This window comes from Macrotis lagotis, chromosome 2, assembly GCF_037893015.1.
Source record: "Macrotis lagotis isolate mMagLag1 chromosome 2, bilby.v1.9.chrom.fasta, whole genome shotgun sequence".
NCBI lineage: Eukaryota > Metazoa > Chordata > Mammalia > Peramelemorphia > Peramelidae > Macrotis > Macrotis lagotis.
Window position 1 is genome coordinate 254,656,054 of NC_133659.1, and position 72,089 is coordinate 254,728,142.

A 72,089-nucleotide genomic window follows, 5' to 3' on the forward strand; every position below is an offset into this window, starting at 1 on the left:
GAAGCAATTCAAAGGAAAGTGACATACATGTTTAGAGTACCCACTCTAAGTGTTCACATGGACATGGGTCATATAGACCCAACCTGTGGTAGAACATTCTGAACTTGTATAAGGGTCTGATCAGCAATGGTTGGACAAACTGTAATTTGTCTCAAATATAGTGATGTAGTTTTGGTCTTATTTGATAACAAAGGAGGACAAGAACCAACCAACCAAGTAAACCCCTTTATTTTATAGACAGTGAAATTGAAGCACAGAGAAGTTAAATTACAATGACCACACAGTTAGCAATTGTCTGAGGCAGGATTGAGCCTTGGGGCTTCTTGACTCTAGTCCTAGCACTCCATGTGTTCCAAAAGGCTAAGTGATTTGCCTAGGATGGTAGTGAGTGGCAGAGATGGGATGTGAACCCAAGTCTTCCAGGTACCAAGATCTGTTTTCTTTCCACTACCCCATAATGTCTTTCTTTTTGAGGTTTAATTAAAGCCCTAAAATTTTGATCTTAAATTAGGAAACAAATTATGACAGTCTCCACGTTACCATGTTAGTACCAGGTTACCATGTTAACTAAGACCCCATTTTACCTGATCTCTGTAGTTAGATTAAATCATCTGGTTTGGAAAAAAACCCAAAACAATTTTTAGATTCTGAATTGACATAGATCTGTTAAGCTGGTCTGGGTCAATATTATCCATTAGGTCAATATTATGTAATTATATGTCCAGGGTAATCAGATGTCCATGTCTGTTTGCTAATTCAGAAAAACAAAGTTCTGTGGTACAGGGTTTAGTACCCAAAGAGGTCTTTGAGATCCCCTCCTCTGCCTCATTTTGTTGATTAAGGCAAGTGACTTTCCACTGAAAAACAAGTTTACTCATCATATACTTATCACAATAGTACTATTATGTTTACTATTTTGTTGTAAATATGAAAATGATACTGAATTTTTCAATAAAATATCTGAGTATCTTATATTTTTATTATATGTTTAAGATTTGTTTGTATACTATTTTTTTAGTGGAGCACCTTAATGCATTTGTTTTGAAACATCAAATCTAGCAATAACAATAATAACAACAACAGCAAGAAGAAAAAGGTTAAGGTAATTAATTAACTTTTTTTAACCTTTTAAAAAATTAATTAAACATTTTTCATCCATATGCTTGTATATTTTTTCAAGTATGATTTTGGTTTATTTATTTTATATTATTACAATAATTTTGTTGTAAGAGTAAATGTAAACCCCCTCCCCCCCAAGAAGATGAGAAATCTCAAGAATAGTGAGAGAGAGAGAAAAAAAATGTGCTTCAGTCTATGTTCAGATTCCAATGGCTCTGTCTCTGGGGTGAGTTGCCTTCTTTATCATAAGTCCACCAGAGAAGTTGCTTCAATATTTTTCCCATAGTTGGTATTACTAGCTGTATTTACTTCTAGTCTATTCCTCCCCACTCTCATTTATACTAGCCTCTCTCTCCTTTCACCCTGTCCCTGTTCAGAAGTGTGTTGTATCTGAATACCCTCTCCCACAATCTTACCTCTCTTCTATCACTTATTCCCCTTTTCCCTCCCCCATTCCCCCTTATCCCATCCCTCTCTTCTCATTTTTCTCTAGGGTAAGATAGATTTCTATACCCTATTAAGTGTGTATGTTATTTACTTTCTGAGCCTTTTCTGATGAGAATGAAGGTTCAATCATTCCCCCTTGCCTTCCCCCATTACACTCCATTGAAAAAAGCCTTTACTTGACTCTTATGTGGAATTTCTTAACTCCTTCTTCCTCTCCTTTCTCTTCCTCTCAGTACTTCCCTTTATCAATATCTTCTTCCCATGCAGGAATATAAACAGTTCAATATCATTAAGTTCCTCATAGTTAGTCCTTCTCATCTACTCCCTCTATGGTTCACCAGAGTACTTGAAGATCAAACTTTCTGTTCAGCTCTGATTGTTTCAGTAGGAAAGCTTGAAAGTCCCCTGTTTCATAGAAAGTCCATCTTTTCCCCTGAAATAGGATGTTCAGTTTTGCTGGGTAGTTGATTCTTGGCTTGTAAACCAAGATCTTTTGCCTTCTGGAATATCATATTCCAATCCCTATGAGCCCTTAATGTAGATGCTGCCAGATCCTGTGTAATCCTGACTATGGAGCCACAGTAGTTTAATTGTTTCTGGCAGCTTTTAGAATTTTCTCTTTGACTTGGGAGTTTTGGAATTTGGCTATAATATGCCTGGGAGTTTTTCTTTGGGATCTCTTTCAGGGGGTGATTGGTGAATTCCCTCTATTTCTATTTTAACTTCTGTTTCTAGGATCTCAGGGCAACTTTTCTGTATTATTTCCTTGAAAATGAAGTCTAGGCTCTTTTTCCTGGTCTTGACTCTCAGGTAGTCTAATAATTTTTAAATTGTTTCTTCTGGATCTGTTTTTGAGGTTGGTTGTTTTTCCAATAAGATACTTCACATTTTCTTCTAATTTTTGGCTTTTTTTGGAAGTTTTATTTCTTCCTGATTTTATTGCAATGTCATCGGCTTCCTATAGTTCCATTCTGCATTTGAAGGAGTTATTTTCTTCAGAGAGCTTTTTTATCTTCTTTTCCAGCAGGCCATTTCTGCTTTTTAAGGCATTCTTCTCCTCATTTGTCTTTTGTTTTGCTTTTTTTCCATTAGGCCTAAACTGATTTTTAACATATTATTTTCTTCAGTATTTTTTTTTTTTTGTATTTCTTTCACCAAGCTGCTGATTTGGTTTTCATGATTTGTCTGCATCGCTCTCATTTCTCCTCCCAATTTTTCCTCCACCTCCCTTAATTACTTTTCAAAGTCTTTTTTTGAGCTCATCCATAGTCTGAGCCCATTTTCTGTTTCTCTTGGAGGTTTTGGATACAGAAGCTTTGATTTTGTCATCATCTGAGTATATATTTTGATCTTCCATGGGATAAAGTAATTTTCTATCATCAGATTCTTCTTTTTCCTGTTGTTTACTCACTTCCTCAGCCCAAGATTAATTTATAGCATTTCCAAGGCTTTGGGGTTTTTTATTTTGGGACACCCCACTGGAACCTTTATTCCTCCAGGGTCTTATGCTCTCTTGCCTGTGCTTTGAGATGTAGATGACCACAGGCACTCCCCTCTGCCCTGAAGCTGTGAGGAGGGTCCCTGCTATTTTAGTATAGAAGTCCAAACTGCAAGCTGGATCTGAGTGTGGGTAAACAGCAGAGTCCTGCCTCAGGGAGAACAGAGAGATTTCTGTAGTCTCCCCTGACCCCCTTACCATCTGTGGGTTGTGCTCTGGAGGAGTTGCAGGCTGGTTTCTCCCATTTCTCACTGCAGGTTCTATGGCTGGTGCTTCTCACTCCATACTCACTCATTCTGGTGTAGCAGAGTTCTCTTGTATGCTATTATAAAATTATAATAAACTCTTAAATTTATATGAATGCCATTTTGTAGATTTTTCCCCCTTTTAATAGTATTTTACTCTTTCCCAATTACATGTCAAGATGATTTTTAGCACTCATTTTTGTAAGATAAAATGTTTTCGCTCTCTCCCTTCTTCCTAAAATGGTAGGTAATTTGATGGGTTTATGAATGTGCTATCTGTCAAACATATTTCCATATTTGTTATAGTTACAAAAGAAGAAACAAAGGAAAAAAATGAAAAAGAATAAAGTGAAAAAAATATGCTTCCATCTGAATTCAGAGACCATTATTTCCTTATCTGGATAAGGATAGCATTTTCCTTTATGAATCCTTTGTACTTGTCTTGGATCAGAGTGGCTGAGAAGAGCTGAGTCATTCATAGTTGATCTGTTGCTGTGCACAGTATTTTCCTGGTTCTGCTCATTTTGACTGTTCATTAGTGTGTACAGGTTTTTCTTTTTGCGTGTGATTTTTCTCTTTTTTCTCCAATTACATGTAAAGATAGTTTTCAACATTTATTTTTTGTAAGATTTTGAGTTTCTCATTTTTCTCCCTCCCTCCCTTCCTTTGACATTGAGTAATCTAATATAGATTATATATTGTAAACATATTTTCATATTCATCATGTTGTATCAGAAGAATCAGAACAAAAGGGAAAATATGAAAGGGGAAAAACATAAAACAAATTTAAAAAATTGAAAACATCAACATCATGCTTTGGTCTGCATTTGGACTCCATAGTTACTTCTTTGGATGTAGATAGTATTTTACATCATAAGTCTTTTAGAATTATCTTTTCATTGCACTGTTGAGAAGAGCTGTCTAACATAGTTGAGCATCATATAATTTTACTGTTAATGTGTACAGTGTTCTCCTGGTTCTGCTCAGTTCACCAAGCATCAGTTCATGTAAGTCTTTCCAGGCTTTGCTGAAGTCCACTCACTCATGATTTTTTTTTTTTACAGACTAGCAGCACTCCACCATACTCATATAGCACAAATTGTTCAGTCATTTCCTAATTGATGGGCTCCAACAGTGCATTATTTCCTAGTTTTCCCACATCTCCTCTGACATTGATCATTTTCCTTTTTTTTTTTTCATATAGGCCAATACGATAGGTGTGAGATAGTTTCTCAGAGTTGTTTTAATTTGAATTGCTCTAATCAATAATGATTTAGAACATTTTTTCCATATGACTATAGATAGCTTTAATTTCTTCAACTGAAAACTGCCTGTTCATATCTTTTGTCCATTTGTCAATCAGGGAATGACTTGTATTCTTATTTTTTTGATTTAGTTTTCTATATATTTTAGAAATGAGGCCTTTATCAGAAACAATAACTATAAAAGTTGTTTTCTAGCTTTCTGCATTCCTTCCAATCTTGGTTACATTGGTTTTATTTGTGCAAAACATTTTTAGTTTAATGCTATCAAAATTGCATACCCATTGATCCAACAGTACCACTACTAGGTACCTATCCCAAAGAGATCATATAAAATGGGAAAAGACCTACATATGCAAAAATATCTATAACAGCCCCTTGCATGATGGAAAAATGCTGGAAATTGAGAAGATACTCATCAACTTGGTAATGCTGTACAATCTATGGGATATGAATGTAATAGAATATCATTGTGCAATAAGAAAAGATTATATATATATATATATATATATATATTTATAGATGATAATGTTCTCTATCTCTTATTTGGTCATGAACTCCTCCACTTTCCGTAGATCTGATAGTTAAACTATTGCTTGTTCCTCTAATTGGTTTATATTATCACCTTTAAGTCTAAATCAAATACCATTTTGACCTTATCTTGGGTGTACAAGTTTTTCCAGGTTTTTCCTGAACTCTGCCTGTTCATCATGACCTCTAGTCCTTTAATGTCGCAGCTGCTAAATCCTGCATAATCCTGATTGTGGTTCCCCAATATTTGAATTGTTTCTTTTTCACCACTGGAATACTTTTCCCTTGATCTGATAGATATGAAATTTGGCTATAATGTTTCTTGGCATTTTTGTTTGGAATTCTTTCCCAAGATGATTGGTGCAATAATTTTAATGCCTATTTTGCCCTCTGGTCCCAAAATATCAGGTTTTCCTTGATAATTTCTTGAAAGATACTGTTCAGATCTTCCTTTTAATTAAGGCTTTTGAGTAATCCAATCATTATGACTCTCCTGCATCAATATTCCAAGTCAATTGTTTTCCAATGAGATATTTTGCATTTTCCTCTATTTTTTCATTCTTTTGATTTTGATTGATTGATTCTTGATGTCTCATTAACTTCATTTGCCCAATTCTAACTTTTAAGAAGTTATTTTCTTTAGTTAACTTTTGTACTTCCTTTTCTATTTGATCAATTGTACTTTTTAGAGAGCTGGTTTCTTCAGCGGATTTTTATATCTCTTTTTACATTTGGCCAGCTCTACTTTTTAATCAGTTTCTTTCTTTTACCAAGCTGTTGACTTACTTTTCATAATTCTCTTATATCTCTCTTATTCCCAGTCCTTTTATGCCTCCAAATTTTTCTTCTATTTTTCTTATATGAGTTTTAAGCTCCTTAATAAAATCTTCCATGAGTTCTTTCTAGACTTGAGACCACTTCTCATTTTTCTTTAGGGTTTTGCCCATATGTGTTTTGACATTTTTGTCCTCTTCAAAGTTTGTGTCTTGATCTTCCTTGTCACCATAGTAAATTTCTATTGTCAGATACTTTTTTTATTGTTGTTTGCTCATCTTTTTGACCTTTTTCTTTTCCTTTAAATTTAAACTCTGCTCCTAAGGTGGAAGAGGTGCTATCTCAGACTTTTTGTGCCAGGGGCTACAGACTCAGTTGTTTACCTAGTACTGCACTAATGTTGCTTTGAGGCCCATGGGGGATACCTGTGTTTGATGCTACACTGAGGCTAGTGGTTGGAGGCCATAGGGGGTCTGGGACTTGATGCTGACCTGGGATCTTAGTGCTAGTGGCATGTGCATCATCAATGGGATGATCTACATTTCTTTGAGGCTTCTATTGGAGGTTGCTTGTTAATTCAGGGCTACATTGAAGTATGTGGTGGTTCTCAGAGCTGTAGTCTGCAAATTCCTCTGGCTATGCTAAGGCATGTGGAGGGTCCTGTTTTTTGGTATTTGTCTGCTCCATTGCTCAGAATTTCCTGCTGGTTTGCTTAGGTGAGGCTTGCAACTGGCTTGCTGGGATATATCTTGGACTGTGTTCTCTTTTTATATGAATGAAACAGACATTTATTGCCAATCTTCCAAGTTTCCTGGGCTAAAAGATTGCTTCAATCCATTTTTTTGATGGTTCTACAATTCTAGAATTTGTTTTGGGGTGCTATCTTATGGTTCTTTGGAGGTGAATTTGGAAGACATAAGGCAATTTACTGCTTACTTTGCCATTTTTGACTTCCAGAATTCCCATGGTAGATTGTTACATAGAAAGTATGAGGGTTTTTTCCTTAAAAGGAAAACCTTACACCAAGTCTGAAGTCATTGCTTCATGTTATAGTCCTAATTCCATTTCTATCAGACTATAAGCTTTTTTGAGATTCTATTTACATATAAAGTCAAAAATATATCCTAATGTCAAATAGATATAATTTTTAAATAATGCATATTTTTCTGCTATGTCACTGCTCCTTTGTGTTTATGTAGAGAGTATAGAGTTGACTATATGCACATATACTTTGAAATTCTGATTTCTATAGAATTAGAAATCTCATGTTATCTAGACCACCATGCACTTGAATGGGTATTTCCCTTATAACATGGCACCTACTCTTCTCTTGGTGATTTTTAGTGATGAGAGGTAGGCCCATCCAGTTTTGGATGACTCTAATTATTTGACTTTGTATTGTTGTTGCTTAGTCATTTTTATCATGTCCAATACTTTGTGACCTCATTTGGTGTTTTCTTGGCAAAGATATTGGAGTGGTTTGCCATTGCATTTCCTCCTCTAGCTCATTGTATCAAACTCCTTCAGCTCATTTTGTTGAGGGAACCTGAGGCAAACAGAGTTAAAGTGATTTGCCCATGGTCATATAGCTAGTAAGTATCTGAGACTGGATTCTAAATTAGGTCCTTCTGACATCAGATCTGGTTCTCTATCCATTGTGCCATCTAGCTGCCTTATAGCTAGTCAAAATCTATGGTTCTACTGTGCCTATCTTTTGCTTTTAGTTCTGTTCTTTGAGGTTAAATAAAACAAATTGAATCCTTCTCCCATCTACCAACCCTTCAGATAATAACAATATCATCCTTTCCCCAGTTCTTTTATCTCCAGTAATATGATTATTTTCAAACAATCTTCAAAAAATTCCAAGTGCTTAACTATCACTTTTTTTTGGAAGATCATAAACTTCTTTGCTAAAATGCAAGGCCAGAATTTAATGTACTTCCCTAGATATAGACTGTCCAGGACAAGGGACATGTAACAGCAGTCTGGGATATTAGCAAAGTCAAGTGCATTGGGACATTGGAGACTAGTATTTGCTGACATATATAAGATCTGCAATGTACTTTGACTCAAGGACTGAAGGGATCAGTACTGATGTCTGAAGGGATGGTGTTTTTTATCTGTCTCTGTGGATCTTGGCTACTGCCACCACCAGTGGAATTGGAGAGAAAGAAGGGAGACCAGATGTAACAGATATAAAAGCAAACATAGGAAAACAGCCTCACTGGAGATTGAATGTCCTGATTAAGGGACTGAGACCAGCAAATGGAATAGAGAGCAGTTCTCATCAAAGAAGAAAGAGAACTGCATCAGTGAGGTCAAGAGGAGTAGTGAAGATTCTGATTTAATTTCTTCCATAAGCAGCTGTCTATAATAATCCTGATCTTTTGCATTCCTTTGTTGAATGAACATCTAAAACTTGTATTCAATGATGATAATTGAAACAATAAATGTTGTTAATGCTTTATCCTTATGTAAATTTGATACTGGGAGGATAGGAGTCAGAAAAAGTTAAAAAAGTTTAGCTGTATAAATCTGGGCAGCTTAATTACAATATGCCTCAGTTTACTCAACTGTAAAAATGGTGATGATAATGACAGCATCCATCTCTTACAGATAATATTTATAAAGTGTTCAGAGTAGTAAATATTGTTGTGGTCACTGCCATTGTCATAAATATGAACTTTTGTTTGTTGAGTGTTAATCTACTTAGGCTATTGTTCTATTATATTATCATGGTAGCATTCCAAATGTCTGGTTTACTTAATACCGGTTTACTAAATGGAGACAATGTGGATCATTTTATTGCCCAGAAGAAGTCAAAGTTACTTACACAGTAATGTTATACTTTTGAACTGGAAATTCACAAAGGTCTTTAATTTTGGGGATGGACTTAGAAAATAAAATTAAGAACATTATAAATTCAGAGAATGAGAATGAATAGGAGGGGCTAGGTAGCCAAAAAGGAGAAAGGAAACTAGGAATTTATGTGGAGAAATTGGAGCATTTGTCTAAAATCAATGCACAGAAGAGGATAGAAAGAAAACCAGAAAGAATCAATCAAGCAGGATAACTATCAAAGTCATATTTTTAAATATATTTTAGAATTAAAAGTTATGTATTTAAAAAGAAAAGCTAGAGATTAATAATAGATTTGCAGTGTCGTACAATTCTATTCTTCTTATATATGGAGAAGCTCATTTTATATGATGTTGAAGTTCAGAATAAAAAAACAGAAAAAAGGAAAGACAGGTCAGAATTCATAGTAAGGTCAAGGCTGGAGACCATTTGGCTATTACTATTTGTATCGTCTGATCTATTTGGATCATCCAAAAATCCAAGATGCAATGATAGTTGGGTTCTGATCTGCACATGTGCTCCTGAGAAGTAGAATCCTTCACAAGTAAGGAAGGGATGCTGTGCAGAGAATTCAGTGAGTGATAAATTCTCCAAAGAGACTAAAACCCCTTCCAATCCTGGTGGCACAATGCATAGAGTACTATGATTTTAGTCACAAATACTTGCTAGCTGTGACCCTAGGCAAGTCATTTAATCTCTGCCTCAATTTCTTCATCTTTAAAATAGATACTTGCCTAATTATATAGGAACAATCTAATAATACTTACCTCCCAGGGTTGTTGTATGGATTGAATGAGATAATAATTGTCAAGTGTTTATCATATTGGCTGGTACATGATAAGTGCTATATGAATTTTAGCTATCATTATTATTGCTATTGTTAAAGTTATCTGTGCAGTAAAGAAGGCAGATTTTTTTTTAGGTTTTTGCAAGGCAAACGGGGTTAAGTGGCTTGCCCAAGGCCACACAGCTAGGTAATTATTAAGTGTCTGAGACTGGATTTGAACCCAGGTACTCCTGACTCCAGGGCCGGTGCTTTATCTACTATGCTACCTAGCCACCCCCAAGAAGGCAGATTTTAACTGCAGTGGGAGGTATTAAAGTTAGGTTCAAGAAGGAATTTTCTCAGGTCAGGGTGGGGGTGTCAGACTGGACTGGATGAGCCCAACAATTTGATGAATCTTCTTCCATGGAGATCCTGGGGAATTAGAAAGTCCAGGTGAGGCTATTATCCCTGAGGCAGGAGCATAGTCCTTGCCTGTATCAGCACCCTTATGAGTCTATGATAAATTGTGATCTTATGATTCATTCTTTTTTCTATGTGAAAGGGACTTAGGACTTATCCAAATCCACCATTTAGATTGGAATTAAATGATATAGATATTTTTCAAGATAGACACAATCTAATTTTATTTTATTTTTTGTAGTTTTGGGAAAGTCCTAATTAGAAATGTTATCTAATCTTTAAAATAATAGTGCTTTACAGGCAATCTTTTTTTTTGACATTACTGTACATCTCTCCAAAAGCTCTTCCTTGTAACAAAGATGTACATTTAAGCAAAATAAAACAATACATGACCAGGGTAAAAAAGCAATCAATTTGGAGTCAGAGGACCTGGTTTGAATTCTGGTTGTCATATTAATCAAATCAATTAATCTCTTTGGGCTTGTGTTCTTATCTGTAAAAATAAGGGGCTTGGACTTGGTGATTTCTAAGATTCTCTTCCCACCCCAGCTCTAAATAGATGATCCACCTCTCTAATCTAATATCTCATTTCTCAGGAGTAGAAATATTAGTCTACCTCCTCCCTATGCCACACTGCCTGCATTCTGGCCATCCCCTTCTTCCTCTTCACACTGGAAACTTGCATTCTTCCCCTGTGATGGTAGGCTTTAATAAGTGAATTTTCCCCTGATCTCCAGAATCAGTTCTTCATGTCATACCACATAATCTTATTCCTACCTCATTTCAGCTTCTAGCTCCCTTTTATATTCTGCCCACCCATTAGAACATAATTTCCTTTGCTTGCTTCTGTTTGTGTTTCCAGCACTTAACACAGAACACATAGTAGATTCTTAATATTTTCTTTATTGATTATCTACCAACAGGACCTGCCATTCCACCAACCAGAGTTCTGAAGTCTTTTAAGGTTGCTTTCCTTTATGTTATTGTAGCTATCAGGCAAATTGTTCTCCTGGTTCTATTTACTCCAGTCTGTATCAGTTCATGTAAGTTTCCCAAGTTTCATTAATTTCTTCACATTTGTCATTATTGCCCAATGACATTCTATCATATGCAGTTACAGTTTGTTCAGTCATCCCCCATATGCCTCACCTTCAAGACCATCTACCTGCTGTCTTCTATTTTACTTCTAACTTCTTCCTTTATCTGTTTGACTCCTTTACATTTTAAAAATTAACTTTTTTTCAATTTACAAGTACTTATTTCCTTTCCCTTCTACTCCTTTTTCCTACCCACTGGAGGAAAAACAACATGTGCCAAATTTACATAATCAACAGAACAAATTCTCACATTGGTCATGTCCAAAAATGTCTACCTTATTCTGCATATTTAATTAATCACCTTTGTCAGGAGGTAGACTTTAGTATAGAAAGATATACTCCAACTAAAGTAATCTGCTTCTCATCCCTCATATTCCAACCACCCCTTCTTACCTTGGATCCCTTGAACAGGCCTTTTCTTCAACCTGCTCAAGAAATGATGCTGTATCAATGAAGAGCCTTGGTGATTTGGGAAAGACCTGACTCTTAAAAGGTCAAGGTCTCTCATTGATTACCCCTATCCTGATCTTACCATGTCAAGCTCACCTGGGTTAGTGAGAACAGCATCTTTGTATGATCTTTGTATGGTCTTCTTCAATAGCAAAAGACAGCTACATTTAAGGATTGCAATGAATGTTGAATGCAAAACTGGAAGCAAAGGTTCTTTTATGTTCTTGTATATGGAAAGAGTAGAAAGTTTTCAAATCCTTCATTTTCCAGATTAGGAAACTGATTCTCTTTTTTAGGTTTTTTTTGGCAAGGTAATGGGGTTAAGTGACTTGCCCAAGGCCACACAGCTAGGCAATTATTAAGTGTCTGAGACTGGATTTGAACTCAGGTGCTCCTGACTCCAGGGCTGGTGCTCTATCCACTGTACCACCTAGCTGCCCCTAGAAACTGATATTCTAACAGTTTAAGAGACTTTTTAAGAGTCACATAATTAGAAAGCAACTGGGCCAGGTTTTCAACCTAAGTCCTCTGAATCCAAATCCAAAATTCTCTCCATTCTGCCATGTTGTCTGGACTTGTGAGTCATTAACCTCTTGGGTCCTCAGTTGTCCTAACTATAAAATGAAAGGGTAAAGGCAGAGTTATAGAAGAGAAGAAATCCCAGTAGAATGTAGACTCCTCATTGCTTCTATCTTTTATCATAGATTTAGACTTTGGGAAGTCTGTTACAGGACAAAAATAGCAGTTGAATCTCTAGAGGAGTCACATCATGGCGTCAGAGGTTATTTTTCTAAAGTTATCAGTTTGAGTCCTCATTCTGGTGCATTCCCTCTAGTGTTAGTGAATATTATTGACATTATCCTCTTAACCTGTCAATATCTAGTTTCTCCTTTGCAATCAAAATATTTTTCAAAACAGCAGGAAGACACTCTGACCTCAATTACTTCAGATCCTGAAGAAAATGAGTTCAAACTTAAAGCAATTAACTCAGAGGATTTGTCCCCACCAAGTTCACCTCTAAATTGGCATAGCTGCTGGATGAGAACAGAAATAGTCACCAAATACCTGTGCATAACTGTGGGAAGCTGGGCCTTTCCATTCCACATCATCATAAACTTCTAGAAACAGATTGACCTCCCCAGCTTCCAGGAAGGAGACTATATCAGATGGAGAACATTTGGCATGCTCCCAAGGTCTGGGCTCTCCAAGGATGGTCCAATCCTCAACACCTACTTCTGTAAGGTCAACACCTAGTTTATATTGGGTTCTTGTTTACATTTGTTGAATTGAATTGAAATAGTACTGAATCTGGAGTCAGAACACCTGGATTTGAATATGGATTCTACTAGTAACTAGCAGTGTAATCTTCAGCAAATCATTTGACATTTCAGGGCCTCGGTTTCCTCTTGTGTCAAATAAAGAGTTAGGATTTGAGAAGGTTTTTTTTCCTCATTCTGATGATATGTGACTGCAATTTTATTTTCTTCAGCTCTGAAACTTATTGATTTTATTTGACACTCTAGCCTTTCTGCCAATCCATGTCACTGTCCTAAATTGTACAATCAGCCCAAGGCTTCCTGCTTCCAGTAAGACTATTCCTTGATAGATGATGATCCATGCACTTAGATCAGATGGATCCATAGATTCCTTTCCCCCAGACATGTTCAGATTGTAAATATCTTCTCTAACCACTTCTTTGGGGGACTACCCTGGCTATGGTGCTCATCACCTCTCATTTAGGTCATTGCCAGAGTCTTCTAGTGGTCTCCAGTCTCTTTCTTTTTTCAATCCAGTTTTCCCACAGATCCTAAATTGTATTCTAAAGCATTGATCTGACCATATCCTTTCCCCATGATCAAAAATCTCAATTAGTTCCTATGACTTCTGGGACAGGGACTGTGACTAGAACTCTGATTTCTTTCTGATAAGGAACTCTTGGATGAAGAGTTTTACCTTTGTAAGTTGAGATGTTCTCTGAAACTCTTGGAAAATCATTTAAGGTGATGAAGGGTTAAGTGATTTGCTTAACATCACATAGCCAGTATGTATCAGAAGGCAGAATTGGAACCTAGGAACTTCCTGGATCCAAGTCCAGATCTTTTGAATAAAGATTTAATCCTCCCCAAAAGTTCTCTTTTTTTCCTTTTTTGGTTTTTTGCAAGGCAATGGGGTTAAGTGGCTTGCCCAAGGTCACACAGCTAGGTAATTATTAAGTTCTGAGGCTGGATTTGAACTCAGTTCCTCCTGACTCCAGGGCTGGTGCTCTATCCACTATGCAACCTAGCTGCCCCCCAAAAGTTCTCATGGCCTATTTGTGCCTGACCTGTGGTAGAGCCTTCCAAGTTTGTATTGTTCTGATCAATCACATGTGGGACACACTGCAAATTGATTCTAACACAGTGATATCATTTTGGTTCTCTTTGAGAATGAAGGAAAACAATCAACCCAGTGCCTTGTATTGCTTCCAGGCTAAAATACAGAGTCATCTGCTTGTCTTTTAAAGTCCTTCACTTGTATGACTCCAACCTATATCTCTCCAAATTCAAATTCACATCACTCCCTCATATATATTCTGAGGTCTAGTCAAACTGATTTTTGTTAATGTTGTTTTTCATCCATGTCTGATTCTTCATGATCCTGTGGACTATAACTATCCATGGGGTTTTCTTTGCTTGTATTGGAGCCATTTCTTTCTCCAGAGGAGTAGGACAAACAGAAATTAAGTGACTTGTCCAGTCTGAGGGTGTATTTGAACTCAGATCTTCCTGACTCCAGGCCTAGCTCTCCGTGGATACACTGAGTCAACTAGCTGCCTTTCAAACTGCCATACCAACTGTTTTATATATTAAATATTCAGCTTTACCTAAACTGTGTGTTATGTCTACAGTACTCTTCTTTCTTACATTTGCCTTTTGTAACACCTAGCTCATCTAAAGTGCAACCTTCAATAAGAGGCCTTTCTAGTCCCTCAGTTGTTAGTGCTTTTGTTGCATTTACTCTCTCTCTATTTTATATTTGTTTATCTATTATTTGTTGTTTCTTGATAAGTAAAATGAAAATTTCTTGAGGGTAGAGACTGTTATTTTTTTCTTGTGTACTATAAAATGCTTAGTAAATGTTGTTGAATTGAAATTAGTTGAAGTTCCCCTTTGCCCACTGGGGAAGTCCCTAATCTTGTGATAGTGGTCATTGAGTCTTGAAAAGTTCTTTGTTGATGATAACTGAAGATTTCTTTCTACACCTCCTAGACTGGTTTTCTTCCTAAGAAGATACTGAAGTCACTGAAGACCTGGCAGGGGATTACCCTTCATTTGGTGGTAGTAGTAGTAGTGGTAGTAGTAGCAGCATCAGCAGTAGCAGTAACAGAAGTGGAAGCAGCAGCAGCAGTAGTAGTAGTAGCAGTAGAAGTAGTAGTAGAATAATAGTAACAGTAATGGTGGTAGAAGTAATAGAAGTAGTAGTAGTAATAGTAGCAGTAGTAGTACTAATATTAGTAATAGTAATAGTAATAATAGTAGTAATGGTAGGATTAATAGTAATAGTAGTAGTAGTTGTAGTAGTAGTAGTAGAAGGAGCAGCAGCAGTAGTAGAAGTAGTAGTAATAGTAGTAATAGAACATTAGTAATAGTAATAGTAGTAGTAGTGAAGTACAATATTACTATTTGTGTAATCCCTGCGTAAAAGGGGCTCTTGACACTTTTCTGGGCCCTGAGAAACTCCTCAGAAATATAAATTTGGCTAGGTACCTTTGGGTCTGAGAACATTCTGACAGGACCCAAATGGCTGACCCTGGGGTCATGAGATATACCATAAGTTTGTTGGAGACTCTCAAAAGCACTCTTGTTAACCTAATCCTTTTTGCTGTATCTGCAAAATTCCTGCTTCCTCCCAAAGCTGCCTCCCCCTTCCCCAAATGCAGCTGGCACTGTGAGATAATAAACTTCATTCAATTCCCTATGTCACAGGAAACATGTTATATATCTAACTGCTATATCTGCTTCTTTATCCTGCTTGCCCCCTCCCCCCCATACTATAAAAAAACCTTGTTCTCTGGACACTCGGGGCTATGCAATTTGAGGGAAATGTAACTCCACATAGTTAGGTAATAAATCTCCTAAACTTCATAGCTTGGTCTCCATCTCGCTTTTTGCAGTAGAGGTAGTAGTAGTAGTAGTAGTAGTAGTAGTAGTAGTAGTAGTAGTAGTAATAGTGGTAGTAGTAGTGGTAGTAGTAGCAGCAGCAGTAGTAGAAATAGTAGTAATAGTCATAGTAGAATAGTAGTAATAGCAATGTAGTAGTAGTAGTAGTAATAGAAGTAATAGAAGTAATAGTAATAATAGTAATAGTAGTAGTAGTAGTAGTAGTAGTAGTAGTAGTAGTAGTAGCAGTAGTGGTAGTAGTAGTAGCAGCAGCAGCAACAGCAGTAGCAGTAGTAATAGCTATCAATCATTCATATAGTTACTACTGTGTGTCAGACACTGTGCTGAACTGTTTTAAAAATTTTATCTGATTTAATTCTTACAAGAACCCTGAAAAGAAGGTGCTATCATAAACATCACCATTTTACAGATGAGGAAATTGTGACAAATATGTTAAATGTCTTGCCCAAGATCATAGAGCTAGTAAGAGTCAAAGTGAGACACACATACACACACACACACACACACACACACACACACACACACACACACGGGGGGGAGAAATATGTAATGGTTCAGTGGTTCATATTAGGGGAAGTAATAGGATTACTAGTGTGGGGAGGGAGGAGGACTCAGAATAGGGGCATCCAAGACTAGTTTCACTGATGGAACAATTTTGCCAAGGTCAGATCCAGCACGGAGACTTTAGAAGAAATCTTTTCCCATATTTTAAAATGCTTGGCATTGGCATTTTATACCACCAACCTCTCCACTGAATCCACATCAGCATTCAGAGCTAGCCTGCTGCCAGGGCTCTGCCAGCTGCCCCATTGGCAAAGCATGGCTAAAACTTGAGAAGAGAGCTTAGTGCAAAGGGAATTAAAAAAGACCCATCCTGAAGAAATAAGCAGTCAGCTTTGACTGGCTCCTGAGGCACGAAACAAAGTTGTTTGAGGAGCCAAACCCAGTCCCTAAGCCTCTGAAAAACACCAGGCAGGCAGAATTTCTCTTTCTGAATCAGACACATTCAATAATGTTGCCAAGTCCAGGGATCTGGGATTCCAGGAGTTCTGAAGACTTGAAAGTTATGGCAAGAATATACAGTGATCCACAGAGCTAACCCCCTACCTCATAGCCTGATGGATTCTCTCTACCTAACTTATTTTACCAGCCACATAGGGTAAGGGAGGGAGCAGGAGGAAGAAAGGGAAAAGGAAGAGACACAAAACATTTGACTAACCCTTTGTATGGCTAATCAGTTCATGTATAATGAAATAATGACTAAATTGGCATCTCTTGAGTGTCAGCAGATGCTTACTAATGAGACAAAACTTTAGGCTTCCAGAACACCTGAGTCGAAAGGGACCTGTAAACTAAACCCTCCCTTTACAAATGAGGGAAATGAATCCCAGAGAGTTTAAGTGACTTGTTTGACATCTTGTGGCAAATTATTGATTTTTGAGTTTAGACCTCAGACCTCCTGACTCTAACTAATGTCTTTTGGAACACTTCTTATTTCAGTCTTTGATGGTTTCTGATTTGGAGATCTTTTTTTGGGGGGTGTTTACAAGGCAGTGGGGCTAAGTGACTTGCCCAAGATCACACAGCTAGGTAATTATTAAGTGTCTGAAGTTGGATTTGAACTCAGGGATTCCTGACTTCAGGGCCAGTGCTTTATCCACTGTGCCACCTAGCTGCCCCCTGATTTGGAGTTCTTAATTTGGGGACCATTGATTTCTGGGAGGTTTGAGAACTTGAGAACAAAGATTACATTTTAAATTTCATTTACCTCTAACTGTAATTTAGTGTTTCCACCAATAATTTAAAAACATGATTCTGAGAAGGCTTCACCAGACTGCCCAAAAGAGCTTGTACCCCACAAATAAGGGTAAGAACTCATTATCTGGAGGAAGGTAATTTGTTTTTTTTCTCTAATCCCATTGAGAGGAGAGAAGATGTAGGGTTGTTAGCAAGCAGAAGGCATTGAGGTTAGACATAAGGAAGAACTAGCAGTCACAGGAGTAGGTAGCCACAAATTATGGTATAATTCAAGCTCTGGAGGACTTTCACAAAAAAATCAATCTTCATTGGTCTGTAATGATTTAAACGAGGCTCTGCCTGGCAGGTAACACCATCTAGTTAGAGAAATCTGTGATACCATGGAAACTGTCAATAAGGAAAACATTCAACTTCTTTAGGGTAGAAGGTCTCAGAAGGCCTCTGCCTTCTTTCTCACATGGTTTATCTGCTTCCATGGGAAATGATGGGGAAATAGGGCTAGGTTAGGCAGGAACATATTTTTAGCTGGGTTCATTCCTCATACTCTTTCTTCAAGAATATTACCAAAGAGAAAGTAATTGTGTTGCAAACAGGTGGAACTAAATAAATGTTTGCTCCCTCTCCTGTATTTTAAATGAAGATTTTCCAAGATGATATTTTGTCAAGAGGAATGGAGATATAGAGTCAAGGAGGAATTACTTTGCATTTGTATTCATAATGCCTTTTTTTTAATGGTGCAAAGGGAATTTCATCCATCCATCTTTCTCAGATCTTTCCCTTTCTCCTTATTTTCTCAGTGTCAGTACTTGTGGCTATATCATATCCAAAATACATGGATGAAAAAGTTTTAAAAATGCAATTTGATTTCACATTGCTTCCTTATAAATATACTATTTATACTTCAGTCAAACTAGCCTTACTCTTTTTCTGCATATTCAACATTCCTTTATTCTCTATACCTAGTAAGCTTCCCCACCCCTTCATCTTCTATCTTGTGGCTCCCTTCAAGGCTCAGTTCAATGGGATGCTTGGTAATACCTGGATGACTGAACTTGGTTGTCAAATTCAGTTAAATGTGATTAATTTTCAGAAGTATTTATGAAATGCCCACCATGTGCCAGAAATTGTGTTTGGTGCAAGAGAAACAAAGTAAAAAAAAATGCTTAAAATATTTAAGAATTTTATTTTCTATTGTACAAATGTAAATATAAAATATTCACAATTCAATTCACTGTTAAGTGTTTTATAAAAAAAAAGGAAAATAATTTAGGGAAGGGGGACTCTTGTATAAACAACTGGGGAATTAAAAAAAAAATTTGAGCTGAGTTTTGGAGAATTTCTCGAGGCCAAAGTGAAAGAGAGAGTTTTCTAGGGATAGAGACAAGAGGGGGGATGTTGAGGATGAAGAAAACAGTAAACATAGTGACTGAAACAGTGTCCTTGAGGGGGAATCAATGTGAAATTAAGTGTGAAAAACAGATTGAAGCTAGATTATGAAGGAAAAATTACTCCTGGCTTTGGCATTGTAGGACTCAGATTCCAATTCCAGTCTTGCTATTTATTGACTTCTGACTTTGGGCAAATCATCTGGGCATGTGTTAAATGAAAGAGGGAATTGATCTAGAAGCTCTAACATTTATTCTGTCTCTAAATCTTGGGATGTGAGACCCACCTGTGTTCTCTCCTTCCTCAGGGTCTCCTTCCTCCCCAAGTCCCCAGGAAGACCAAACAGGGCTTTGCACACAGACTGGACTGGAAAGATAGATAGACACTGGAGATAACAAACTCAAGTCAGCCCCATCATCCTGCCAAATGCTCTCTCTGGCTAACTTCGTCAGGGCCCCCAGGGCAGGTGACATAAACAGGGAGAAGGCTTCTTGAATAGCTTGAAGAGGATGAACATGCCTTCTGGGCCCTGAAGAGACAAAGCCCAAGAGATGGCCTTGCCCCAGCATGGGGCAACCCTGGGAGTCACCCTATCCTCCACCCTCCTCCAGGCAGCCCTGTCACCTGAACACTTTTACCATTTCAGATTATTTTCTAGGTGTGTTTGGAAGCTTGGTATAAACTTATTGCCTCCCAGGCAAACCCAGCCCATGAATATTTGGGATTAATTATCTCTCCCTCATTGGAGTCCAACAACCTCCTCAAATGTATATAAAGGGATTTGGGTAGTAGAGGACTTCAGTTTCTTAAGTTTCTCACTCTTATCTGTCTCTCTGCCTCACTGCTTTCCTTGCCATCCAATTCATTCACCATGAACAGACAAGTCTGCAAGACCTCAGGTGGTGGCAGCCACGGATTCTCTGGAAGGTCTGCTGTGATCTCTGGCAGCAGCCGCATGAGCTGTGTGGCCCGTACAGGCCGCTCTGGTGGAGGGGCCTGTGGGTCTCGCAGTGGGGCAGGTGGCTTTGGCAGCCAAAGTCTCTACAACCTTGGTGGCAACAGGAGCATTTCCTATAGTGTGGCTGGTGGTTCTAGGGGTGGAGCCTTTGGCTTTGGTGGTGGACGCAGCAGCTGTGGAGGTGGCTTTGGAGGTGGCAGAGGAATAGGAGGTGGCTTTGGAGGTGGTTTTGGAGGAGCTGGTGGCTTTGGAGGTGGTTTTGGAGGAGCTGGTGGCTTTGGAGGTGGTTTTGGAGGAGCTGGTGGCTTCGGAGGTGGTTTTGGAGGGCCTGGTGGCTTTGGAGGACCTGGTGGTTTTGGACCTGGTGGCTTCCCTGGTGGGATCCAGGAAGTGACAGTCAACCAGAGCCTCCTGCAACCCCTCAATGTGGAGATTGACCCCCAGATTGGTGCTGTGAAGTCCCAGGAGCGGGAACAGATCAAGACCCTCAACAACAAATTTGCCTCCTTCATTGACAAGGTAACTCCTTTCCCCTTAGTCCTTAATGTGAGGGGACTTGTGACTGAGATTTAAAGAATCTGTTCAGGTCCAGTTTTGGAGTGGGTGGCATGAGTACAGGGAGTGAGAGAATAATTAGAGGGGTAGCATTCAGATCTGGAGGGACTTTAGAACTCATGTACAAATGAAGAATTTGGTATCTATTGAGAGGAAATATCTTATTCAGAGTCATATAGATACTCAGGATTTGAACCAAAAACCTCCTAACTCCAAATCTGGTGATCTTTCTAACAATCTTGCTGAACTGAGGGCAAGGCTAGATTCACTGTCAGGTGAAGAACAGAACTTAGACAAATAATGATCTGGTGAATTTTCACTTGAATCAAAATTCTCCTATAAGGGCAAAACATGTATAGTGTATCTTAAACCTAATATTTTTCTCCCTATTAATGATTAGTCTTTGGTAATGTGTATATTTTAGAGTTGACAAAATTGAGAAAAACTTTTGAACTAAGATAGAGTCTTCTATAATGCATTCCCTTGAACATATTCTTGAAATGCATTTTATCTTTCATGAAGTGCTGCATTTCTTTCTAAACCGGATATGAATTAAATTTGATTAAGCTTCCAGGCCCATTTTCAAAGTGGGGGTTACATGCCAAGGATATAGGTTCATCCTGGGAGAAAGGACAAAGAGAAAAGAGAACCAGTGATTCATTTGTCATTCTTTTCTTCCTGGGTTTATCAGACAGGATTTCAAAAACTCTTCTGAGATCAATGTGATTTGGCCTCTCCCAGGGTCTGAGTCGAAGTAAGGGTTTACCTTCCTCAACATGACATGCCAATCAGTATTATTGCTGCTAGCCCTGCAGACACACCCTCAACAGGAGTTTTCAAAGAAGCCTGAGAATGAAGAGTGTGCATTTTAGAGCTGTCTGTTAAATTTTTGCAAATTAGTCATGGAGTTCCCAGGGATGGCAAGAAATCATTTTGTCCATCCTCCTGCCTCTGATCAGAGTTGATTGTCATTCCTTTTGCTTCAGTCTCCTCACTGTAACAGAACACTGGGTTTGTCATGAGAAGAATTAGGTTCAAATTCTGACTTTTACTTAGAACCTGTGATCATTCCCTATATCCCCTCAGTTTCCTTGACTCAGAATCAAAGGAGTTGAATTAAACAATTTTATGACACTTTCCAAATTAAAAAAATCCTTGTAATTGTCTCTGCCTACTCAACTGAGACAAGAGCTTTGGAATTCTGGCATTTCCCAGGCTAAAAATTCTATGCATTCATGCTAGGGATGTTTCTTCTCTCTCTCCCATTGCAGTCTGGTAACCTGATGCTGTTTTCTATGTTTTGCAGGTTCGGTTCCTGGAACAGCAGAACAAAGTTTTGGAGACCAAGTGGAACCTGCTCCAGCAGCAGGGAGTCAATTCTGTCACAGGCACCAACAACCTTGAGCCCCTCTTTGAGGCCTACATCAGCAACCTTCGGAGGACTCTGGATGGACTCCAGGGAGAGCGAGGGAAATTGGATGGAGAGCTGAGGAACATGCAGGAGCTGGTGGAAGACTTCAAGAGGAAGTGAGTGCCTCATACAGGGAGTTTCCTTTCCTGATGGCTTAGCAGCAAGATATTGTAAGGAACAATCATGATTTGAACTCAGGTCTTCTAAGTTCAAATCTAGTGTTCTTTCTTTGATACCACAGTACCGCTATTCCCTTTTCCTGATTCCTTGCAAGGACTCAAGCTTTACCCCATCTGTAAAATCTGGAGAGTCATATTTTCAAGATCTATCTCATAGGGATATTGTGAGAAAAATACTTTTGGAACCTTAATGTACTATGTAAATGTTCTACTCTTATGCTAAACATGCTTCTGTTTCTCCTTCATTCCTACAGATATGAAGATGAAATCAACAAACGCACAGCTGCCGAGAATGACTTTGTTACACTTAAGAAGGTAAGGGAGAAATATACAATATTGAATTTTTAAAAAAAAGAATAAAATTTTTTAAAAAAGAAAGATGAGTGAAAAAGGCATGGGATTCCTGGATGTTGTGTGTGTGATGGGGAGCTGGGAAGGTTATCTCTCTCTCATCTCTTTCCCAGCTACTTAACTGGGCAACTGGAGAATTAACTAGAAAACCAAGTTTGTTCCCTTTCCCAAAGTTGAGGATGTCATTAGCTTCTTGTTCATGCATGAAGTCCTGAGGGTTCAACTCAATTATCCCCCAACTTCTGATCAAGGCAACAATGAAAACTCACTCTCCTATGTATCCTGCCATTGAACTAACTTCCATTCTTCCTCCTTCATTTATAGCTCATTGCATAAACAGTATTACAGATGGGTCTCTATTGTGTTTCTTTTCTTTCCTCCAGGATGTGGATGCTGCCTACATGAACAAGGTTGAACTTCAGAGTCGGGTGGATAGTCTGATTGATGAAGTCAACTTCATTAGAGCTCTCTATGATGCGGTAAGGATGCTTCTTGAATTCTGAAGTAGGGTATCTTCAGATACCCTGACACTCCTGTACTACCACTTCCTCTTTATTGCTGGATCCTGGTCTTAAGTCTGAGATAGGAAGTAGCAAGTACTCAGGAGCTCAAATCCCCACCTGCCTATTTCTCACTCCTAATTAAGTATCCAGTTTACACTGAATATTTATGTGCTTCACCCTAGTGGGAGTGGGTACAATGGATTACTGGCTTCAGTGTTACCCCATTAGGAGTTTACCTTTCATACAACAAGCATTTATTAAATATCCACTATGTGCCAGGTCTGCTCATAGAGACAAAGTCAAAAATAAAATAGTCCCCTTAATGAGCTTACATTGTTTTGGAGGTAAGATGGATCCATATAAAATAAAAACCAATCAATAATTAAGGGATAAAGTAGAGTTTACTGTATCATAGGATCAATGAAGGCAAGAATTGGATTTTATATAAATTTTGGATGTCCCTAGCACATTTGCATGTGGTTCTGTACATAATGGGTTCTTAATGCTTGCTTGTGGAATTGAATTTGAAATCATTTTTTAAAGGAGTTTGTAAATGAAGGGAATTGTTTCAGAAGGTTTCAAATAGGCTAAACCTTGAAGAATGGTCAAGAGTAGAATAGAGAGGGAGGGAGAAGATATTCAAATCTCCAAGGAGACAGGTAGCAGAGCTCAGGGATCTTTTTACTCTCTGAAATCTGGACATCAGAGAAATCAGGTAGTGTAGGTTCAGTGGAAATGAAGAAATTAGATGGCAAGTCTCCTAACATGATTGGAATCTCTCCTGGTCCCATGTGAACTTCCACAGGATGGAGGAGGACTCTGAGGGGCAAGCCAGAGAGTTCTTGAAGTGTACCTTCCCTCCCATACCAGTTCCAGAAGCTTAGCGATTGAGCAGGATAATTTCTCCCCTACAGGAATTGTCCCAGATGCAGTCCCACGTGAGTGACACTTCTGTCATCCTTTCCATGGACAACAATCGATCCCTGGATCTGAATAGCATCATTGCTGAGGTCCAAGCACAATATGAAGAGATGGTTGAGAGGAGCAAGGCAGAGGCCAATGAATTGTACCAGACTAAGGTAGGAATCAACAATTTGTCCCAGCTAGGAGACCATTTATATTCTAACCTAGGGCTCTGTGGATAAATTATCTGTTTTGGGGAAAAGCTCCCCTTCTTCTTTGTTCTCTAATGTTTTTAACCCTATTCAATCAATCTCACAATTCAGTCAATCCCTGACTACCCCAGCAAGTCCCCTTGTCCAGTGGCAAGTATTTGCTTTTTAGAGGGAAAGTCTATTTTTCCTGGCAATGCTGCCCATAAATGAGTCTAGAATTCCATGCAACTTGATCAGTGTGAAGAAAGTTCTTTATCTAGAAGCTTAGAATGAATAAAGAACACAGGTTCTTAAAATAGAGTTCATGGATAAATTTCAGGGATTCTGTGAATTTGGATGGAAAAATACATCTTTATTTTCACTAATTTTTAACTGAGATTTGACATTTCCTTCAATTATAAATGTAGTCAATGATTATTATTCTGAGAAGGGTCCCTTCAATCTTCCAAAGGAATCCAAGGCACCAAAAAAAAAAAAAGGTTGAGAATCATGGTAGAGAGGATCTTGAGACCAAAGGTGAAGAGAGAAATAGTGGGAGAAAGATGAAAAGGTCATTTAATTGAGAGAGGAGAACTGAACATCTTCAGCAATTCTGCTTGCTTTTGTCAACAAAGTTCTGAATACCCAGGAAGGTATGGCAAAGAAGATGGGCAAAATGGACATCCCTGGATCATTGACCTAATTCTGCTGCCCAGTGTTTGGTCTAGGACAAGGACAGGTCTCTTCCTGAAACAAACATCTGGTTTTCTTGTTTATAGCTAGGAGAGTTGCAAAGCACAGCTGGCAGACATGGAGATGACTTGAAAAGCACTAAGAGTGAGATCATGGAACTCAACAGAATGATCCAAAGGCTTCAGGCTGAGATTGAGAACATCAAAAAACAGGTGGGTGGAAGAGCCTCCTTAGATGGTGGGTACCTAGGGGCTGAATTCTATGACCCCTACCAGAATCCTCCAAAGATCATCTCATCCAAATTCCTGGCTTTTGGCTCTTACCTTAATCATTCTGGATGTTTCCTTTTTCAAACACCTTTGTAATAACAAAGGAAAAACCAACTACCAAAATTGTCCAGAAGTAGTGGTGATGTTGGCATTTAAATTATCTCCACCTCCTTTTCTGTCTTTCTATTCCTATCTCTGTCTCTATTCCTATCTCTATTCCTTTCCAAATCCCTATCTCTATTTTTACCCTTCTTTATCTATCATTTCCCAGTAGTCGCATTCAGACTTAAATTTCCTTCAGGTACCTTGGACTGGAACCTGTTTCCCACACAGATAAACTTTTTTCCTGTCTCCTCTGTCCTCCAGAATGCCAACTTGCAGACAGCCATAGCTGAAGCTGAGCAGCGTGGGGAGCTGGCACTCAAGGATGCCCAGGCCAAACTCCAGGGACTGCAGGCTGCCTTGCAAAAGGCCAAGGATGACATGGCCCGCCTTCTGCGGGACTACCAGGAATTGATGAATGTGAAGTTGGCCCTGGATGTTGAGATTGCCACCTACAGGAAGCTGTTGGAGGGAGAGGAGTATAGGTGGGTTATCTCTGGACCCTAAATTCACTGTCCAAAGCAATGTTGCTTGAACAAGGAGGTCCACCTCTTTGATAAAACGTGCAAAGAAGCTCTGACCTTTGTTAGTTCCCTCTCCCTCTTCATGTTAGCCTTTGCTCAGTCTCAACTGTTAGTCTTCAAGAATTGATATATCAGGTTCTTGAAATCAGCATAGGATCCCAACAATGATGTGTGACACTTTTCACTCTGAATCATGAAATGGAAAGATATGTGCTACATAATTGAATCACCTTTCTCCTAATTCTTTTAATAGGATGTCTGGAGAGTTCCAGAACCCTGTGAGCATCTGTAAGTAGCTAAAATTAGGATAAAATGGGGAACAACTTAATTCCTGATTATTCATTAATGAAGGGGAACAATGGAAACAAATTCATTCTTGGGGAATGCATGTCATTCTAGGGGCAGTTTTAAATGAATTTATGTTTTCTATCTATCAAATGAGATATATTAAAAGCAATTGACACATTTTATGTAAATGTTAGCTATTTTTTATTACTTTACTTGTATGACCTTGAACTAGTAATTTAACTTCCTTTGATCTCAGTTTCCTCAACTGAAAAATGAGAGATGAGTTTATGACCCCTGGCTAGTCTGATTGTTTGCTGTTTGCCTCAAAGGCAGATTGAACTGTACATAGAGTGACTCCAATGCTGGGAATAAAACTCTGGTGGGTGGAGTCATATGCTCCAAATTGAGAGCTGTCTTTATAATTTAATTATTGGATAATTCATAATAGTTTAACAAAATGGAAGTGAATTAATTACAATTATTCTCATATAGAAAGATATTAATTAATAGTTGTAAATGGCTGCTATATTATTAAGTATGATCATATGATTTAATCCTGTTAGGGGGCCTTAGAAAGAGTCCATCTTCCTCATTTTGCATGAGGAAACTGAGGCCAACAAAAGTTAAATTATTTGTTTAAGGGCACACAGCAATACGAGATAACGGATTTGAGTACTCTCTCCCCTGTACCGCAGTACTGTTAGCTAATAACAAAACTAGAGTGGCAGAGTAGTAGTAATAGTAGCAGCAGCAGCAGTGGCAGTGGTGATAAAGATGAGGATGAGGATGAGGATAAAGAGAATCTACCCTGGTTTGCCAAGGCTGAGTGGGATCTTCGGGCAAGCCCTGGTTGCAATGATTTTGACCCGCGGGATATCCTTTTCCCCTTGCAGCTGTGGTCAGCAGCAGCAGCTCTACCTCGGTGTCCGGCGGTGGGTATGGCGGTGGCCGTGGAGGCGGCAGCGGCTTCGGCGGCGGCAGCGGCAGCGGCTTCGGCGGCGGCAGCGGCAGCGGCAGCGGCAGCGGCTTCGGCAGCGGCAGCGGCAGCGGCTTCGGCGGCGGCTTTGGCTCCGGAGGACGCTCTGGCGTCAGCACCGGCGGGATCAGCTCCGGCAGCATCCGCGGGGGCAGCAGCAGCAGCAGCAGTTCTGTCAAATACTCTCAGTCTTCCGGCCAACGCACCTCCAGATAAGCACCCTGGCCAGCTCCGCAGCCCCTGCGACCTTGGCGCTCAGCCCCCGGCCATCCCCCTCCGGTCCTCACCAATGCGCCAGGGTTATGGCTCACCTTGGTGATCAGTCTGCCTGCCGTCTCCTCCCACTTCACTCCCAAGTCACTGTTTCTCTGATGTACATAAAAATGCCAACCCCCTTTTGTCCACCTATCCTGTCTCTAATAAACTGCATTGTATTTCACATCAAGTTTCTGAGTTTGCTTTTTTATTAAGGTCTCTGGCCTTCCAGAGTTCCCTCCATCATTTTCCCTCTAGAGCCACTCTTTTAATGGTCTTCCTTTCATGAACGTTTTCAAGTAAATCACTTCCCTTGCAACACTGACAATATTATTCCTTTAGCACCGCTGTAGAGACCTTGCTCTTTTCTGCCTAGAAACTCTCTAGGGTTTATCATGTATTTCCAATACCCCTGGAGTTGATGACCCAGAGCCCTGCTTTGGATCATTGGTCTGCTACTTAACATTAATATGACCTCGAGCAAGCAAGTTTCTGGGTCTCAGTTTTCAATCTATGTAATCTGTAAAACGAATGCATTAAAATAGCTGATTTCCATGGTTACCATCAACCTTTAGTTTTATAAGCTCATGACTGAAGAGTAAATTATCTATCACTCCCTCATTGAGGGAAAAAAAAAAAACTCCTGTAGTCCTGGAACATTTATGGACTTTTGTGGACCTGGTGTCAGACAGGTGCCACTTGGACATTAAATAAAATTAAGTAAATTAATAATTTTTTCCTATTCATTCATTAGGGGAAACCATGAGCACCTCAATTATCAAAGAACATTAGAGCTTGAAGGATTTTATCTAGTCCAATCCCTTTCTTTTTGCAGACCATAAAACTGAGGCCCAGAAAGACAAAATTTCTTTTCTTAGCTGATGGCAAAATCATGATTAAATTTTGACCATCTAACTCCCAGTGTAGACAGGATTAAATGACTTGCCTGGGATTACACAGCTAGGGGCTGAATTTGAAATCAGGTCTTCCTGGCTCTAGGCTTATGTTCCCTCCCTTGTCTCAACAACGCCAGTTGTAGAGAAGATTGGTTGATTAGTGGTGTTGTCAGTCCTTTATTCTTAAAGAGTACCCAAATGACATCACTCTGTTAGAATCAAGTTAAAGTGTATCTGATTGTGTCTGATCAGACCAACACAAGCTTGGAATGCTCTACCAAAGACTGGGCACAAATAGGCTCTGTGAACACTTGAGGTGAATTCTCTAAATTTGTGCATCTCAGTTTTTTTCCCCAGCTGCTAAGCAATTCTGCATTGCTTAGAAAACACAGCATCTTTTCTGATAATAATACAATTTGCTTGGTAGTCCTGTGCTGGTGTCCTCCAAGCTGCACAATCAGTCCCAAAGATTGTGAGACCTTGAGAGTGTCTCAGTTTTGTTTGCCATATGTGAGTTCTCCATAAAATAGTTTTTTAGACAAGTGTACATTTGACATTTGAACAATGTGACCAGCCCATTGGAATTGCACTCTCTGTAGTAGAATTTGATGTATGAAGATACAAAGATCTATAGAGAAGATAGAAAGATATTTAAGGCCTAAGGGTTCGGTGGAAGTCAGCAATGGGAATGGAGGAGGAGGTAATGGTGATGTCTGCAGGACTCAGGGATAGGTTAAGCCTAGAGAACCTTAAGAGACAGTGGCAGGAAAGATATTAAAACCATCACTCTAGAAGGAATTATAGTTAGTGATTTGCATCTCATCAGAACCATGTAGGTTGTGAAGTAGTACAAGAATTTAGTTCCTGGATAGTTGAAGGTAAGGGGAGAGGAAAGGCAAGGAAGGATGAGAAGTCATTTGAGGCATTTTTGTTTTGGGATTCTCCAGACTGGGTACCCCAAGGCATTCAGCATCTTAATTTTGCCAAATTTTCTCCTTCCTAGATTGATTGAGAGATAAAAAGTTTCTTTCCGTCTACCCATGGTGACAAAAGACAAAGGACTTCCAAGATGTTTCTTACATTAATCTCACCCCCAGTATTTTACTTAACTTCTGCATGCTATAATTCTTGATCTTTCATGTCATATGAGTTCTTATCCCAGAAGATGGAACCTTAGGGTTTATCAAAGAGTAGATTACCACAGTCATTTACATAGTCATTTATTTTGTAGCTAATGTATCCATTTATCCACCACTCCATTTCTTAGCCAGTACCAATCAGTTTTGATGCCAGTGCTCTTTCTTGTTGTTGTTCAGTTGTTTCAGTTTGTATCTGACACTTTGTAATTCCATTTGGGGGTTTTCTTGGCTAAAATACTGGAGGAATTTGCTATTTCCTTCTCCAGTTTTTTTTTACATATGGAGTTAAGTGACTTCCCCAAGGTAACACTACCAAATGTCTGAGGTCAGATTTTAAGTCAGGAAGATGAGTCTTCTGGGTTCCAGGTATGATACTCTAACCACTGTGCAACCTTGCCTGCCTGGTTCTCTTTCTGCCAAATCATTTTCTTTAGTTCCATTTTTTGGGGGGAACTTGGGTTATTTATTTTTTCATAGTTGGCTTCTATTTTCTTTTGAGTCTAGGACTAACACCAACCTTAGTTTGAACCTTATAGACAAAATACAGTTGACACTATCATATTTGCTTTTGACATTTAATAGAAAATTTGGAACAATTAATATGCTTTTAAAAAATGATTATCTGGTATAGTGGAGCAAAGCTCTGGATTCAGAACCAGAGGACCTGGGCCCAAATTCTGATTGTGCCATTTGCTTCCTCTGGGACCTTGGACAAATCATTTTTCCTGTCCCCAGTTTCTCTATGTTTAGATAAGGGATGGGGAATCGTTTTTCTGCCAAAATACTGGATATTTATGACATCATTTTTGGATCATATGAAATTATTAACTTAAAACTTTTAACCCTAAAAAGCTCCTAAATATTTTGAATTTTGAGCCCTACCTGAGGTTGCCCCGTAGCACCAGATCAAATGATTTCTCAGGCCATCATCCTCATCCTCATCCTCACTATCTGACTACCAATGCCACCTTACTATCACCATCTAATTATCACCATCATCACCACCACCCTACTTCACCACAGACACAAGCACTTTTTCACCCCCCCAACCCCACCCCATCACTATCATCATCAGTTCCATTATCACCTCCACCATCATCAACAAGTATTTATTATATTTCATGTACCTTGCTAAGTGCTAAGGTTACAAAGAAAAGCCAGTCCCACTCCTTAAAGAATCCACATTCTAATAGGAGAGACATGGTTATGTTTGTATTGTCTTGATCCCCTCTGAGTTTTTCTTGGCAAAAATAGCAGAGTAGTTTGCCCTTTCCTTCTTTAGCTCATTTTTACAGACGAGGAACTGAGGCAAACAGGATTAAATAACTTCTCCAGGGTCACACAATTAGGAAGTGTCTGAGGCAGGATTTGAACTCTGGTCTTCCTGATTCCAGGTCAGGTATTGTCTACTGTGCCACTTACCTACCTTTGATTATATATGTATAATGGAATTGACTTGAGAGGGAAGGCAGTGAAGGAGGAGGACTGGGAAAGGCCTTTTTCAGGTGTTATTTGAACTGAGTTTTTTTTTTTTTAGGTTTTTTTTTTTTTTTGCAAGGCAAATGGGGTTAAATGTCTTGCCCAAGGCCACACAGCTAGGTAATTATTAAGTGTTTTAGGTCAGATTTGAACTCAGGTACTCCTGACTCCAGGGCCGGTGCTGTATCCACTGCGCCACCTAGCCTCCTCTGAATTGAGTCTTAAAGGAAATCAGAGAAGACAGAAAATGGTGTTGGAAAGGGATAGTAATTGTACTATAATAATAGTTACTTCTGTTATTGCTGTTATCTCTCCTGTCTCTCCAACTTGACTGTAAATCTCTCAAGACCAGAGATTATACCCAGACTTCTTTTGTATTAAGGTCTTGCTTAATAAATATTGGTAATGATGGAGCTCAGCTCATTTCTGTTTCTACCCTGAATCTGTTTCCTCAATTTTAAAATGAGGAACTAGATGAGATGACTTCTAAACTCTCTTCCAGGTCTGATATTCTATGATGGTGACAGGTAGTCTTAAAGGATGCTGAAAAAGGCTATTTTATTCAAGTTTCACTTTCATTAGAATAGCCAGTTGAGAACGGGGAGTTTTTACTTTTCTCTGTCAGAGTAGAAAATAACCAATCCCCTTCTGTTTGGGAAATCCTTCACATTTCTTGCTATTAGGATGAATATACTTTCTCTTTCTTTTCTTGATTCTTACACTTTGGTAGGTAGAGAGAGAAGGCAATCAGAGAGCATATCAGACTGATAAAAATTGCTGGAAGGGCAGATTAAGACTATCTATTTTCATAAATTTGAGTGGTTGTTGCCAATGGACTTAACTTCTCCAGTCATGCTCAGATTGAAGAAAAATTAACAACTGTGAGAAGCAGTGAGGGTTTTTGTTACAAGACAAGAATGAAGCATTAGAACCACAGATAAACTCCACTGAGGACAGAAATCTTTTTACAAAAATATACTAATTTTAACATCCATTTAAAAAATTTGCATCCCAAACTTTCTTCCTTGCTCCAGTTCCTCTTCCAACTCCTGACTTAGAAGCAGGGGGGGAATTCAGCAGTTCATTTCAGTTTGGTAGAACCTAATTTTATGTTGAGTTCAGCAAACCAATTGTTAACCTATTTGAATCCCACCACTACTTAGAAGGCAAGCAATATGATAACAATTACACATGAAAATTCAGGCAAAACATTTCTAGATTAGCTATGTTGCCAAAAATAAAGCAGGAAACTAAAGAAGATGAAAAAATATTCTTTTATCTGCAATCAGCAGTCTCTTTCTGGAGGTGAATAATGTTTTTCATGATGAATTCCTTGTAATTGTCATGGTTCATTATATTGATCAGAGTAGCTAAGTCTTTCCACAATTGATAGTTGCAATATTGTAGCTACTGTGTGCAATGTTCATTAATATAGTTCTTCTCATTTCACTTTGCATAATTTTTTTAGGTTTTTTTTTTTGGCAAGGCAAATGGGATTAAGTGGCTTGCCCAAAGTCACACAGCTAGGTTATTATTAAGTGTATGAGGCTGAATTTGAACTCAGATCCTCCTGACTACAGGACTGGTGTTCTATCTACTGTGCCACCTAGTTGACCCCACTTTGCATAATTTTAAATGTTTTTCCAGGTTTTTCTGAAACAATTTTCTTTGTCTTTTCTTGTAGCACATTAATATTCCACCACAATCATATACCTCAACTTATTCATCCATTTCTTAATTGATGGGTAGTTCCTCAATTTTCAGTTTTTTTGGTACCAAAGAAAGAGCTCCTATAAATATAATTGTACATAGGGATCTTTATTCCAGGATATAGACCTAATAGTGGTATTGCTGGACAAAAGGGAACATTCAGTCTTATTGCCCTTTGGGCATAGTTTCAAATTGTTCTGAAGAATGGTTAAACCAATTCACAACCCACAGTGCATATTCACATATTCCCTCCAGCATTTGTCATTTTCCTTTTTGTCATTGCAGTCAATTTGATGGATATGAGGTACTTCAGAGCTATTTAAATCTGCATTTCTCTAATTATTAGTAGATTTTGAACATTTTTGATATGACTATTGATAGCTTCATTTCTTCTTATGAAAACTTCGTACTCATTATCTTTTGATCATTTATCAATTGGGCAATTTATTTTTATGAATTTGGCTCAGATCTAAATAACAAGAAATGAAGCCTTTTTTTTTTCAGAGAAACACTATAAAATTTCTACTCTCCCCCCCAGTTTTCTGTTTTCCTTCTAATTTTTGATGTATTGATTTTGTTTGTGAATTTTTAAAAATTTCATGTAATCAGAGTTACCCATTATATGTCCCATGATCCTCTCTATCTCTTATTTAGTCATACATTTCCCTTATCTAGTGATCTGACAGGTAATTTTTTCCATGCTTTTCTAATTTGCTTATGATCTCATTCTTTATATCTAAATCACATCTCCAATTTGATTTTTCTTGATATATAGTGAGATGGTGGTCTATGCCTAGTTTTTGTTAGATTACTTTTCAGTTTTTCCAGTAGATTTTGTCAAATAATGACATCTTCTAAAGTCTGAAATGAATAGCAGGGTTAGATTAACTTGGGTTGGGAAAGGCACTAAAATGTACCTACATATTAATTTCTTTAAAACATTGGTTTTTAGGATGACTTACTTTCATATAATATAATTCTTACTGCTTTACTAAGCATTTATTAATAACAAGAATAAAGCATGGATGAAATGATTTATTGCACTTTCTTTTTCAGCTAGTCTTCAATAATTGTAAAATCAATTCTTTTAAAGGATGCCACATTACTCTTGAAAAGTAAATCTTCAAACCTAAACTTATATAAAATGATCACAGACATCATAGCCTTTCAGACACATACCTAGACACAGAGAACTTCTCCCCATCTCTTTATGTATGTCTTCAGCAGACTAATGGTTTAGTTCTAATTACACGTAATTTTATGATTCAGACCTTTAATATTCTCTCCTATATGTCCCAGGGTTCCTATGAGGGTAAAATGAAGTAATATTCTAAAGCACTTTGCAATTTGTAACACAACCTTTTTTTTTCCTATCAAGTGCATTATTTATTTATTTATTTATTTATTTATTTATTTATTTTTAGGTTTTTGCAAGGCAAATGGGGTTAAGTGGCTTGCCCAAGGCCACACAGCTAGGTAATTATTAAGCGTCTGAGACCAGATTTGAACCAAGATACTCCTGACTCCAAGGCCGGTGCTTTATCCACTACGCCAGCTAGCCACCCCTATTTATTTATTTTTTTAAGGTTTGCAGAGTGCTTCATGTTAGGAAAATTTTTCAGCCTTCATCCACTTGCTTATTTATGTTACTCATTTTTCTACCACCCTCCCTTCCCACCCCTCTTCTCTCAGAGGTGAACAGTGTAATAAAAGCTGTACAAATACATTTTTGTTTAACATGTTTACATATTAGCCATTTTGTATATGAGGAAATAGGTCTAAGGGAAAAGAAAGAAAACTATGAAATAGGAAGGAAAAACATAAGAGAAGTTTTTTTAAAAAACAAACATAAGTAACCATTCAGATTCTGTGTTTTTTGTCTGTCTGTTTTTTATTTTCCTCTGAATGAGGATGACCTTGTCCATAACAGATGTCCCAAGATTGTCCCAGATCTCTGAACGGCTGAGAGGAGTTGCATCCATCATAGTTGGTCAACTCAACTCACAATGTTGTATTAATGTGTACAATGTTCTCTTGCTTCTGCTCCCTTGGCTTAGCATCAGTTCTTATAATTCTTTCCATGCTTCTCTGAAGTCTGATCATTCATGGTTTTTTATAGGGCAGTAATATTCCAAAACATTCATATACCAAAACTTGTTCAACCATTACCCAATTGATGGGCATCCCCTTAATTTTCAATTTTTTTTTCCCAATAATTAACTCTTTTTTTAGGTATTTTTTGCAAGGCAAATGGGGTTAAGTGGCTTGCCCAAGGCCACACAGCTAGGTAATTATTAAGTATCTGAGACCAGATTTGAACCCAGGTACTCCTGACTCCAAGGCCAGTGCTTTATCCACTACTCCACCTAGCGCCCCCCAACAATTAACTCTTAAATATTCCCATTATGGTTTACCCGCAGGCAAGCTTTTAAATTTCTTATTAATGTTGATATGTCCCCCTTTAAAGTTACTCTAGTTAGCATTTGTCATCAACTTTACAAGAGAAGGGAGCTTGAGAATCTCTCTCTTTTACAATGAAAACTCTATTGGAAACCAGATAGAATTCTGTGGGCAAAGGCCTGCAATCAATCATATGCTGGCTCTTACATTCCCTACTGACATAAATTAGTTCAAGTCAAATCACTTCTTTGTCCTTATCTGTAAAATAAGGGACTTGGGTTGGAGAATCTTCAAGTTTTATTCCAGTCTTAAATTCTATAATCCCAACTCTTTCCCTTAGGGAAGGAATAAGGGAGATTTTCACAAAAGGGGCAGCTCTGCTTAATAATGATCATTCCCATCTTATTGATGTGGAGAAATTGAGGCTAAGACCTTGACAACCACCCTCTTATATGGTGTGACAAGGGGTGCAGCAAGGATTAAAATATAAATCCTCAAAAGTGCAATTGGTTAGGCTATAAGAGCTTAAAAATAATAAAGGAAAAAAGGCAAAGGATGGCAAGTCTAGGATATTTTAGTACTAAAAGCTGTATGATGAAAAAACAACACAAGTCAGTTAAATAAGGAGGTGCTTTGACAAGTTTTTTGATCTGCCCATGCATCACCCTCACCTTCTCAATTCCCTCCAGCAATGTCACTTTTCAGAGGGATAAAGAACAATAGGATGCAAATAATGATTTTTTTTGGTGGTTGATATTGGGCAGTTCCCTGCTCAAGAGCTTAAGCCGGGGCCACTGTGAGGTGGCAGGAATTGAATAGTGTTGTTTGTATTTGTTTGCTTTGCAATGGTACCTGATGCTTCAGATGAGTCTGGCTCAGTTCTTTCTCTTTTCAAGGATATCTGTCCAGGACTTGCAAGGGACTGCTTGATCTCCCTTCTCTAAAGAGAAGAGAAAACATGAAGAACTGGTTCATTGGTGGAGGGTGCCTTAGGGAGGACAGTATGAAGTGGGGGCGGGGGAGTGTTGCAGGGAAGGTATCTCTGAGTGGAAGCCAGTAATGCCATTTCACAATTATCAGACTCCTTGGTATCTATCTTGATTAATGGCATACTTGTACAGTCATTGGATTCACATTCCTTAAATAACTACTCTATGCAAATCCTTTGCTAGGGACTGGGAGAGAAACAAAGTTTGTTGTGTTCAGTTATTTCCATTCATGTCTAACTCTTATTTGTGACCCCATTTGGAGTTTTCTTTGCAGAGATACTGGAGTGGTTTTCCATTTCCTTCTCCAACTCATTTTACAGATGAGGAAACTGAGGCAAACAGGGTTAAGGTTTAAGTCACAAAGCTAGTGACAAAACTAGTAATTGTCTGAGATCAGTTTTAAACTCAGAAAGATGAGTATTTCTAATTCCAGGCCCAGAACTCTATCCACTGCAACACCTAGCTGCTTAACAACAAATCTTGATTAATGACACACTTGTACATTAATTAACTATATGTTCCTTAAATACTGTTTGCAAATACTGGGAGATATGCAAAGTTTAATTAAATACAATTCCTACCCACATGGAACTTATAGTTTAGTAAGGACATGATATAATTTATCATATGATATAATATGATACAATGTGATACAATATGATATGATGATATGGTATAATCATACCATGACAAACCATTACATATTACACTATAGCACACCACATCAAATCACATCATATGATATAAATGATATGTGACATAATATAATCTGGAATACAAAATAATGTAACATAATATAATATGACATGAATTGACAATAAAATATGCTATATTTATATTATAAATATAATAGAAAATTACAGATAACTTTAATATAAAATATTTCATGGTATCAAAGAGGGACAGAGCAAAATGCTTCTTGAAATGTGAGGAGAAATATCTTTGTTAACAGGTGGGTAGGGATCAGAAACACAATGAAGCAAAACAAGTTTTTTAAAAGCACCTACTACATGCAGACTGTACTAGGCTTGAATGTGGCAAAGTTTAGCTAAGACAGACCCCTAACCTCATGGAACTTGAAGTTCCCTGGAGGGAAGTGGAAAGTGGGTTAAAGTGGAAAGGCATTAAAAAGGTAATTCTCTTAGATTTTAAATGAGAATAATGATGGTGTACTTCATGGATGGGACAGTACTTTTTGGAAAATTTTACTACTGAAATTATAGATCCAGACCGGAAGATAGTCTTTCTTTGATGACTCTTCCAAGTCTTTGAGTAGCTCTACAAGGTGATAAGGTCTTACTGTCACACTGAATGATGATGGAGATGGGGTGAGAATCTGGGACTCCTGGTTCCCATAATACATCTTCTTTCTTGAATCCACCCTCATCCCACCTGGGATTCCTTGTGTCCCCACCCCCCACCCACAACATTCTTCAGAGCCACTACCCTTTACTCTTCTTTGGCATGTGCACAGGGAACTCAGAGTCATTTTAGTATCAACCTGAGATAGTCATGAATAGGAAAACACAACTCCTTTTTGACTCTCCTATCTCCCCTGAATTTCCTTAGAACTGATACTTCCCATAGTTACAACAAAATGATGTAGAAGAAAGAGTCCTGAATCTTTCTTAACCTAACAAATCAGAGGACTTGAGATGAAATCATGGCTCTGACAATTAACTACATTGGGCATAATAATGATAGTTAACATTTAAATAATGCTTGAAAGCTTGCAAAGCACTTTACACATATCTCATTTGATGCTTATGACAACTCTGGAAGTAGACATTATTATTATACAGATGAGGAAACTGAGGCAGGCGGAGGTTAAGTGACTTGTCCAGAATTGTACATCTAGTCAGTGTGTGAAGTAGGATTTGAATCTAGGACTTCCTGACTCTAAATCCAGTGCTACATTCACTGAAACATCTATCTAGGGAACTATGATGCTTCCCTTTCCTGCAACTAAGTTTCCTCACCTGTTAATTAAGGGGTTTGGTCTTTTCCAAAGAAAGATTTTAAATGTTTTATTTTTAACAATTTGCATCTTTATAACCATTCTCCTGAATGCTTGTGCATTTTGGACTATACAATGACACCAATCTCACTCTCTCTTCCAGAGTCCTTTGGGTACAGTGGCAAGATATAGATCAGGACAACTGAAGATGGACCTAGATACAATGGGAGACCTTGATCTTTGTAGGCTAAGTCTTTTTTAGGTCTCAGTTTTTAATAGGAACAGGAATTTTTTATATGAATGACTTGAATTTTGTCAAAAGCTTTTTTCCTGCATCTATCAACATCCTATTATTTTTGCAATTTTTATTATTGATATGGTCATTTATGCTGTCAGTTTTCCTACTATTGAACCAGTCCTGCATTTCTGGCATAAACTCCCCTAGTCATAATGTATAATCTTTATGATATATTGCTGTAATCTTCTTGCTAGGTATTTTATTTAAAAATTTTACACTAATTTTATACTAATTCTCAGGGAAATTCATCTATAATTTTACAATTTTACACTAATATTTTACAAAATTTACAAATTTATAATTTTACACTAATATTTTACTAATATTCATTAGGGAAATTTAACTATAATTTTCTTTCTCTGTTTATGCTCTTCTTGGTTTAGTTATCAGCACCATATTTGTGACATAAAGGGAATTTGGTAGGACTTATTTGCCCATTTTTTCCAAATAGTTTATATAGTATTAGAACTAATTGTTCTTTGTGTTTGGTAGAATTCACTTGTGAGTCCTTCTGTTTTTGAGAATTTTTTCTTAGGGAGCATTTATGACTTGTTCTTTCTCTTCTATTAATTTGAGCAATTTATATTTTTGTAAATATTCATCCATTTCACTTAGACGATCAGATTTTTGGCATATAATTAAAGATATAAAATTTCCCCTAAGTTTTGCTTTGGCTGCATCCCAAATTTTAGTATGTTGTTTCATAATTTTCATTCTCTTTAATGACATTATTTATTACTTCTATAGTTTGTTATTTGATCCATTCATTCTTTAGGAATAGATTATTTAGTTTCTAAATAATTTTTAATCTATGTCTCCATGGCCCTATATTGAATGTTAAATTGTATTATGGTCTGAAAAGGATGCATTTAATATTTCTGCTTTTTCTACCTTTGTGATGTAGGTAGCTAGACAGTGCAATGAAGTTGGGAGGACCTGAGTTCCATGCATGTCATGGCATTACTTCCCTGTTGTCATGGTCTTCTTTAAGAATGAAGGACAGCCATCATCACTTATAACCTAATACGTGGACAGTTTTTGTGGAAAGGAAATGCAATTTCTCCATAGGCCTATTGTATCCAACATTTTCCAGAATATATTCTACCCAATCCACTTCAGGTTTATTCAGACTTATATCTCTGTGAGGGTTTAGGATTAAGCCATTTCAGGGTCCAATGGACAGGGTCTCTCACAGTCTCACAAATATCAATCTAGAGGGAGGGGAATAGGCTCTACTTGATGGCTATGAATTGTTCAGGAATTCCGTCCTGTCTGTTCCCTGTTGGTCATTGCCTTAGATTCTTGACCCTGGGATCAAAGAGGGTTGTCAAGTTGCTTGAGGGAAGTCATCCTATCCTGTGCCTCTGTATCACAGATGGCAGTATCTCTCAGATCATAGATTTTGAGTTGGAAGTAATATTAGAAGTCTAAGTAAAACCCTCCCATTTTATAGATGAGGAAACTGAGATCCATTTAACTAAGTTTAAATGATTTGCTCAAGGTAAATAGCAGAGCTGAGATTCTTGACTCTAAATTTAGTATTCTTTCTATTATACTATGTTACCAATGAACCCCAGTTCCTACTCACTCACCTCTTCCCAACTCCTCCATGTAGTGGTAGTTACTGCTTACATGCCTAAGGCCCATGAGGAAATCAATTCAATTGGTAGAGGAAAGACTCATCTCTTTTGTCAACTGGGGCAAGTTTGGGGTGATTAAGCTATGAAAGCAAAGCCATTTGGGGCCAGGAGATTATCTCTGAGGTGTGTTTTGGAACCTAGAACTAACTTATTAACTTGGAGGCAAACCAAACTTTTTATGACTCTCAGATAATTGCCTGCCTCTCCTTCCACCAAGCTTTACTTCTTATCGGTATATAAATGCCAGGCCCTACTGTCATTTCTATCTTTCTATTACTATAGTCCTCTCTACTCTTCCTTGAGAAGCTCTTTATCCATCTGCCATGAAGAGACAAGTCTGCAAGACCTCAGGTGGTGGGAGTCAGGGTTTCTCCGGATGCTCAGCCATGGCTTCTGGCAGCAGCCGCATAAGCTGTGTGGTACGCACAGGCCACACTGGTGGAGGGGCCTGTGGGTCTCACAGTGGGGCAGGTGGCTTTGGCAGCCAAAGCCTCTTCAACTTGGGGGGCAACAAGAGCATCTCCTACAGTGTGGCTGTTGGTTCCAGGGGTGGGGCCTTTGGCTTTGGTGGTAGACGGAGCAGCTGTGGAGGTGGCTTTGGAGGTGGCAGGGGAGTAGGAGGTAGCTTTGGAGGAGTTGGTGGCTTTGGAGGTGGTTTTGGAGGTGGCAGGGGAGTAGGAGGTAGCTTTGGAGGAGTTGGTGGCTTTGGAGGTGGTTTTGGAGGACCTGGTGGCTTTGGACCTGGTGGCTTCCCTGGTGAGATCCAAGAAGTTACTGTCAACCAGAGTCTCCTGCAACCCCTCAATGTGGAGATTGACCCCCAGATTGGTGCTGTGAGGTCCCAGGAGCGGGAGCAGATCAAGACCCTCAACAACAAGTTTGCTTCCTTCATTGACAAGGTAAGGGCAAAAACAAGTGTTATCCTTTCTGATGATTGGTTATGGGAGAATATCCCAAGAACAGTGAAGAGTGTCAAGAAAACAAAGGACTTCAATTTTTTTCTTAATTCTGCCAGGGCATACTATGTGACATGAGGAAATAGCTTAACCATTTTATGCTTTTCCCCCCCCTCACATGCCATCAAGTAGAAGGATTCTTGTTGTGTCTTCACTCCATGACATAAGTTGTAATAAATGAGAGGGGGGAAGTGAAAGTGCATTGAGGCCTAGTGGAAGAAACAGGTTGGAGACCTCCAATTTTACAGTTAACCTCTCAACATTTATGGTGAGCAATGGCAAGCAAACTCACATCTTCAGGTAATGAAAATCTTGGCATTTGTTCATTCTTGAAGTGCATTTTCATATCTTTCTTTGCATGTGACCTATCTTTCTTATTTTATGAGTTGATTAATGTAAAAATAAGTTTGCATCTCTTAAACTTTTCCATAGTGGTAGAATCCCTCAGTCAAAAAATCCCACAACTTTGACACAATTAACAAACAACATACATTTAAAAAGTCCCAGGAAATTTTGAGTGTTTTATGTTTCCTTGAGTATAGTTTGAGAAACACTCTTTAAAGTCATAGAAGTACATAGACAAGGAAGAATGTAATGGATTAAATAAAGAGGTCAATTTTGGACTTAATTCTGGAAATGGATGATTGAATGTGAGCTTGTAGCAGTGGAAACATGTGAGGATGACTGTGAACCAGTTTTTACTTTTTTGTTTTTACTCCTCAGTAAAATTGACAGTGTGGAAATTTTAAGAATCCTTCCCTTCTGTGGTGTCTTCTGCAATGAGAACTTTGGATTTTTCCAATTTTTCCAAGAGAGAATGATCCAGATGGAAAGCCTGGATTGGTACTGGGGTCATGGCTAACTTTGAACAGAGATATCTGAGTCAATTCCTGCCCATTCAATATGATATCTTGTCTCTCCTCCTGATGCTCTGCAGGTGCGGTTCCTGGAGCAGCAGAACAAGGTCCTGGAGACCAAGTGGAACCTGCTCCAGCAGCAGGGCATCAACTCTGTTACAGGCACCAACAACCTTGAGCCTTTCTTTGAGAGCTACATCAACAACCTTCAGAGGATTTTTGATGGACTCCAGGGGGAGCGTGGGAAACTGGATAGGGAGCTAAGGAGCATGCAAGAGTTGATGGAAGACTTCAAAAAGAAGTGAGTGCTCCAGACCTCTCTTGGAGGATTAACAGCAAGGCATGGTGCTAACCTGGACTTTTTCAGGGCTCTTAACTGAATCTTCAATCAATATTCTTAGATTAATCAATATAGTGAAGTATGACCAACTAGCAATTTGACCCTAATTAGGCACCAAAAAGCCTTAGTTTAGTTCAAGAATACAAAACTAGGAACAAAAAGTAAAAGTTGAATAGAGGGAAATTTAGGTTTTTTTTTTTTTTTTTTTGCAAGGCAAATGGGGTTAAGTGGCTTGCCCAAGGCCACACAGCTAGGTAATTATTAAGTGTCTGAGCCTAGATTTGAACCCAGGTACTCCTGACTCCAGGGCCAGTGCTTTATCCACTGCACCACCTAGCCGCCCCTGGAAATTTAATTTTAACAAAATAAACAGTTTCCTATTAGAGTAGCTCCAAATGGAAGACAGTGTTTTCTGTCACTGGAGAGCTACAAGAAAATACTCATTGGAAATCTTGTAAAGGTGTAGATTGAACAAGGTGATATCTGAAGTCCCTTTATTTTTTGATGCCACAAAGTAAAAGGAGATTTCTGATTAAACTCTATAAGAGTTTATCTAGGTTGGGGAGAAGAAAGAAGGGAAACAATTTTTGGAAAGCTCTTGGAATAGCCTGGATTCTTGGCTCCTTAAGGATGACTGGATTTATTTTGGTGAGATTATTCCTAATGGATGATGTCTTTCAACAGACACAACCTTTTCTTTTTTCTACAGCAATATTGCAAATTCTCTCTGTTTTTAAGAGACAATGCTGCATAGAGTGTTGGATTTGGAGCCAGGAGACCTGAATTTGAATCCTAATTCTACTATTAGTACCCTTGTGATTTAGGGAAATCACATGTCCTTTCTGGGTCTCAGTTTCTTTATCTGTAAAATGAGATGGTTGAATTAGATTATATTAAAAGTCCCCATCTGCTTTGGGAACTTTTAATATAATCTAATTCAACCAAGAGCTTTCAGTCTTATGGTCCCTGCTCCTAGGAAGTTCTATCTTTCAACTAGTTTAACTTATATAAGGAACAGAGGGATGAGGTTCAAGAAGGGGGAAATATCTTGAGAGAGAGAGAGAGAGAGAGAGAGAGAGAGAGAGAGAGAGAGAGAGAGAGAGAGAGAGAGAGAGATTGATTTTTCTTGCCCTCTGGGAGTTCTCCTCTTTTCTTTTTTACCCCCAAAATGTCACTGTCTGATTGTGTCTTTTTAATCTGCAGATATGAAGATGAGATAAACAAACGCACAGTTGCAGAGAATGAGTTTGTTAAGATCAAGAAGGTGAGTGAGATAGGATTGGTTAAAACCAAGATTTTTTTCTTTAGGGTTTTTACCCCATAGCAGAAGCAATAAGCAATACCTTAGGGTTTGTTCATCTACTTTTTCATAAACTGTTTTTCATAAATGAACTCTTCTTTATGAAGAGAAAAAGACGTTTTAAGAAATAGGATTGCTGTTATTATTACCAACAATATCAGTACAATTATAAACAATGAATATATGCAACATTTAATAAGTGCCAGGCCTTACTTCTGGAAGACTGATCTTCTTGAGTTCAAATCTTATCTTAGACATTTGCTAATGGGACTCAGTTTGCCTTAATTTCCTCATCTGTAAAATGAACTGGAAAAGGAAATAGCAAGCCATTCTAGTATTTTTGCCAAGAAATCCTGAAATGGGCACACAGAGCTGGACATGACTGATACATTTGAGTAATAACAAAAATAAACATTGGGAATAATTATTAACAATCATTGGGGTAGCTAGGTGGCACAGTGGATAGAGCACTGACCCTGGAGTCAGGAGTTCCTGAGTTCAAATCTGACCTCAGACAATTAATAATTACCTAGCTGTGTGGCCTTGGCCAAGCCACTTAGCCCCATTTGCCTTGCAAACCCCCCCCTAAAAAAATTAGGCAAACATACATTTATTAAGCATCTATTATTCACCAGGCACTGTGTTATGCACTTTACAAATATTATCTCATTTGAGTCATACAACAAACCTATGAGGTGGGTGCTATTATTATTTCCATTTTATGGTTGAGGAAACTGAGGCAGACTTAAGTGACTTGCTAGAAAGTATCTGAGATTGTATTTGAACTCAAATTCAAAAAGTCTTAAGGATCTGGGAAACAAAAAAGATGAAGAAATCCTTTGAAGTGTTTAAAAATCTTTCAAAATGTTTTCTTTTCAACAATCCTGTGAGGCATGCTGTACAAATGTTATTCTCATTTTGCAGCTGAAGGAATTCAGGTAGATACTGGGAAGAGGTAGTGTAGTGGTTAGAGAGCCATATTTAGGGTCAGAGAGTTCTAGCTTCAAATTCATACTATTAATGTGACCAGTCTAGTTCCTTAATTTCTTAGCAACACTTTGAGATTGTAAGTTACAGTTCTTATCTGCATTGGTAATGGAAGCTCCCTGTCAGGAATTCAAAACTATGTTGGAATCACAGTTCTGGATTTCCCTTTCCAGCCCCTCTCCAAACCCCATAATGCCTCCAGATTAAGCATAATATACTGGTGCAAATTCAGAGAATAGGATGATTGAGTGAATTTTTGTCACCTTAACCTGGAGCATTCCACCCCTGAATAGAAGATTATCCTTCCTTTCCTATTAGAACCCAAGTCATAAAAAATATTAATATTAGAATAATCAGAAGCATTTAAAGAAAAAATAATGATGTTCAGACCTTGGGGTAGTGGAAAGAAGACCAGATTTGGAATCAGAAGACTTGGATTCTAGTCCCAGCTCCGTCCGTTATTTACTAGTTGATACTTTGTTCTTCTGCAAATCTCAGATGCATTATCAGTTAATGGAACCATTTACTTTACAGTATTGCTGTGAGCAAAGGTGCTTTTAAAATTCTAGGTTTTTTTTTTTGCAAGGCAAATGGTGTTAAGTGGCTTGCCCAAGGCCACACAGCTAGGTAATTATTAAGTGTCTGAGACCGGATTTGGACCCAGGTGTTCCTGACTCCAAGGCCAGTGCTTTATCCACTATGCCACCTAGCCTCCCCCGCTTTTTAAATTCTAAAGAAAGATTTTTATTATGAATAGAATAATTTAGTGAAGAAATGATCGATTGATAATAGCAGAGAACTGTGACTCCAAATGAAGTTTACTGTGGAAAAGATCATTAAGAAGAAAGGGAGCATTGAGTTTCAGGCTGAATCTCTGTGCTCCTGTTCTTTCTCTTAGGATATGGATGCTGGTTACATGAACAAGGTTGCATTGCAGGCCCATGCAGACAGCTTGACAGATGAGCTCAACTTCCTGAGAGTTCTCTATGAGATGGTAAATACTTTTCCTCTATTTACCCCAACTGTTCTGTAATTCTCTCCTCATCAGAACCATGGAGATAGTAATGAGGATCTGATCTTCCTGGGAATGTGAACTTCACATATTAATATTGATATTTAAAAAGTAATAGCTTCAGAAAAAGTCTACTTAACTGCTCTCTCTCTGATCATCCAAAAATGATTGGGCTTTAGTGTTGTCCTCAAAAGCTCTTTCCTTCTTCCACATCCTCACTTTGGCCTCTGCTTGCATCTCCAATTTATTCCTCCACCTATAATGGCAATATCCTGGGTCTCCCATCCACCATCCACACACACAGAGGACCTTGGGAATGAGGGGAAAAGAGTCTATTTCTATTGGTTCTACTGCCAGATATTTACTAGGCCCCAAGCCTGATTTCCATCAAGCATTTTCTGTCTTTTCATGAGATTCAGTGAATGATTTCTTTATGTGAAGTAGCTTGATATCTCGACAATTTTCTAGATTTCTTTTCCAGATTTTTTTCCTTCAGGCTGAGATCAAACCCCAATTTTAAGCTTTTTTTCCCCTATCTGTCTCAATTTTGGCAAGGTCTTTGTGCTATCTCTTCCTGATTTAGCACTGGATCTTTCCATTCCTCCTGGTAGGTGGATGGTCTGGGGAGGGTGAGTGACTATTTTTGTTCTACAGGAGTTATCCCAGATGCAAAGCCATGTCAGTGACACCTCTGTGATACTCTCCATGGATAACAATCGCTGTCTTGACTTGGACAGCATCATTGCTGAAGTCAAGGCTCAATATGAGGAGATCACTCAGAAGAGCAAGGCAGAAGCTGAGGCTGCATACCAGAACAAAGTAAGTTTTCCTCTAGTCCATCTTTCTATCTCACACCTTTCTTCCCCTCCTCCCCCCATAGAGAACCATGTCCAACATTGAGCTGAGAGTGCCTCAACTTTAACACAATCATCTTGATTTACATATCAGCTAGGAGAGCTGCAGACCACAGTTGGCCAGTATGGCAATGACCTGAAGACTACCAAGAGTATGATCATGGAACTCAACAGGATGATCCAGAGATTGAAAGCTGAGATTGATAATGTCAAGAAACAGGTGGGTTACTACTCTGCACAGCAAGGGCTGGTTTTGAAACTTCTTCAATGATTTAAAGACTATAGGGCAATAATGGAATAATGGAATACCTGTTGGGATTGGATTAACAGAGGGAATATTTGAACTTTTTGAAAGAGAGGAGAAGCATCTGCCTACTTTTACCTCATCTTCATCCCTTTCTCCTAGTAATATCTTATGGAATAGTAGACTAAGGATGTCTTTTGAAACAAATAATGTTTTATTTTTTTCCAATTGCATGTAAAGATAATTTTCAACATTCATTTTTATAAGATCTTGAATTCCAAATCTTGCTCTCTTTCTCCCCTCCCCCCATACCCAAGATGGCAAGCAATCTGATATAGGCTATACTTGTGCAATCATACTAAACATATTTGCACATTAGTCATATTGTGAAAGAAGAAAAAGAAGAAAAGGGAAAAAAATGTGAAAATATGCTTTGTTCTGCATTCAGATTACATAGTTCTTTCTCTGGATGTGGAAAGCATTTTCCATCATGAGTTATTTTGAATTGTCTCGGTTTATTCTATTGCTAAGAAGAGCTAAATAGTTGATCATTACACAATGTTGCTATTAACTGTATACAATGTTCTCATGATTCACTTCACTCAGCATCAACTCATGTAAGTCTTTACAGGTTTTTCTGAAATTCTCCTGATCATCATTTCTGATAGCTTGATAGTAGTATTCCAATACATTCAAATACCACAGCTTGTTCAGTCAGCCCCCAATTGGTGGGTATTTCTGGAAGTTTTTGACTTCCTAAATGAGATGTTCCTTCTAGTCTAATGAAAAGGTAGAGTTAATTTCTTCTAATTTCAGTCACCAGAATCCTGAAAAATCCCTGGATGGGATAATCTCCCTTTTATGACAAATAGCCAAGAGAAAACTCTTACCAGAAGGAACATCAAGGAGGTTTAAAGATTCTAGAGTCTTTAATATCCCTAAATTATTTCACTCAATTCTTTAAGAGGCTTTGTTTTGGGCATTGTAAGTCTTTAACTTTTTGTTAAGTTCTCATGAGATAAATAGAAGGACATGATTTACTAAATGGGCTTTTAAAAGGCTAGCAAGGATTTACCAGCCTAGATTTCTCCTATCTGTGGAAAAAACTTATTTTCCTAACCTTTACTACATGTGAATTAATGATGACCCATTTGCAGAATTAGTTAGTGTCTTTCTCCCCAGTGTGTACCTTTGGCAATTCTTCCTTAAGAGAGACAGGGACATTGAAATGGCAGCAGATATCCTTTTAGATTCATTCTGTTCACTCCACTAACCCCTCTCTCACTTCTCTCCTTCCCTTAGAATGCCAACTTGCAGACAGCCATAGCTGAAGCTGAGCAGCGTGGGGAGCTGACACTCAAGGATGCTCAGGCCAAGCTCCAGGGATTGCAGACTGCTCTCCAAAAGGCCAAGGATGACTTGGCCCGCCTACTGCGGGACTTCCAGGAACTGATGAATGTGAAATTGGCCTTAGATGTTGAGATTGCCATGTATAGGAAGCTGTTGGAAGGCGAGGAGTGCAGGTGTGGAACTGAAGGGACAAAATTTTGGCTGGTTTTGACTTTATGATTATCTCTATTATTATTATTTGAGACTGGACTTTGCTAGAATTTGTAGTTTGATTAGGGAGACATAAATATATGAAAATATATGAAAAAAATGAAAGCATTCTTCTGGAGCAATTTAGAGAATAATTGTATAGTGTTTTTTTTTAGGTTTTTGCAAGGCAAATGAGGTTAAGTGGCTTGCCCAAGGCCACACAGATAGGTAATTATTAAGTGTCTGAGATCGGATTTGAACCCAGGTACTTCTGACTTCTGGGCCGGTGCTTTATCCACTATGCCACCTAACTGCCCCAATTGTTTTTTTTTTTTAGGTATAATTGTATAGTGTTAAGCCCAGTACCTGATGCATTGTTATATAAATGTTTTATATACATATATATGTATTTATATATGCATATGTATGTATATATGTTGTTGGTTAGGGTTTTCTTGGCAAAGGGTGGTATGCCATTTCCTTCTCTGGTTCATTTTTATAGATGAAGAAAAAGAGACAAACAGGGTTAAGTGACTTGCCCAGGGTCAAACAGTAAATGTATGATTTGAACTCAGGTCTTCCTGAATCCAGGTTTGGCACTCTATTTTCTATGCCACCTAGCTACTCCTTATGTTATTTTATGCTATACTGTGTCATGTTATGTCTTTTGTCATATAATATTATGTATTATCATGCTATATTACACCAAATTATATCATTCATTAAGATATCATACTAAAATAATAGCTAACAAGAGATGTTCTTTCTAGTCTAATGAGAAGATAGTCATAGCTAACATTCATAAATATATATATACATATAGCATAGAATAATAACAATAATAATAGCTAGAATTTGTAAAATTTTTTAAAATTTGTATTTGATTTGATTCTCTCAACAACTCTGGAAGATAGGTATTATCCTCATTGTGCAAATGAGGAATCTGAGGCAAACAGATCTAAGGTCACACAACCAGTAAATGTCTGAAAGCAGAATTCTTTTCCAGTTGTCTCTGATAAATAATAAGAAGAGCAAAGGTCTTGGAGTCAGGAGAGACTTTAGTGGAATCTTGTCTCTGAACCTTGTATGACCTGCTCCAGATAGTTGCTATGAGTGAGAGCCTGAGTCAGTTTCTTAACCTCTGAGAATCAGTATCCTCACCTATAAAATGGGGATAATAGGACCTGCCATGCAGAGTTGTTGTGAGGAGAGAATGTTGGGCATGTTTTTGATTCTCTGTTCTTCCTAGTGTGCTGGGTATTAGGACTATTGTGGGAATGATGTTTTCTTTCTTTCTTGTTTCCTTCCTAGAATGTCAGGAGAGTGCCAGAGTGCTGTGAGCATCTGTAAGTACTTCTTATAAAGAATCTTTGCTCTGATTGGTAATGGGAGAAAGAGAAAAACAATCTTTACTAATTCAGATGATTTTATCAGTACCCCTCCCCTCTCCAAAGGCTCCACCCCCATCCCAGTCATTTTCTGTGGGACTACTGAGATTGTGTCAACTTCAGTCCCTTGGTTGAGGGTCCAACCTATAAGACTATTGGGTATTCCTATATTGTGTCAGAGGCAGTTTTGTCTTATGAACCATCTCTCACTAATGTCTAGTTTCTAGATTTCTCATTGTCCTTGTACCCTATGAATTAATGCCTTTTGACAAATGCTAAGCAGGAGACAAGTTGAGTACTCCAGTAAACTTAGAAAAGCTTCTCAGAAATGAATCTTACCATATAATCAGAGCCTCTCCAAGAATAGGAAAGAACTTCAGAGAACATATGGTACAATGGGAAGTGGACTGTTTTGAATTTGGGAATCTGGATTCAAATCTTCCTTCAGAAACTCATTGAGATCTTGGTCAAATAACTTAACATTCCTGTCCATTAGCATAACAGTCCATTAATAAAATGAGAAAAATTTTAAGATCCAATGGTCTGGGGGAAGAAGCTTTTTTTTTTTTTATGACTTTTCTGATAAGGGAATCTTCCAGACTTTTCTTGGAGAATTTCAGAAATGGCTTTCTTTCAGTTGACCTTTTACAGTCCTTTCCTATCTTTGGGGCAGCTAAGTGGTACAGTGGATAAAACACCAACCTTGGAATCAGGAGGACCTGAGTCCAAATCTGACCTGATACTTGACACTTATTAGCTGTGTGACCTTGGGCTTAACCCTGATTGCCTTGCATCCAGAGCCATCTCCAGTCATCCTGATTCATATCTGGTCACTGGACCTAGATGGCTCTGCAAGAGCTTAGCACAGCATCCCCTCACTCAAATCCAATTCATTTGCTCATCATGGCATCACCTCCCTGATGTCATGGTCTTCTTTGAGAACGAAGGACAAACATTAGACCTTTCCCATCTGCTTTTATTTTTACAGTTCCTTTGGGGGAGTGAAAAGAAGGGAAGAAAAGCAGAATTCTGACCCTATATAACATTGACAGGGAGGATAGAGTTAGGATTTGAATCCAGAACTCCAACTTCCCTGAAGTCTTGGTTTCATTTTATTCCTTCAGCCATGGTCAGCAATGTTACCAGCAGTAACACCAGTGGTGGTGGCCTTGGTGGAAGTCATGGCAACTTCGGAAGAGGAAGTGGAAGTTTTGGTGTGACTAGCACTGGCAGCTATCTCAATTGTGGAGGCACTGTTTCTGGGAGCCAAGGGAGTGTTTCTGGGAGCCCAGGGAGAGTTTCTGGAAGCCGAGGCAGCGCTGGTAGTAGTTTAGGTGGCATCCAGACCTCTGGAAGTGGAGGATTCAACTCGGGAAGCAGAGGAAGTTCCAGCATTCATGTGTCCCAGACCAGCTCCAGCCAACGCTGCAAGTAATCTCACAAGGAACAACATTTTACACCTCACCTGGCCTGATCTGATCACCTTACCTTTAATTCCTTCCTTTTTGCCCAGTATAATCTTTAACTCCCTATTCCTCATCAACATGGTCTTAGTGTTAAAAATCCTAAGGAATGGGGTTTTTTTCCTCCAAGTCCCTTAGTCAGCATTGAACTTTTAGCTCTCCCTCCCCTTATCTTCTACTAGTTTTAGCTAGATTGGTCAACTAGTCTTGAAATCTGGGTAATTGTGGCCAACCAAAAATCAAAAATGGAAATCTCTCTGAAGCAGCCTAGGCAATGGCAATCATTTACCTTTAGCCTGGATCAGTACTATTGCCTAGCACTGAAACTGCTCTGCTTCCCTCTGGGTTTTCTTTCTAGCCTGGAATTAATGGTCCAGATCAGGAAATTTTTAGCATCTTCTATGGTGGGAGATGACCTGACTTGGTTTGTAGAAGCATAATATTCCCATAGTCACTCTGGGGGATGGGCTTTTGAGTGATAAATTCTTTTGACTACCAATTGCTGTGGAAGTCATGGACACTGACTCTTCTCATCTGTCTTCTTGGCCTCCTCCTTGTGTCTACATTACCCTAGACTGCTTCCTTGCATGGTGAAAAGTGTTCTATGCTTCCTTACTTCAATAAATTACATGCTTTCACAACCTGGTTGTTGAGTTGTCTTTCTTGAACATTTTCACAGAATTGCAGAGTTGGCAGGGATCTCCACAGTCTAACTTGTACCACAAAATGTAACATAGGATCCCAATAAGGAATCATCCTGGAGTGCAGTGTGGCATCTCTGTGATCTGGAAAATCCATGTAAAATTTTTTGACCTTCCCTTTGTACCAGAGGAGGTCTGATGTTTTTCCTTTTATTTTGGCAGGGAATTTACAATACCTTATTGTGAAATCTAGTTTAAACATTTTTCTGTGCCTTCTACTAATCTTCACATGTTATCTATGGCTTCCACCAAACTCTCCCCAAATTCCCATTTAATTTCTTATGTAGACCTGAGATATATCGAAATGGTCTTTGGGAAAGTCATAAAGTAGGCAGTCTCTTATTCTATCCTTTTTGGAAAATGCTCATTGTTAGGAATTCCTGGCATCAAGTCTAAATCTATCTCTTTGCCAATAATAGGAGGTCAATAGATGAAAAAGGGACTTTCTACTTCTCACTTTACCATCAGGGCCTGGTCTTGCCTGAATTCACTCTTCTCAAGCATGTTCCTCTGAGGAGGAACATGTAGAGGAGTAGAGGAGTTTGTAGAGGAGTTTGCCTCTGGTACCTCTGTGGGGAAGAGGAATTAAGCCTAGGTATAGCTTTGGAGTTTCTGGTACACAATGTGGTAAGACCGTGAGGTGGGGTTTATGTATAACACCTGTGGCAACCTCCTCACCATGGGGTCACTAGAATAGTTATCTTTATCTATCTATCTATCTATCTATCTATCTATCTATCTATCTATCTATCTATCTATCTATCTATCTATCTATCTGCAAGGCAATGGGATTAAGTGGCTTGCCCAAGGTCACACAGCTAGGTAATTATTATGTGTCTGAGGCTGGATTTGGACTCAGGAACTCTTGATTCCAGGGCTGGTGCTCTATCCACTGTACCACCTAGCTGCTTAGTTATCTTGATCCAAGTTTCTCTGTGAGTCCACATCCACTCAAAATCACAGCTTAGGACCCTTCTCCAAGGCTCTATATTTACCTTTTCTCTAGTCAGTGATAGGACACAGTTCAAAGGAAAGGCATTCAATTAAATAGCATAGTAACAGAATATCCCACCCCCCATTTCTTCTTCCCGATAACCACAGAACATGCTCTCTTACAAATATGCGTACTCTTAATTGGGAGAGTGAGCATAGTGAGATTGCATGAAGGACCCACATTTGGGGTGGGGTCATTGATTTTTAGTTGAAAAGTACTTTAAAGTCACTTTAATTTACAGATGAGGAAAGTTCAAATGAATCACCCAAGGACAAGCAACTAGTGAGTGTTTGAGGTAGGATTTGAACACAGGAATTCCTGAATCTAAGCTAGGCATCTATACCACACATGTAGAGTATAATAATGCAGTAGGATGGCATTACACTATTTTCAATTGACCCACTTCTCCCTTAGGGTACTATATCCCTGAAGAATGTTGCTTTGCTGAGTGAGTTCCCTGCCCTTTAGGAAGGGACATTTCTGCCTTGATGGAGCCTTCATTCCACTAGGGTACAATGCCTAGAACCTGCTTTGATTAGGGCATGCTGACAATTCTCTAGTTGTAGCTATCCTAATTAACTAACAAAAATTAGGCAGAGTTCCCTCTAATTATAGCTGTCTGTTATAGAAAACAATCTTATTTACAATTATCCAATCTTTCATTCCTCTAGAATTCTCTCTGGCTTAGTTGCAAATGAATTTGAGATAGAACAAAAGTATCCACAAAAGAAAAATGTTATCCATCTACTTAGCCCAGATTTCTATATCATACAAATTTATTCATCAGTAACAAGGCCAAATTGTTTTTGTTTTTGGAATCTCAGTCTTTCTATATGTATTCTGTATGTATGCATTTCTTTTTCTTTTTTCTTTTTTTGCTTGCAAGGCAAAGGAGTTAAGTGGCTTGCCCAAGGCCACACAGCTAGGTAATTATTAAGTGTCTGAGACTGGATTTGAACTCAGGTACTCCTGACTCCAGGGCCAATGCTCTATCCACTGTGCCATCTAGCTGCCCCCTGTATGTATGTATTTCTACCTGTATATGTATTACCTGAGAAGAAGTCCATTTGTATGGGAATTTCTGGAGTGGGGTAGGACTTATGTTGGGGGATTGGGCTTGGAAGCATGAGAGAGAGGGAGGGAGGGAGGGAGAGAGAGAGAGAGAGAGAGAGAGAGAGAGAGAGAGAGAGAGAGAGAGAGAATCTTTCCTTTAGGAAATCTGGTAGAGAGATGAGGGGTATGGAGACATGGATTGTGCCTGTTTATTTTTCATGGTCTTTTTGGCTTGCAGCCTACTTCCTGCTAAGTGGCAAGGACAGGGGACAGCATGATATTGTTTGTTCTGTGACTTCCTTGCTCTTTCCTGTAAGAAAGAAGAAAGTAGAAAATCCTCTTTACACAAATATATTATTCTTTCCTTTCTGCAGAAAGCCCCAGAACAAGGTAGGCTCAGGAAAGGGAAACAAGAGTCTACTGAGTCTTGGTGCAAGGACTGGTGTTGAAGCTGATTTTGAGAATTTGATTAAGGGGATTAAGGTTTGGGCTGTTGACATTGCTTCCTAGTGGTCAAAATACAAAAAGTCAGCCTTGAGGTGCTAGTAGAAGCATCACTGATTGAAGTACCTGACAAATCATATGTCCAATACTGAGGGAAGGAAACTACACCCAAATGCATCAATGATGATCTTGTGTTGATTATTCTTTCCTTTCTTTGCTTAAATAAACTTCTGTTAATATTAAGAATTTTACTGGTACATCATTTTTTTTTCAGTATTGAACCTGAACTATAAGAACAGGTCATCACCTCTCTCATTTTGAACACCAATACTGATTTTTTTTTTAATGCAACCAAAATTTGAATGAGTGTAAGAGACTTGTGTGTGGAGTACTGTAAAATTTCCTCACCTGGTATCCTCTAGCACCAGAGCATTATTTGCTGGTTGATTGTAGAGTGCTACGGGAGTGGGAGTGGACCAGGGACTGGGGAAGATATTTAAGCACTTGTATTTGGTTCAATAAACAGAGATCTTGGAGAACTTTCCACCCTTCAATGTTATCCTGGGTAAGGATAAGCTAGCTGGCAGGAACCTAACACATCCTGAACTTCTAGTCTACCTGGAACTTAACAAATGAACATTTTAAGTTGTTTCATACCTTTGATTCATTCAAAGTCACTAAAACTTCTCTAGATATTTTTTCCTATGGTCTCTTGTGCAGTCATATTCTCTCATATCAGTACTTTATACACTTCAGTTTTCAAATCCCTATATAACTATATATACATATTATATTGTGATTGTACATAAATACATACAAAAATATAATCCCATTTATTTATATTGAATTTCATATTACTAGATCTGTTCCATGATTTTTGTCCATCTTTTTAGTCAACAACTTCATTATCTAACACATTTTCCATCTCATACATATTTACATCACTCAGAAATATCAAAAACATATTAATGATACATAGATAATTTATAAAAATATTGAATTGGGCAGCTCAAGGGATATTCCACTAGATAGCCATGTCAAATTCTAATGGAAATCTGGGTTACTAGGCCCAACATAAGGAAGACTTCAAGCTGGATATTGATTTATAAAACCACATATTAATTTTATTTCCATTTATTTTATTAAATATTTCCCAATCATATTTTTAATCTGGTTGAGACTGGACATAAGAGTGTTATAGGTCATGATGTGACCTACTGGACATGTGTTTGACATTTATGCACTGAAGTCCCCTCTTGCTAGATTGGTATTGATTCAGTGATCACTATTCTTCAACCAGTTCTAAACCAGCCTAACTGTGCTATTACATCCCTTCATCTTATCCACAAAGACAAGAATGTAAGAGATCTTGTCATAATAAAATCTAAGTATAAAAAAAATTTGCCAGACCAGCTTGTGGTCAGTGATCAGCAATAACCCAGTCAAATAACCTTGTCCAAAAAGAAAAGGTTAGTTTGACATTATTCTTTTTTTGAAAGTTCTTAAATACTTATTTCTGGCAAATGCATATTATCAAGTCTTCATTTTAGTTATTTTAAATGCTGATTGGGTTCATTTTTTTTTTTAGATTTTTGCAAGGCAAATGGTATTAAGTGGCTTGTCCAAGGCCACACAGCTAGGTAATTATTAAGTGTCTGAGACCAGATTTGAACCCAGGTACTCCTGACTCCAAGGCTGGTGCTTTAGCTGCCCATGATCGGGTTCATTCTTAAAAATTATTTAAAAAATTTTTGATTTATGGAATAAAATTTTCCGTGTAGCATAATAAAAAGAGATGATTTCACATGAAACTCTTTATTTATTAGGTACAACTTACTATTCTCTTTTTTCTTTAAGGCAATGGGGTTATGTGATTTGCCCAAGGTCACAAAGGCAATTATTAAGTGTCTGAGGCTGGATTTGAACTCAGGTCCTCCTGACTCTAGGGCTGGTGCTTTATCCACTGCACCACCTACCTGCCCCAACTTGCTATTCTCAATCAATAGTTTGCCATTTCTTATTGTTAATGTATGAATACTGGAGAAATCAACAAATTTCTAGAATTAGAATCAGAATCTTTGGGTAGATGTGTAATATTTAACAACCCCCCTAAGTCTCAATTTTGTCATTCCATAGAATGGGGATGATAATATATTACCTGTCTTTTGGTCATGTTATTCAACACTTCCCTTTCTAATTGCTCATAAACTAAACCTATAGTACATTGGAAGGAAGACTTGGTGTGGATTTAGAGGAAACTGGGGTTGCATTTTGGCCTTGTTATTAGGACCTTAAGAAAGTTGTGTGACCCTAGGAAAAATCTCTGGGTCTCAGTTTCCTCATTAGTCAAATGAAGGGGCTGGATTAGATGCTTTTTGAGGTTCCTTATAGCTCCAAATTTTTTAAGCTCTAGGCAGTCAAGCTCAAATTCAGGTCCTCATAAACTCATAAATTCATAAATAGAGCAATTGTTCTTCCCTCGTGCAGACATTAACATCTGCTCACCCATACAAAATAAAACTAGTTAAAAAGATGACTCAAGTCTTTACAATGAAGAATTGGACCATTTCCCATATATGGTTAATCACATTTGCCTCCTCCTCTATATCATATGCTTCATCATAGACCGCTGAAGGATGTATACATGGCCACCGTATTTTCACCCTCAGAAATTTAGAAGCCTCTCCTCTATGCTCTCCCACTTGTAGGTTAACTTTGGGAGTTGGGTGAGGCTAGATAGTGTGTTAATCATTATTTATAGAGCTAGTTAATCCTGACATCTACATTCTATAAGGTTTATAAAATTCCTTTCATATTATGACTTAATGAAGTTTATAGTATAAATATTATTATCCTTATTTTACCAATGAGGTGGCTTGCTTTCAGTTAAATACTAAGTATCTGAGCCAAAATTCAAACCCAAGGGGTTGTTTAAAAATAAACAAAATCCTTTAAGAGGGTTCATGACTCTTGACCATCTCTTTACCAGCCACCAAAAAGCAGGTTTTGAAGATTTAACTCTTTGATACTTGTAACTTCTGTCTTTGGGCCCCCTCTCTCCCCATTGTTACTTGCCTCAGTTTTTTAAAATTCTTTTCTCTATACTTCATTTAACTATTGGCCAGATCTTTACTATGCGCCTTTACTCCTTGTCTCATAGCCATCCTCACTCCCTTTTCAGTTCTTGAAACATAATCAAACCAACTCTGATACTCTTGGAAAGGATGTGTCCATCTTCTAGACCCCTTGGTTCCAATCACCATCCTTGTAACTTTCCAAACTAAAATATTCTTACTTGACTTCCAATGTCTTATCTGTGTTGTCATCCCCATTAGAATGTAAACTTCTTGGGGAAAGGGACTTGTTAAATTTTGTATTTTTATCACAATATTTGGTATATAGTAAAAGCATAATAAATTTCTTTCAATCATTCATTCAATAGTAAATTTTTATATGGTATTTTGGTATTTTTAAAATGGCATGCCTATGTATCTAGGTATGCTATCTGTCCATCTCATCTGTTTATCTTTATATCTATCTATCTATCTATCGATCTCTCTTTTCAAAGAGATTTCATTTTAAGATTTTTAGGTATTTAGGGTTAGCCTCTGGTCAGAACACTACAAGTACAAAGAAATATATGCTTGGAGCCTTACTATGAGCATAATTGGGAAGAACAGTTAGAAAGTGGGTTCATTATGGTTCCCGTTTAATGGAATTTAGTTATGAAGAATTATGTATTCTCTTTAGAGGTCATCTCACTTTATAGTGAGTCTCTCAAAGCAAGTCTCTCAAGGCAAGTCAGTCTCAAGGCAAGAATCCCAAAGACAATCATCATGTATCTTCAATATAATTCAAATATCTAGACACACCTACCTCTACAATATATCTCTACAATTAATCTAAATTTATAAATATTTGTTCCCATGTTCAAATATTTACTGAGACTATTCTAGGTCAGATATTCACTACCTTTTATTTGAGCTATTACCCATAGATCTGATGTTTCTCTAATTTACTATGATCCCACCCTTTATGTCTAAATCATAAATCTATTTTGGCTTTTTCTTGATATATTATGTGAGATGTTGCTCTTTGACTAATTTCTTCCAAACTAATTTCTAGTTTCTTGCAGATTTTATCAAATTTTAAGTTATTGCCCTCAAAGTTTGGATCTTTAGCTTTATTAAACTCTAGATTACTATGGTCTGTATATTATGTACTTAATTTCTATATTTTATTTCTGTATATTATGTACTTAATCTCTTCCTCTGATTCACCATTCTATTTATTAGCCAGTACCAAATTGTTTTGATGATTATGGCTTCTTTAAGAATACTATTTTGTTAAAAAAGAATAAAAAATAAAAAAGAGTACTATTTTACTTTCCCCAATTATATGTTGTTAAAGAAAACACAGACAGAAAAAACCCCCAACCCAAACACCACGTAAATAATAAAGTGAAAAAAAGAATGCTTCAATTTCCATCAGCTTTTTCTATGGGTGTGGATAGAATTTTTCATAATCCTTGGAAATTGTTTTGGATCATTGTATTGCTGGAAATTTGCTAAGTTATTCAGACGTGATTATAATTAAATATTGCTGTTATTGTAACAATGTTTTCCTGGTTCTGTTCACTTCACTTTTCATCACCTTTCCAGGTTTTTCTGAAATCATTCTACTCATAATTTCTTATAGCACAATAATATTTTATTTCAATCATATACCACAACTTGTTCAACTATTTCTCAATTGATGGATATCCCTTCAATTTACAATTCCAAATATTTTATACAAATATGTCTTTCCTCCTTTAAAAATCTCTTTGAGATACAGTAGTGGTATTTTTGGATGATACATTTTTTATTTTTAGGTTTTTGCAAGGCAAATGGGGTTAAGTGGTTTGCCCAAGGCCACATAGCTAGGTAATTATTAAATGTCTGAGACCAGATTTGAATCCAGGTACTCCTGACTCCAGGGCCAGTGCTTTATCCACTGTGCCACCTAGCCACACTGGATTATATAGTTTTAATAGCTCTTTGAGCATAATGCCAAATTGCTCTCAGAGTAGTTGGATCAATTTCCAATTTCAGTAGTAATTCATTAGTGTCCCAATTTCCCCCCAATCCTTTCCACCATTTATCATTTTTCTTTTCTGTCATAATAGCTGATCTGATAAATGAAAGATGTTATTTAATTTGAATTTCTCTAATCAATAGTTATTTAGAACAGTTTTTCATATGACTATAGATAACTTTGATTTCTGCTTCTAAAAGCTGCTTGTTCACATCCTTTGGTCATTTAGCAATTGGGAAGTTGTATTCTAAATTCAACTCAGTTCTCTAAATATTTGAGAAATGAGAACTTTATTATATACTTATGCTATAAAATTTTTCCCTCAGCTTTCTTATATCTTTCTAATCTTGGCTGCACTGGTTTTGTGTAAAACTCTTTTAATTTAATGTAATCAAAATGATCCATTTTATGTTGCTAATATTCTCTATCTCTTGTTTATTCATAAATTATTTCATTTTGCATACATCTGATAGATAAACTATTCCTGGCTCTCCTAATTTGCTAATGATATTACCTTTTATATCTAAATCATGTATGTATTTTGTCCTTATGTTGGTATATGGTGTAAAATACTGGTCTGCCATATTGTTTTTCAGTTTTCCTGGAAATTTTTGTCAAATTGTGAGTTCTTGTCCCCAGAACTTGGGTCTTTGAATTTACAGACAGTACTTAGGTCATTTACTACTATGTGTTGCATACTTAATCCACCACTCTATTACTCAGCTAATACTACTTTTTTCTTATATTTACTACTTTGTAACATAGTTCGAAATCTGCTTTTGCTAGGCTGTTTTCCTTCACATTCATTCATTCTCTTTATCTTCTTGATCTTTTGTTCTTTCAGATGAAGTTTGTGATTTTTTTCCTAGTTCTATAAAATATTCTTTTTTTAGTCTAATTGGTATGGTACTGAATAGATAAACAAATTAAGGTAAAGATTTAATTCTTATTATTTAATGAACAATGAATATTTCTTCAGTTGTTTGGTTCTGTCTTTATTTTTGTGAAAGTATTTTCTAATTTTTTCATACAGTTCCTGGGTTTGTTTTGGCAGATAGACTCCTAAGTATTTTATAATGTCAGCAATTCTTTTAAAAGGAATTTCTTTTTCTTTTTCTTCTTCCTGATTTTATTGGTAATTATGAAAATGCTGATGATTTATGTCAGTTTATATATATGCATATATATATATGTATATATGTGTTGCAACTTGGTTGGAATTGTTAATTATTTCAACTAATTTGCAGCTGATTCTCTAGGGTTCTTTAAATATGCCACAATAAAATAATTTATAAAAATAGCCAGTATTTATGTAACACATTAAAGTCTGTAAAGCACATTACATAGGTAACTCATTAGATTCTTAGATTCCTATAACAACCCTGGGAAATAGGTACCATTTTCATCCTCATTTTATAGTTGAGGAAACTGAGACAGACTGAGGTCAAGTGACATACCTAGTGGTATGCCAAGTGACATACAGTTGGCAAGAGCTGTGACTGAGCTACTCCTGGAGGTCAATCTCAACTTCCATTTGAACTTGTTTCCTTGACTTCAAGTTCTTCTTCCCATCAACTGTGCCACCTACCTAGCCACACTTGTATATTCTCTGTCTGTCTGTCCTTGTCTCTCCCTGGGGATCTTTCTCTATCTCTCTTCAAAGAAACTAATATAGAAAAAATTTGAAAATTTTTTCATCTCTTCTATTTGTTCTCTTTTTGACCCATGGGCTTGACTTCAATTTCCCAATATGTAAAATGAGGGTAGCAATTCTGTATTACCTAGCACACATAGGTTTTATGGACATGATATTAACATTGTTTCTTTGAGTTGTTCAGTATTCTTAATATGAAAAGGAGTTATCAATTTCTCCTATGCTAATATACTAATCTATAATTTGGTAGTGAATACTCTCCAAAATAGTGATTGTATGGTAAATCAGCATTAAGAAAGGGTAAAGTTTTTGCAAACTACTCTGGTGTCCAAATGAGATTTTTTTTGAAAGATGTTCATTACATTTGACTGAAGTCATATTTTGGCCAGAGAAATTTTGGTCAGGCTTTTCTAAGGTATTACTGATGTTGTCCTATGGTCATGAGGCAAAGAATATAATATTCTCCAAATAATTATAAGCACATATTATAGAGAAAAATGAAAAAAGTGCGTGGTGGGTTGGTGTGAGGATGCTACTCATTTAACCAATAAGGATCCTTGAAGCAGATCAGGTATAAATGAAATTCAGAGCTGAATGATAGAAAGAGAAGGTTGTTTGGTACATGGCAAGGATGGGCAATGATAGGTAGACAGCTGGAGAGAGTTCCATTAGTACCTCTCTGATGTCAGGAGAGAAGAGGCCCTCTGGCATGTTGGGTGGATTCCCTATGATAATGAATGGGAAGATTTAAACAAGATTCATACTGGTTGGACAGCTATGGATAGACTGTGATCTACATTGTTGGAGGATACACTCATGAGATCACAAATATTTTTTTGTTCACAAATCTTTTGTAAAACTTAATCTTAGGGAATTTATGGTCACATAGTTATTGTGTGTTAGAGACAAGATTTGAATTCAAGTCCTCCTGACTCCACATCATGCCCTCTGTTTATTACTATACCATGTGGTCTTGAGTAGATTGGAGGGTTCTCTGAGTCCAAGGGATGATTGGATTGAAATGAAACTTGTTGAAGTGATGAGGCATATGGAGAAGGGTCTTTGAAAGTCAAGTTGAGGAGTCTCATTTTTGCAACATTATGGAAATACTAGAATTCTCTAAGTAGGACCATGACATGTTAAAATAATTGACTATAGAATATTATGTTCTCAAATGTGTGTTGAGGGATGGGAGTAGAAAGATTACAAGGTTTTTGCTAAGTCTTTGAGAGTAAGTGAACCATATAGAATTTCCTGTCTCAGGATTTCAGGCTACCTATCATTCCTTTCTTGTGTATCAGAATGGGCTAGGCTGGCATTCTCATAATGTCTGGACCAGCATATACCTCTTTTCCTTCAGTTTCAGTAGCCCCTGGTGACTATGGCTCAAAGTTAGGTTGCAACTTTTGTTGCAGAAAGGTTCCTTCCCTAGAAATTAGGGATAATTAACCTGGGAGTCTGTGAATTAGCTCTTAAAATATTTTGATGATCATATTTTGGAATAATTGATTTACTTTGTGATCCTGTGTATTTTATTTTATGCATTTAAAAACATAATATTTAGAAGGGGTATGGGGATTCACCAGATTGCCAAAGGGGTCCATGATACCAAAAAAAGTTATTTCCTCCCCTAAGTCTTTAAATAGACCTTTGCTTTCCACCCAGAATATTCTTTTTTTCCTTCCTATCCAAATCTTGTTTAGATCTCTCTCCTTCTAGGATTCTTTGCCAAGCTAACTTCCTATCATGGCTGTATTTGGTTCTATTCTATTAATCTCAAACCCAATATCACATATTAAGTGATATTATCTATATATTTGTTTGTTCCTAATTCCACTTTGGGTTTGCATTCTGGTCATAGGCATACCTAGAAGATATGCTAGGTATGCCTGAGGCTTATTTCCCCCTAGAGAGGAAGGAGAAAAACTAATGGTAATGACCTAGCAAAGTGTGATGCTACCCTCTGTAAGAGCTCATTGCTAGAGCCTAGAAGCTTCCTGAAAGAAGGGACTGAGTCTTCTCCTTCTGGATTTTCCTGCCAGTAATTTCTCTCTGAGAAATCTCTATATATCATAATGCACATAGTTATTTACATAATGTTTTACTTTGACTTTGAGGGTTTGGAAAACATTTCTCTTCTATCACCATCAACCCTTACTGGAGGTGTCCACCACATTCCCTCTGCCTCTCCCTCTCTATTAGGGGTCTGTTGCTAAAAATTTTAGTTTCATTTAACCACTTAGCATTAGTTTTACTTCAAAGATAACTCAAGAATATTAAAGCATACCATCCTCCCAATACCTCTGGGTCATACTCTCCTTTGGTCTCTTGAGGAGAAAAAGTAACAGCTCACTTCCAATATAACATTTGTCTCACCAATTTCATATCCAGATGTGGCATGACTGCTGGGTGAGTAGTCTTGAAGATGACTCCCAAAGATCATTCCTTGTCAGGGTTCTGATGATGTTAGACTCAATGCAAATTTCAACCTGGATTCCACCTCCCAGATTACTGGGGTTGGATCTTCCTGACAAAGTTGGAGATGCCACTCCTTTCACCTAGAATGAAAAATGTTAATTAAGAGACCAAGGACTAAGGCTAGTTTCTTGCCAGCCATGTGACCTCTGAGTGGTGCAAGTCCAGAGGATCTTTCTTTTATGACATTGCCTCTCACCTGTCTCTGGGAGGGCATTGTCACTGTACTCTCCCAGATGCAAATGAAACAAACAAGAAGTAATTAGAGCTTTTTGAATGCCTCTTCTACATGGTTTGCCAACCAGTACCAATTCTACTCATGTTTCACAATTACTCCACATCATTTTCCTTACACATCATCCTATTTCTCCTGAAAACCATCTCTCTAGCCTCCTGAATGTAAAGAGATTGCATAAGGTGAACAAGCTGCCTCCTCCCTCATTATGTTTATATGTTTCCCATACCACCCTCTTAGAATATGAAATTTTTGAGAGCAGGGAAAGGATATCTTTTGTAACACCCCTTCACAGGAAACCTTCCTTAACTCCTCCTGATTCCTAAGCTTTTTTTTCTGTTGATTATTTATTATTTAACTTGAATATAGCTTGCTTTGTATATTTAGTTGTTTGCATATCTTCCTCACTAGACTGTAAATTCACTGAGCACAGGGACTGTCTTTTCCCCTTTTTGTATCTCCAGCACTTAGTACTACCACCATAGTAGGGGCTTAATATATGTTTATTAATTAATGGTGAAGTGAGAAAAAAGTTCTGTGTTGAGTATTGGAGGGGACTCTTGGTGATGAGATCATTTTCTTTTGCTTTTAGTTTGAAATGAGATTTTTTCCCTCACTTTCACCTTGAAAAAGGTGATGAAAATCATTTAAAAACAATGTCCTCTTGTCATTTCAAACCCAACATGTATAAAATAGAATTTGCTTTCTTTTCCCCACAAAATTTCCTGTTCAAGGCACTATCTTCCTCACAGTAATCTAGGTTTTCAACCTTGGTGTCATTCTTGACTCTTCAATCTCATTTATCCTGTATATCCTTCATAACTTCCCTCATATATGCCCTTTCTTTTTACTCAGCCAAAAACCTTAGTTTAGGTCTTTGTTAGGTCACTTTGGGACAACTTCAATAACCTTCTCAGTGGTCTCCCTGACCCAGTCTCTCCCCACAATAATAAATTCTCCATTTAGTTGCCACTGTGTTTTTCCTAATATGTAAGACCTGGTTGTGTTACCTCCTTGTCTAATAAGCTCCAGTGATTCCTTACCTTTAGGACAAAATATAATCTCTTCTGTTTGACATTAAAGCTCTGCATAACTTGGCCCTCCTATTCCAGTCTTCTAATGCTTTTCTTCCCTCTTCACATTTTTATGATCCAGTTATTGACTTTTACTTTGTAGTTCCTTGAGAACCCCACATTTTTGCTTTGGCTGTCCCACATAACTGAATGTTCTGCCTCCTTCTCCCCCCACCTCTGCCTCAGTTTCTCTGGTTTTCTTTAAAACTCAGTTCAAATGCAGAAAGCTTTTCCTCCCAGTGCCCTCATCCCCTCCCCCTCCCCAGCATTATCTTCTATCTACATAGTATATGTTATCTACTCTATCAAACTCATTGAGGAACAACAGCTTTTCATGGTATCTTAGTGCTTAGCACAATGCTGGTACATAATAAATACTAAAATGCTTTTTATCTGCTAGTCTCTATCCAATCCCTGACACCTCTCCCTTTTCTCCAAACTTTTTTTTTTTTTTAGGTTTTTGCAAGGCAAATGGGGTTAAGTGGCTTGCCCAAGGCCACACAGCTAGGTAATTATTAAGTGTCTGAGACTGGATTTGAACCCAGGTAGTACTCCTGACTCCAAGGCCAGTGCTTTATCCACTACTCCACCTAGCCGCCCCTCTACAAACTTTCAAAGAAGGAAATTGCATCCTAAGTTCCAAATCTTACCTTTCATGTAAGTTCTAGTAATGATGAGATCAACTCTCTATTATCTATTATGGTCTGCTTTGTTTGACCCTGATGAGTTTCTGACTGTGGACAGAACAATCAAAGCAACAAGGGATTGGGGCATGTTCAAGTGTCTGTGTGAGGGTCTGAAATCCCACAGTCAAATCAAAATGGTTTCTGGATGGATGACTGGTTGTTTGGCATCATTCATCCTGATTCTCTCTTCAGTTAACATGAATAAGCAAGAGTTGACTGTGTTGCACATCCATCTGAGATGGTATATTAGATATGATAGGAAACTTTGGACAAGAAAATTTTGACAATTTCACTTCTTCAATTATCACTAGTCCTTCCAGATCTTCATATGTGGAGAGAGCCCCGCCTCATTCTTGAGTAGAGATAAGGATTCACCCCCACTCCCCTCCTTCACCTTCACTTCCAGAACATCCAGACCAATGGGGAAGATAGGAAACCTACAGATTACTCAGAGATTGAGGCAAAGATGAGAACAGAGGGAGAAATAATCAGACTAGAACTCAAAAGATTGTAGATTTAGAGTTGAATCGGATTTTAGAAATCAATTAGTCTAATCTCATTTTATAGGTGATGAAACATGTTCTCAGAGGTTTTTTGACTTTAAGTTTATATGAAATTTTTAAACATATTCATAGAACAAAATTCATTTACTGAAGAGTAGCTAAAAAAGTATCCAGCATTTAAACAAGTTTGCAAAGGGTTTTTATATGTGTTAGGTTAGCTCATTTGATCTTCAAGCAACATGTGAGTTTGTTGCTATGTTTAGGTGCTATGATTATTTCCATTTTACAGATGAGGAATTTGAGACCCAGAGAGTTTAAATCCTTGCTCAAGGTGACACAACTGGTAAAAGTTTGGGGCAACTGCAAGTTTCCTGATTTATCTGTGCCACCTACTTTATATAACTATTACATATATATATATATATATATATATATATATATATATATACATTCTTATAATATACTCTGTTTAAGAACTAGTTAGTGATAACTTTCAGGAATCATTATACATATTGAGATGTTTTTATTTTGTATTCAGAATCAAGACACTTTTTTATTGAATTTATTTTATTTTATTTAAGACAATGGGGTTAGGAGTGACTTGCCCCAGGTCACACAGCTAGGCAATTATTGTGTATGAGTCTGAATTTACACTCAGGTCCTCCTGACTCCAGGGCCAGTGCTCTATCCACTGTGCTACCTAGCTGCCCTCAAGACACTTCTTTAAGACACACAGTACTTTTTTTCTTTATAAAAAAAATCTAAGTTTTGTTAACACCTCAAAAACACCTTATATAAATTGTAGATCAGGAGAGATTGTATATGAAACTTTAATGTCCTCCCTTCTTTTGCTTCCTTGCTTCCCTCTTCACTTGCTTTCCTCCTTCCCTTCTTCCCTCCTTCCCTGCTTCCTTGTTTCCTTCCTTGTTTCCTTCCTTCCTTCCTTCCTTCCTTCCTTCCTTCCTTCCTTCCTTCCTTCCTTCCTTCCTTCCTTCCTTCCTTCCTTCCTCCCTCCCTCCCTCCCTTCCTTCTTTCCTTCCTCCCTCCCTTCTTTCCTTTCTCCCTGAACTGTGATGAGTATTAGTAACTTTCAAATGAATTTCAAAGGTGAATGCATTGAAATGACTGCCTGGGGAGGACCTACAGTTCTTTCTATGATCTACTATAACAGAGCTATTTTTTTCTCCCATTTGAAAAACTGAAAAAAAATTTATTTAGTGCATTTTGAATGTGTTATCTAGTTATTTCTTTTGGGAATGACATGAAAGCTATGGGGTTGAGTGGAATAAAAGCTAAACTTTGAGTTGGGTGTTATTATTTGCACCTGGAGTCTGATATTTACTAACTGTTGGATGATTTGCTCCACCTATTGAGGTAAGAAGTATTGAAATTGGCACCAGAGGATCTGAATTCAAGTCCATTTTCCTCCTGCTGTGTGCCCTTGCTCAAGTTTCTTAATCTTTCTGGGCTGTTGTTTTCTCATCTGTAACCATGGTGATGGCAGAACTTGCATCATATTCCTCACAATGTTGTTGATAGGAAAGAGCTTTGTCAGCCATTGAGGTGCATTAGCAGTATGAACAATTTGATGCTTCTTGCGGGGAGTAGACTTAAGGAGGGGTCCACTTTTTTCATCATCCCAGTACTTAGAGCACCTCACATTCTCTTTTGAGCTGCTTTTTTGACCTGTTCTATCAGGTCAAGGACTGAGTGATGGGAATAGATTAACCAAGTTCCTGAGGAAAGGAATAAGGCACAAGTCACCTAATTGAATTTGCATCCTAAGCAGTTGGTGCCTTGAGGCTTTAGGGTTGGGCCAAGTCCTGGCAAGAAATAAGTTTACCCATCAAAGGAGAGCCTACAAATTTCAAGTTTGGTGGAGACAAACCAAAACTAATTGGGGGGAAAAGGCACTCAGCTGGGGAGTTGGCGATTAGGGCAGTGGTGCGCTTCATATTTGAGCCATTGACCTATTTTGTCGGGAGAACAAAGCACAGGAAGGTTTCAGAATAATTCACTGACTCTCCTGTGTCCTATAAAAAGGGCCTTTCCAATCCACTGTCATAGTGGATTCTTGTTCTTTCTTTGCTTTCTCAATTCTGTTGTCTCTCTGCAACCTAAGGAAATGCTGAGTCATCAGTCCACTTGGTCATCCCAGACCAGTAAGGGCTTCAGTGGATGCTCTGCCATGTTCTCTGGCCAGAGCCACACCAGCTCTAGGAGATCCAAGTCAGCTTCCCAATCAGGAGGGATGAGCATGGCCACTACCTGTGCCATGATAAATGGGGGTTTTGGCAGCAGAAGCATGTACAACTTAGGAGTAAGCAAGAAGATCTCCTGTAGTGTGACTGGGCCCAGCTTCTATGGTGGCCAGAGTGGCAGCTTTGGTGGAAAAGGAATGGGCATTGGTTTTGGAGGAGGATCCTATAGCTTTGGAGGTAAAACTGGTAGCTCTGGAGGAGGATTCGGCAGTATCAGAGGTGGCACCAGTGGTCTTTGTTTTTCTGGGGGTTTTCCCCTTGGCATTCAAGAAGTGAGCATTAACCAGAGTCTCCTGCAGCCCCTCAATGTGAAGCTTGATCCTCAGATTGGAGTGTTAAAGACTCAAGAAAAGGAGCAGATTAAAACCCTCAATAATAAATTTGCCACTTTTATTGACAAGGTGAGTGTTCATGGCTATGTATTAATTTGGAAGGAGAGAATAATGGCACCTACTGAGACCTCTAAGACTTGGGCTCAAGACTGTCTTGAAAATTAGCACTGTAGATCTGGTGACTTCAGTTGGGATTGCCCAATCTTCTTTTTTTCTTATTGGATTTATAGGTTCGGTTCTTGGAGCAACAGAACAAAGTTCTAGAGACAAAGTGGTGCTTCTTGCAGCAGCAGACAGAGAGTTCCAACTCTAGTTCCAATAAAGTGCAGCCATTTCTTGAGTCCTACATCAACTGCCTCCAATCCCACCTGGATGGGCTTCTCAGGGAGAGGAGTAATTTGCAGGGAGAACTAAGTATGGTGCAGAACCTGGTGGAGGAATACAAGAAAAAGTGAGTGATGGAGGCATTCAAAAGAACAATCCATTGCTTGTTCCTGTAATTAATGAGGGGGTCATGATTCATATCAAATAGTAGATAAGACCCTACAGGGGGGGGGCATTTTCTTTCCTTAATGCTAAGATTCTTGTAGTATGTAGGCTAGAAGCAAAGGAGGTTTTAGTTTTAAAGCTTCACCTTCTGGTGAAGTGGCATATTTTCAAGAATTATCATGTATGGCAGGTTGTTGAGGATGTTGTTGAAGGTTCATGTTCTCAATGACTTTTGAGGTCCTTTCCATCTCTAGAATGCCATATATTTAACTTCTTTCTGACACTGTACATTGGTATCTTTGGGAATCAAAAATGTACAGAGAGTAGATAGAAGGGCATACTGTTTGTCATCCATGGACATGCACTTTTCTCTTCTGTCAGACTAAGAATTCTCTGACTGCAGGATTTCTATCACATTTCTCTAATTTTGTTTCTTCCTGATGTAGTATCCTTCCTATTTTCATGAATAGGGGACTTTGGGGGGGGGTAGAATTGGAGCAGAGATACGTAATTTCAAATATAGATCCAAAACTTTTTTCTAACTTACATTCTGGAAACACTTAGCAGTTAATGACTTACAAATGGTTTCCCCTCAGTCCCAGGATATTAATACACGTGCTAGGATATAAATTTGCTTGGAGAGTGTAGATACAATCATGCAGAGCTTCACTGAACTAGGTCTCTTCTCTCCTATCCTCTGATCTCTCTTGTCCTGTTGTTTGAACTGTCCTATCTTCTCTTCTCCTGATTTTTCTCCTCTCCTTCTCTTTCTTTTCCTCTCCTCTATTTGTTCTCTCCTCCCCTTTTTTAACCTTCTCCTCTCTTCCCTTATTCTTTCCTCTCCATTCCTTTCATTTCTCCACCCCTTCCCCTCTTTCCTGCAGGTATGAAGATGAAATTAATAAGCGAACCACAGCTGAGAATGATTTTGTGGTGCTGAAAAAGGTAAACTGGGCAATGAAGCTGAGCAGTTCAGGGTTAAATGACTGGAGGACTGGGAGGGGTGGGAGGTAGTAGCAAATTGAGGGAAGGTGGAAACGTGCCTGACTTGTTAGTATTGGGTTGAGTAGAATCTAAACAACTTTCACTCAAATGGCAGACCAAATTCCCATGATGCCATGGATGAAACTCCTCAATGGTTACTCTATTGTGGTCTCTAGAAAGGACCAGGTGATTCTCTAGAGTAGGGAGTAACTAAAATATGGAAGCTGGTCCTTCTAGTGCCAGTCAATAAACATTTATTAAGCACCTACTATATGCCAGAGACTGCACTAAGTGAGTAATGCATATGCTTTGGAAATCTGTTCCTATGGTTCCTTTCAGGAACACTACCACCTAGCACCATGAATCTAAAAGGTAACTGGTCCAATGTCTGTGACTGAGCTACTCCTGGAGGTCAAACTCAACTTCCAAAATGCTTTGAACTCTTCAGAATAAGTTTCATTTATAATTTTAACTATGTAGTCCAATTATATTTAAAATTATAACTATATTAGAAGAAATGATTGTGATATACTTTGCAAAGGCTAATTTCAAGACATTAGGACTAAGGATGCTTTGGACCAGAGGATCGAGTAGAGTGGAAGGGTCACTGACTTAGGAATCAGAGGACTTGAGTTCAAATCTCACTTCAGATACTACCTGGATGAACTTGGACAAATAAGTAGCTTCTCTCTGGATCTCATTTTCTTCAATGGTAAAATGAAGGGCTGGATTGATGGTCTCTGTCCCTTCCAGCTCTATATCTACAATCCCTAAGGTCCCTTGGAACTCCAGTTTGACCACTTATTCATCCTTAAGTCATTTAACAGCCTTGGAACCTCATTCAGCAAAACCAGGGCAAAATATATATGTACTAAGTTCCAAGGACCTGTGCTGAGGGGGTGGCAGGTGAGGTAGAACTGACCCTCACCTACTGCCACCTCACCACATGTCTCTGATAGTAGGGTTACTCATAAGCATGAACTTGGTATGAGATCTGATCAAATTATGACATCCTAACAATGGAACTACAATTCTTTCTGCTAGGATGTGGATTCTTCCTATATGACAAAAGTGGAACTGGAGACCAAAGTAGAGAGCCTGTCAGATGAGATCAACTTCCTGAAGGCTCTCTATGAAGCTGTAAGATTCTGGGTCCTTTCTTCCCACTCTGGCATTGGGTGGTTGAGAGGGTGGGAGAGTAGGTGAGGAATGCTTTTCCCCATAAATTAGACAATGAGCCACCCTTGTTCTCAACTAGAATCAGGGCTTCCTCTATTTCCCCAATTCTTCCCTTTTACTAGAATCTCGTAGACCTGAATTCAAAATCTACTTGATACTAATTGCACATCTGTGGGCAATCCCTCTCCTCCCATTTGTTGAGGAGAAAGTGTTTAGTAAGACCTAGGGGGCTTTAGAAAGAGGAAATAAAAAGACAATTCTTTGTCCTTCCTCAATTCACCTCTGGAGCTCTTCCTCCCCAGTCCCAGGACCCTTAGGGTCTTTCCAATTAGAATTTCAAGTCAATCCATCTTTAGGTGCTTAGGGATGTGGGTGAGCATGGATCCTATCTCCTGACTTCTTAGCCAGATTGTTAGTGAACCCAGCTAGCTGATTGATTACTTTAAGATCATACCTTTTTGCCTGGGAGTGATTTGGAATATCTTGAAGAACTGGGGGTGATAAGGGAACTGTTTCTTCTGTGTGAGCAGGAGTATACCAAAGTGCTATCAGAAATAAGTGACACCTCTGTGATCGTCTCCATGGACAACAACCGGAGTCTGGATCCGGACAGCATCATTGCCGAAGCCAAAGCTGTATTTGAAGAGATGGCCCAAAAAAGCAAGGCTGATGCTGAGGCCCTATACCAATCCAAGGTGAGCAAAGCCCCCCCCAATCTACTTGAGCCCCACCAATTCTTCTTTTCTAGGATCTATTTCCTCTTCAGTCATCATTTATATAACTTCTCTTCCTGCTCCTTTTTTCAGAGAACAGTAAAAAATCAATTCAATTCAACATTTCATTGTTCCATGCAATCTCAGATTTGGAAGGGACCTCAGAGATTTACCTTTAAGAAGGGCTACCTTTCCCTAAAAAAGATTTCCCCACCAAATCCCTAACAAGATAGTGTCCAACCTCTGATGGGAGACAAAGAGTGAAGGGAAACTCATCTCCTGAGGTCATCAATTCTACTATTGGATAGCTTTATTTATAGGGAGTTTTCCTCCTATATGTAAGCTAAATTTACCTCTCTGTAATATATGGGAACCTTGAAGGTCATCGAGTCTGTTTCATTTTTACAGATGAGGAAACTGAGATTCAGAGGAATTAAGGTCATATAGGCATTCAAACAGCAGAGTTGAGATTTCAGGTTTCTGTGAGTCCAAATCCCATTCTATTTCCACTGAAACAAACTACGGGCTGCTCCTAGTTCTGTTTTTTTCCTGTAAGGCAATGGGGTTAAGGGACTTGTTCAGGGTCACTCCTAGTTCTGTTCTATGGGGCTAAATGGAAGAAGCTTTTTCCACATGACAACCTAGCCAATGCTTGGGGAAAATTAGATTTCTTTTCAAGGATAACTTTGCCTTCTGTCTCCTTCTGTCACCCCCAGTTCTGTTCACAGTTCTGAGTCTGACATAATCTTTCTTTCCTTCACTCTCCTCTGGGTAAACTCCCAAATCCTAAAATGGGGCATCTAAAACTGAACACACTAAGTACAGTAGAACTACCATCTCCCTTGTTTTGGATCCTGGG

General features: G+C 38.1%; 3 protein-coding genes across 3 annotated transcripts in view; all 3 read left to right on the forward strand.

Moving 5' to 3' along the window:
• Positions 1 to 19,588: 19,588 nt before the first annotated feature.
• Positions 19,589 to 27,109, forward strand: KRT3 (keratin 3). The gene is made up of 9 exons (XM_074225854.1): positions 19,589 to 20,249; positions 21,592 to 21,812; positions 22,130 to 22,190; positions 22,610 to 22,705; positions 23,644 to 23,808; positions 24,603 to 24,728; positions 25,152 to 25,372; positions 25,665 to 25,699; positions 26,593 to 27,109. The coding sequence occupies exons 1-9, from the start codon at positions 19,644 to 19,646 to the stop codon at positions 26,889 to 26,891; spliced, it is 1,830 nt and encodes a 609-aa protein (XP_074081955.1). The 5' UTR covers positions 19,589 to 19,643; the 3' UTR covers positions 26,892 to 27,109.
• Positions 27,110 to 39,761: 12,652 nt separating this feature from the next.
• On the forward strand, positions 39,762 to 50,454 carry LOC141514771 (keratin, type II cytoskeletal 3-like). Its single transcript, XM_074225855.1, has 9 exons — positions 39,762 to 40,337; positions 41,332 to 41,552; positions 42,795 to 42,855; positions 44,777 to 44,872; positions 45,545 to 45,709; positions 45,839 to 45,964; positions 47,291 to 47,511; positions 48,839 to 48,873; positions 50,040 to 50,454. Exons 1-9 carry the CDS (start codon positions 39,762 to 39,764, stop codon positions 50,348 to 50,350), a joined length of 1,812 nt encoding a protein of 603 aa, XP_074081956.1. The 3' UTR covers positions 50,351 to 50,454.
• Positions 50,455 to 67,354: 16,900 nt separating this feature from the next.
• The window catches only part of LOC141511615 (keratin, type II cytoskeletal 4-like), a 7,787-nt gene continuing 3,052 nt past the window's right edge, over positions 67,355 to 72,089 (forward strand). The window contains exons 1-5 of the mRNA XM_074220734.1: positions 67,355 to 67,934; positions 68,096 to 68,316; positions 69,239 to 69,299; positions 70,383 to 70,478; positions 71,048 to 71,212. Coding sequence (XP_074076835.1) covers positions 67,398 to 67,934; positions 68,096 to 68,316; positions 69,239 to 69,299; positions 70,383 to 70,478; positions 71,048 to 71,212 — 1,080 coding nt within the window. The 5' untranslated portion in view covers positions 67,355 to 67,397. The remainder of the gene's footprint in view (positions 67,935 to 68,095; positions 68,317 to 69,238; positions 69,300 to 70,382; positions 70,479 to 71,047; positions 71,213 to 72,089) is intronic.

What these genes read in the sequence shown, in the direction of transcription:
- KRT3 (XM_074225854.1), top strand. Translation starts at nt 19,644, where the DNA reads ATGAACAGACAAGTCTGCAAGACCTCAGGTGGTGGCAGCCACGGATTC. An exon ending in GTGGAAGACTTCAAGAGGAA is followed by an intron (nt 21,813 to 22,129) that starts GTGAGTGCCTCA and finishes TCATTCCTACAG; the next exon opens with ATATGAAGATGAAATCAACA. An exon ending in TTGGAGGGAGAGGAGTATAG is followed by an intron (nt 25,373 to 25,664) that starts GTGGGTTATCTC and finishes TTCTTTTAATAG; the next exon opens with GATGTCTGGAGAGTTCCAGA.
- LOC141514771 (XM_074225855.1), top strand. Translation starts at nt 39,762, where the DNA reads ATGAAGAGACAAGTCTGCAAGACCTCAGGTGGTGGGAGTCAGGGTTTC. An exon ending in TTGATAATGTCAAGAAACAG is followed by an intron (nt 45,965 to 47,290) that starts GTGGGTTACTAC and finishes TCCTTCCCTTAG; the next exon opens with AATGCCAACTTGCAGACAGC. An exon ending in TTGGAAGGCGAGGAGTGCAG is followed by an intron (nt 47,512 to 48,838) that starts GTGTGGAACTGA and finishes TTTCCTTCCTAG; the next exon opens with AATGTCAGGAGAGTGCCAGA.